This window comes from Vigna angularis, chromosome 3 (assembly GCF_016808095.1).
Source record: "Vigna angularis cultivar LongXiaoDou No.4 chromosome 3, ASM1680809v1, whole genome shotgun sequence".
NCBI classification, from domain to species: domain Eukaryota; kingdom Viridiplantae; phylum Streptophyta; class Magnoliopsida; order Fabales; family Fabaceae; genus Vigna; species Vigna angularis.
The window spans coordinates 15,325,164-15,377,168 of record NC_068972.1 but is presented as its reverse complement, the minus strand read 5'-3'; the positions used below and the strand labels follow the sequence as shown (position 1 = coordinate 15,377,168).

General features: G+C 30.2%; 4 protein-coding genes across 8 annotated transcripts; 2 read left to right on the top strand and 2 right to left on the bottom strand.

Moving 5' to 3' along the window:
* Nucleotides 1-4,382: 4,382 nt before the first annotated feature.
* LOC108326631 (DEAD-box ATP-dependent RNA helicase 16) lies at nt 4,383-12,017 on the top strand. The gene is made up of 15 exons (XM_017560235.2): nt 4,383-4,733; nt 4,817-4,975; nt 5,074-5,163; nt 5,297-5,425; nt 5,661-5,761; nt 6,580-6,694; nt 7,128-7,259; nt 9,178-9,243; nt 9,443-9,622; nt 9,788-9,883; nt 10,037-10,174; nt 10,959-11,041; nt 11,146-11,183; nt 11,302-11,510; nt 11,721-12,017. Exons 1-15 carry the CDS (start codon nt 4,560-4,562, stop codon nt 11,823-11,825), a joined length of 1,815 nt encoding a protein of 604 aa, XP_017415724.1. The 5' UTR covers nt 4,383-4,559; the 3' UTR covers nt 11,826-12,017.
* Nucleotides 12,018-18,279: 6,262 nt separating this feature from the next.
* On the top strand, nt 18,280-24,985 carry LOC108326030 (E3 ubiquitin-protein ligase JMJ24). Of its 4 annotated transcripts, none has more exons than XM_017559261.2 (13): nt 18,280-19,140; nt 19,231-19,373; nt 19,459-19,558; nt 19,918-20,050; nt 20,180-20,234; nt 20,341-20,980; nt 21,118-21,447; nt 21,765-22,187; nt 22,293-22,365; nt 23,458-23,543; nt 24,009-24,128; nt 24,245-24,351; nt 24,645-24,985. In XM_017559261.2, the coding sequence occupies exons 1-13, from the start codon at nt 18,574-18,576 to the stop codon at nt 24,742-24,744; spliced, it is 2,877 nt and encodes a 958-aa protein (XP_017414750.2). In that variant the 5' UTR covers nt 18,280-18,573; the 3' UTR covers nt 24,745-24,985. The 4 variants fall into 4 exon arrangements, with proteins under 4 accessions (XP_017414750.2, XP_017414749.2, XP_017414752.2 ...); XM_017559260.2 differs by having other exon boundaries at nt 18,281-19,140; nt 19,228-19,373; XM_017559263.2 differs by having other exon boundaries at nt 18,282-19,140; nt 24,281-24,351.
* LOC108326031 (psbP domain-containing protein 7, chloroplastic) lies at nt 24,969-26,623 on the bottom strand. The gene is made up of 3 exons (XM_017559264.2): nt 26,108-26,623; nt 25,800-26,010; nt 24,969-25,502 (listed from the first exon to the last, which is right to left on the bottom strand). The coding sequence occupies exons 1-3, from the start codon at nt 26,418-26,420 to the stop codon at nt 25,190-25,192; spliced, it is 837 nt and encodes a 278-aa protein (XP_017414753.1). The 5' UTR covers nt 26,421-26,623; the 3' UTR covers nt 24,969-25,189.
* A 5,181-nt stretch (nt 26,624-31,804) lies between these two features.
* On the bottom strand, nt 31,805-35,700 carry LOC108326425 (zinc finger protein GAI-ASSOCIATED FACTOR 1). 2 transcript variants are annotated; one of them, XM_052874643.1, is made up of 4 exons: nt 35,213-35,347; nt 34,954-35,043; nt 33,626-34,022; nt 31,805-32,961 (listed from the first exon to the last, which is right to left on the bottom strand). In XM_052874643.1, the coding sequence occupies exons 2-4, from the start codon at nt 34,985-34,987 to the stop codon at nt 32,001-32,003; spliced, it is 1,392 nt and encodes a 463-aa protein (XP_052730603.1). In that variant the 5' UTR covers nt 34,988-35,043; nt 35,213-35,347; the 3' UTR covers nt 31,805-32,000. The 2 variants fall into 2 exon arrangements, with proteins under 2 accessions (XP_052730603.1, XP_017415418.1); XM_017559929.2 differs by lacking the exon at nt 34,954-35,043 and having other exon boundaries at nt 35,213-35,700.
* Nucleotides 35,701-52,005: the final 16,305 nt, after the last annotated feature.

The following is a 52,005-nucleotide window of genomic DNA, read 5'->3' as shown; positions in this document are numbered from 1 at the left end:
ATATGAGTTAGTAAGGTAATATTGATGTTTGTAGTTATTGAATTAGGTTTTATAATATGAGTTAGTAAGGTAATATTGATGTTTTTAAAGTTATTGAATTAGGTTTTATAAAAGTACGCTAAAATGCTCCTAACTTTTCTTTAAATAGGTGAGGAAGTTTTCAAAGAAGATATGACAATTGGTAAGTGAAGTTCACTAAATTATCAATTGTCATTAAATGTTTTGATCATGTTTGGAGGTTAATAAGTTTAGGATATATAAATATGAAATCTTTCATTATTTTTAGATTTTTTTTTCTTTTCTTGACATTGTGGTTGCTAGAGAAAAATCCACTCAATTTTATTTATTTTGATTAAATATTATTAAAAAACCAAGTAGAAAACATGATCATGTTTTATTTCATAAATACAAGCTTCTTTTTAAGATCGTGTAAAACGTAAATGTTTATTCCCTCAAATAATGTAACACCTTGTTGTTTTTATTTTGTTTGATAAGTGAAAGTCTTAATTAGACAATACAAATACAATTATTAATTCTTCTCAATTATTTTATATATTTGCTTGTGTTTGCAAAGAATATCTTCTTCTCATACAAAAATTCTCAAATGCTTATATCAAAGATCTCTTAGGAGACACGCTTAAAGGTGTTCCATACTAATAAACATCCTAACACACTTTTTTGTCAAACCTTGAAAGACTATTTTTTTATGTATGGTTTCCAACTTAAGTTTAGCTAGTCATGCCATTTTTTAGGAACTTGAGAAGAATACAAGTATTTAATGGTGCTAAAAGCGCATTTAATGCATTCGTTCATTTAAATGTAGGCAAACACAATAAGAATAAGACATCTCTAAACATCACAATGAGAAAAAATAGTAATGCAACAACCATTTTCCCAACTTAATATTGAAAGAAATCCTTCAATTTGAAGAAATGTAGAGAAGTGATTATAAGTGTAAAAATGTTATCGCTTTCTTCACAAGATGTATAAATAGAAAATTAGTAGAGTGATTAAACTTTATACATGTTGAAGACACTCACCCTCTTTAATAGGCAACCCTTGTAATCTTTGTGATAACATCTTCATCTTTAACTAGGAGTGACTACTGTCTAAGTAATTCTCAGTATTAATCAAAAGTGATTGCATTCCACAAAATACTCGTATTAGTTAAAAGGGTTGTGTTTCAAAGAATACTCACTGTATTAGTTAGGAATTGTTGTTTTTCAAATAATACTCTAAGTCTTAGACAAAAGTGGTTGTCTCTCAAATAATACTTTGTGCATTAGTCATGAGGAACTGCATTCCAAATAATACTTTGTTAGTCGGGAACAGTTGGGTTTCAAAGAATACTTGTGTCTTAGTTAGGAGTGGTTATGTTTTAAATAGTACTCAATCTTAACTAAGAGAGATTACGATCCAAATCATACTCAACTTTAGCCAAGAGTGGTTGAGGTATAAATAATACCTATTTGTATCTTGTACCAGTAGTTTAGGTAATGAAACTTAATTTGTTGATGAAACTTAATTTGTTGATTGAGAACAAGGTGTAATATTTTTTAATAGGCGAACTAATGTAAAAACATAGTTTAAATGTTTCTTATTTCTTATCTCCTTAAATTGCATAGTATTTAATTGTAACTAATCTTAGAAAGAGACTTTTGTGAAAACAATTTTTATAAATTTTTTAGAACAATCCATTTATCAATCTTAATGTTGGGTTTGACTTTACTCATTTGACACAATTTCTTAAGAAAATCACTTGATAGTGCATTTATCAAGTAAAATCACTCACTAATTGCACATCATCAGACATGACTACAAGAAAATTGGGATATACCTGGAGATAGTTACATATGGATTTGAATCCGTAGGTAAATTAGTTTTTATATACAAATTTTACCTATGAATATGGAAATTTGAGTTACATATGAATTTTTCGTAGGTAATGTAAAAAAAAAAATCCTACTAATTTTCTAAAAGTGAAATCTGTTATGTAATTTTGGCACGTTAGTTCCCTGATCTTCTTCGATCAACCTTACTTTCTCTTTCTCTCTCTCTCTCGTGCTCACCGTTATCACCTGAGGTTGACTCACAAGGAAGAAAAAGTTCGTTCTTCTTGCGCTCACTCACTCTTTGTTCTTTTGGAGTTCGTTCATTCTTCATTCATTTGGTAAGTAGTCTTTTGTGTTGATCCCTAAATTCCTAAAACCCTAAATCTCTCTTCTTTGTTTCGATTGACAAAAAACGAGTTGTCATGTGATTTGCGTTTCATGTGTGAAAAACTTTATTACATTGATATGAGATTTTGATTCGGGCGAGAGTATTGCTTTTAGGAAAGATTGAGATTATTATTAAGGTATGTTTCGTTGTTTAAGTGTTTTTTAGTGGTATATGCTTAGTTGCAAAGTAAAATCGTTCATTTGTTTAAAACTCTTTATAAGAATAAAAGGAAGAGGTTGAAATGGGTTTGAAATCAAACCTTTGAAAAAAAAAGTGATTTGTTGTTTGTTTTACCACTTTGTTTATTAAAGAAAAAAATAATGCTTGGATGGTATAAAACTAATATATTATTTTATAAGATCAACATTTATGTGTCACCTCAAGATAGCTCTTTGCTCAGTCTATAACTATGGGATAATGGTTGGTGGTTGATGCTACTGGGTGTGTAATTTGCAGGCAAATAAATCAAAACCTTAAAATCATATTCACCTTTCCAAGCATTTTAAATATTAGCATTATTTATACTGCAATCAAAATAAATAATAATATTTATATGTATATATTAATTAACAACGAGTTATAAATTATGTACAAAACCATATCATAATATTTTCACTAATTCTACCTGAAGTAGTCCTTTTTTGCAAATAGATTTAAAAAAAATTATTTGTCAATTCTTATTGAACTCATATCGAAATTAAAAAGAAAAAGAAAATACTCTGATACTTTTTGTACCCTTAACAATCCAACAATGGATTTGTGTCACCTTATCAATGTTGCCACCTCTAATGTTGACAATTTTAGATCCCACATCAAAAGCAAAGAAAAACAAAAATAAATAATCTAAAAGGTAACCAATTCAAAATTAGACAAACGTATTTAATCCAACTCTGATACCAAATATAAAACTATTATACGAAAAAAGAAATAAGGATTAACCTCCCATCGTTAAAATGTCACAAAAATTCTTTAATTTGTTTTTCAATTTCGAATCCTTACTTCCATAAACTTTAATAATACAATGTAAAGGAAAACATATTTCATGACTCAAACATATAACACTATGAAATTTATGGAAATATGTCCATCGCAAAATAAATACTCTTTGTTACAAATTTTATAGAATTTAAGTATTATCCAACAATTTTAAAAGTTGATGGAGTAAATAAACTATATTAATAAAAATAATTGATTTAACTTGAATATTTTATATTAATATTCTATACATCTAAATTTTTTTCAATAAATATATGTTTCCACGCTTGTAATCTAATAAAATAATTCTCTTAAATTATAACTAACAAACCATCGTATCTTTTACTTCAAATATCTATTTATCTTATTTATTCTTTTAATTATTTTAAATTCTATATCTTACATAAGGAACCCGAGATTTTCAAAAGTCAATTACACAATTTTAAATTTTAACCATATGCGTGATTATGCAATCACATAATCTTAATAGTCATTTTTATTTTTCTTTATTTCCATTTTTATTATATTGTTTAGAGATTAATAAAAGAAACAAATTATTCATCTCATCTGTATCTTTTCCTTATTATTTTCTATAGTGATGAATCATTAATAAAATCTAACATAACAATAATATTGTTAACCAAAAGTACTATTTATATATTTTTAAATATTTAGTTTGTTAAATCCCATAGGAAATATAATCTCAAACCATCTATAAAAATTCGAAAAAGATAAAAATATAATTTACAGTTTTTTTAAACAAGTCAGAAGGATTTAATTTCTAAATAATATAACCAAGCCAGAGGCCAAATCAAAACACAAGAAAAAAAAACTATGGATTAAGACAATTTCTTTTTGTACCTCTATGCTTTCAATCTACAATCTTACAAATTCGTTTATTTTAGATTTTATAATTTAAAATATAAATTTTGGATTTTAAAATATATAATCTTAAATATTTTTTTATAATTTAAAATATATATTTTATACTTTAGAATATATAACTTAAAATAAAAATTTTATGTTTATATTTTAAAATATATAACTTAAAATATAAAAATTATATTCAGAATCATACAATCTGAAATATAAAAATTGATGAGATGTTGGAAGAAATTACCTTAAATTAAACACATGTGAAACGGTCCAATAAATTGGGCCGGATAACAAATTGCATCACCCATGTCCGATGGGCATTACCTTGGAGTTTGAATGCTTTCAAGCGTGTGTTGAAGACCTAAACAAAAGGCAGTTGCAGGTGTTGTGCAAAACTCAAACCACGGGCGTTCAAACTTTGGTCTCCGCCACAGCATCGATTTCTGACCAATTATTAATCTCAAACTTCGGACGGTGGCGGATTCCTTATGGCGGAAACCAAGTTGAAAGAAACCGTTCACGAAGAACAAGAAAAAGAAGAAGAAGCAGATAACCAAAGCTTCGAAGAACTCGGCTTGGACGCTCGCCTCCTTCGCGCCTTACAAAAGAAAGAGATAGAGAAACCCACTCCAATTCAGGCCGTCGCGATTCCACTAATTCTGGTTACCTTTCTTTCTAGCTTCACCTTTCGCCATTCACCATTCAACTTCACTTGAACCTAAACTTGTTTACTCACTGTTTCTAGGAAGGTAAGGACGTGGTTGCACGCGCCAAAACAGGTTCCGGAAAGACCTTAGCGTATCTTCTCCCGTTGCTTCAGAAACTGTTTATCGTTAGTGCTGATCGGAAGAAGCTAGCGCCCAATGCTTTTGTTCTTGTCCCTACTCGCGAATTGTGTCAACAGGTGTGCCAATTTGTTTCGATTTCTATCATACTTTTTTAAAAAGAAAAAAAAACTGTATAACTTAATTTGGTGTTATTTCTTTCTTTCCATTATTTCAGGTGTATGCGGAAGTGTTGTCGCTGGTTGAGTTATGCAGAGTTCAACTGAAAGTTGTGCAGCTGAATAGCAACATGCTTGCTAATGACTTGGTTGGTTATATCTTCTAAAATATCTTTCCTTCGTTTAGGAAGGAAGTTAGTTTCTTCATCTGCTACGCTTTTTATGTTTACAATTTGTTTTAGAATGTGCTTTGCTGTAATTGTCTCTGAATTGGGTTTGTAGAGGGCAGCATTGGCCGGACCTCCTGATATTTTGATCTCCACTCCTGCTTGCGTAGCGAAGTGTTTGTCCGGTGGCATACTTAAGGCGGCATCCATTAACGAATCCCTTGAAACTCTTGTTCTTGATGAGGTGAAACCAGATGCAGTGAATTGTTTGTTTTAAGTTGATTTACATTCACGGAGCATTTGAAACTGTGTTAATGACGCACTGGGTATCCAACATATTGTTGGGCTTGCTGGTTTTCATTGATTTCCTGTTTTCACGCTATGGTTAATGATTAAAGTTATTAACATTTCCAAGAAGCTGATGACGATCTTTGCTTAGTATTTTGTGACATGATCAATGTTCCAAATAATGTTTTCAGGCCGATCTTCTTCTATCATATGGGTATGAAAATGATATAAAAGCTTTTACACCTCATGTTCCCAGAAGTTGCCAGTGTCTTCTTATGTCTGCAACATCAAGGTGTGCTATTTATGGTGTTGCTTCCACTAATAATATTTTTCACGTTTCCTGTCATTTTCACATCCCTCTCTTTACATGTATGTGGGCATATATAAGGTGTAATTAGTTCTCACTAACAAGTTTCAGTCACTTTTTACCCTATCAATAGTTTTACATAAAATGTTCTTTTCATTAGCCTGGTCATTGAATTATATCATTATATCATTATATCAGTTCACTCTAATATGAGTTATACTTACTTTTGCACCAACAATAGCTTTTCATAAATTATTTTAAATTGATTTGGCCATTGGATTATTACGTCTTATTACCTACATTATTTGTGTCAAATTTTGTAAAGTTTGCTCAACGATGAGTTCTTTAGATTCATATATTTTAAAATACTTATTACATCAATTTTGGTGTGTATAAATGAGATATGAAATACATTTTGATTAATCTAAAATTGTTGCGCATATTCATATGATGGGAATAAGATTAGCTAGTAAAAATTTATTCAATAGTGTGAGTTTAGCTTGCATGAGTGCGAATAGCTTCATTTTTGTTCCCTATGCAAGGATGTGCTTGCTTGTTGTATCTTCGTCATGAAACTGAAAACAAACATGTTAATTTTTCTAGTGTATTTGTAGATTATATTGTATGTTACCTATAGGCTGACTGAAATACTATTCCTGTGAAATTTTAATGGTAAAGTGTTTTCCTGTGTATGCTCATTCACCATTTCATGACATTAATGACATTATTTTAGGGTTAGTCTTAGATAATTTGTTTGATATCTCATCTAGTGCATTGATTTGTTTTAAACGTACTGTCTGCAGTGCGGATGTTGACAAACTAAAGAAGTTGATTCTGCACAACCCATTTATTTTGACTTTGCCTGAAGTGGGAAATAATAAGGATGAGATCATTCCTAAAAGTGTTCAGCAGTTTTGGGTAATGTATTTCTACCTTTCTTTTTTATCATGTGAACTTAATTGCAGTTAAGTTAATTCTTCGTTCTATCTTCACAAATATTGCATAATTTCTTTCTATGGAGAAGGGGGGTATACCATTTTTCTCTGTTTGGGATCTTTCTTCATTTATGTTGGAAGGAAATGAACCATTCTAGCAAGGAAAATTTTAATTTGGAGTGAGAAGGATTTAACACTTTAAAACTAAAAATGTCGTTTGATTCAGTGTTCCCAAGAATATTTCAAGTTTGTTTTATGAATTTAAATCTCTGTTATGTTTCTACCTAGAGCATGTTTGAAAGCTATGAACTTGCACAATAGATTTTAGATTTTTTTTTTTATTTATGGCTGTATCTTTCTCATTTTTCTATGGAACTGATCAGTTTTTAACTTTTTTCATTAAATATTTGTGTCAGATCTCATGTTCTACCAGTGACAAGTTACTTTACATCCTTGCTGTGTTGAAGTTGGGGTTGGTCCAAAAGAAAGTCCTTATATTTACAAATACCATAGACATGAGTTTCAGATTGAAACTATTCTTGGAAAAGGTATGTGTCTGATATATAACTATAACTATTCGTAAACATTCACTTATTGGTGTTCAACTTTAGGTACCTGTTAATATGTATGACATTTCGTGTGGACTGATGCATTGTCATCACTTCAAGCCCATAGGACTCTTGCCTAAAGTTTTGTGGTAGAAGTAAAACCAAACCATTCATGATCCTTCATTTAATAGCTTAAGCTTTTGCATTTTGGGTAGTTTCTTGATAGAGTGCATATTTTCAATGGACTCTATCAAAACTCTGATATAAACCTATCAAAATATGAGAGAACTCCTGGGAAAACCTGCCAAATCCTGCAACAATATACTTGGCAATACGAGAGAATATGTGAGTCAAGGAGAAAGGAAATGTGAGTCAAGGAGTCTTATTAAGAGCTTAGTAAACTGAGTGGTTAGAAAGTATAAAGAAACATTGTATGAGTGTTGAAGTTCAAATATGAATTTATGGTAACAAAGTGGAGAAAGAATTATCAGATAAATCACCTATAAAGCCAATGCTTCTTCTTTAGAATTCATTCAAAAATATAAATATAACTCAAAACTAGGGTTATCATTTTTCTATGAAACTCACTGTGAATAGTTACACTAGTAACTCTTTAGGGCCCGCCAAGGTCTTATTTGATATCTAAATAGGCCAGATTGTCTCTTTGTTGTGGCAAATGGTATACCATAATGTATATACTATGGAAACTAATCGCATAAACTGTGTTATCTCTTCATTAGGACAAACAATATCAATAGGACAAAGCACATTTAGCTCTCGGCCTTCATTTCTCAATTTTTAGAGCAAACAATGACCTGTAACCACCCATAATGAAAACGCAATCAAATATACTATGAGAAGTAAAATTACACCAGTCTATCAAGACTATATTCTATCTCAAGTCTTTCATCGTTCGAATCAATACTTGCTTAAATTGTACATGAAGTGATCACCACTACTGTTCTGAAATATAAAATTTCATAGTACAAGAGGAAATTAAATGATAGAATTTTTAAAACATGGAAATCAGCATAAAAAGATAATAAACACTTTTTATGCAAATCATTAGCTTGGAATACTCATTAAAGTTGTCACCAAGTAGTTTAGCTATTACAAAGGACTAGTCTGGTCTCTATCAATGCATTCAGGAGGAGCTAATGGAGTAATTTCCTTAATCTGAGCATCAACAATTTAATTTTAAGATTCCAGAAATCTATTCCAAAACCCATAATAATGGGTAATATAGATTTACCAAACCTCCAATTTACAGGCCTGGAGTTTTAAAAGAATCCATATAAAGCCTAGGATTTAACTTTCTACTGCTCAGTACAACAACCGTTACCCATTCATGCCATAAAACAAAATCCCAAAACAAATTCGTTGTTGGTTTACCTCAAACAATTTCATACGCGTAAGTTCCTTAGAATGACATTTCTCCTTTAAAGTTTCAACTCAAAACAACAATTGTTAACCTTTACTTCTCGTGGATTCAAAGGATTTGAGATTAGAATGTAAGAAAATGAAGGGGAAAAAATTTGATGAAAGAAGATGCAAAAGCAAAGTTGATTGCTTCCTCACTTTCTCCTCCATGAACACTTGCTACCACTGTTGGATGTGTGTATTTCTCCTCCACATCTGCTTATTCCTGTAAAAATAAGCTCTTCTATTTTTCTTTACTTTTGTTCTAATATATTGTTCCCCAAGTTAAACATGTGAATTTTTGCTATTTTTGTTTATGTCAATTTTCATACTGTATCAATTCATTGGATAATCCCCCACTCCCCCTTCAATATATCTTTCTGAAAAGTTTGGATTATGTTTTGAATCAACGATGGGTTTAAAACATCTATACTGGCAATGTGATTATTTTGTTGCCACTATTCCTTACTCTCACATTTCCCCTTTTTTGTCCTTGTAGTTTGGGATCAGATCTGCTGTTTTAAATCCTGAGTTGCCTCAGAATTCCCGTCTCCATATTCTGGAGGTAGGCAATGTTATTCAATTCCGTCTTTTATTTGGGCAATAGCTGCTAAGAGCTTTCTACTTAACCTGGTGCTTCAGAATTCCTGCCAACAAAGCTCGAGGAGTTCATGTTTTCTTGAGAAGTTATTTTTATTAACAATTCATTATGATTTATGGATCTTCATTTTCTCACACGATGTTTACAAATCTGTTTTTATCAGGAATTCAATGCGGGCCTATTTGATTATCTAATTGCAACAGATCTTAGTCAGTCAAAGGAAAAGGATGAAGTGTCTAAGGAAAGTAATGTTGTATCACGGAAGTCTAGAAAACGTGCTAAAGTAAAATTAGATTCTGAATTTGGAGTTGTAAGGGGAGTTGACTTTAAAAATGTATTCACGGTATGCAAGTTCTCTCTGTATCTCTCGCTGATGTTGACATTTTTCAAATTGTTCTGCATATCCTATTGTTAGCAAGCATTGAGTACTATGTTACTTGATAAATTGCATCTTGTTTACATCCTTGTTAAAATCAATTAGTTAATGCTTTCTCTCGTTGATGAAAAGGTTATAAACTTTGAAATGCCTCAAAATGTTGAGGGATATGTTCATCGAATTGGACGAACAGGAAGAGCATACAATTCTGGTACTTCTGTCTCTCTGGTGAGTTCCTGGGACAAAAGTCAACTTTTTTTCTTTCTAAAGTGTATTCTTAGTTGCATTTTTCCTCTCTTGTCCGTTGGGTATTCCATGGAGATCCCAAATGGCACCAATCTGCATATTAGTGTGATTTAGATATTGGTTTTTTCATCTCAGGTTTCTCCGGATGAGATGGATACTTTAGAAGAAATAAGATCTTTTGTTGGAGATGACGAAAACAAAGGCACAAGTTCTATTGCCGAGTTTCCCCTTCTCACCAAGAATGCCGTTGAATCTCTACGGTATAGAGCTGAGGTGATTTATTATCTTTACCCTTGTCTAGCGGAAAGAAAGAGGCGCATGTGTGCCTGTACTTCCATCCTGTTTTCTTATTTTGTTGAGTTAAATTTGTATAGTTTATATTACTTATAGTTTTATCTTATTAATTGGCATGCATTGGTGAGTGATTGCTTGTGTTGTGGGTAACAGCTAAAATGAATATCCATACATGCGTGATGGAGTGATTTGTTTGTGGGTAGCAGTTGAAATATTTTGAATAGAAGTTTATCCCAGCTGTTTTATAGATTATTGAAAGTTAACAAATGTAGTTTGATTGGAGACGATTTTTTGGTAGTGAGAGCTTTCATCTGCGTTAAGGGTAATTTGTGTACACAAAACTGGGTATTTGTCATTATTCATTGTTGAAGATGAAAAGCTAAAAAAATTCTATTGATCCATCAACCTAAGAGCTTTTTTGCTTGACTAGTATACTTTGCCTTTTGTATTTGGTTGTGAACTTGAAATTCCGCTTGATAAAAAAATTATCTTATGTGCGTCAATATTTTAAAAGCTTTTGACCACCCAAACGTCAAGCATTTTCTTTGCGCTTATCTTGTCATTCATGTCGCAGTTAAACTTGAGTGTATGGACCTGCATGTTGCGCATTCTCGTATGTTTTTCTTTTGAATGGATAGCGTATAGAATATATCTTGCTATGCGCCTTCTCTTTTTACCTGATTAAGTGGATATGCTATGCACGAGTATATCTGATCTAACCAGCTGCTTTTTCAACTGATGGGATGTTGACTTTCTCTTGCAGGATGTTGCCAAGAGTGTAACCAGAATTGCAGTCCGAGAATCACGAGCCCAGGATTTGAGGAATGAAATTTTGAACTCTGAAAAGTGAGTACTTGGTATATCATTTGGTGTATTATTGAAAACTTTAACTATGATCTTAAGTTTATTCACGTTCTAATTTATTGCTGCGTACCTGTGTTTTTTTGAAGGTTGAAAGCCCATTTTGAGACTAATCCAAGAGACCTAGGTAATGTAATTGGTTGATATTATGGTTAAATATGTCATTGACACATTTATTATGGATAAGGCTTTCTTGCTGTTAATATTGAAGTTGAATTTAAAATATCGAAATCATATTTGAGCAGATCTACTGAAGCACGACAAAGTTTTGAGCAAGAATGCTCCACCTCCGCACCTGCGTGATGTGCCTGACTACCTATTAGACAAACAAACGAAAGAGGCAAGGGAAATGGTCAAACTTGCGAGGGATGCAATGGGAAATAATAATCGCCGCAAAGGATCCAAGAGAAAATTAAGAAAAGATGGAGACCCTCTGAAGGCTATCTCCGCTCTGGTATGATCAACCTTTTATCATCATTTTGACCTCACTTTTACGCCATTTCTGAATCTTTAACTGTGAAACAAAGATGGACAAAACACTTGTGAATGCATATAAAATATGAATACAATGTTGCACTGATCAGAAGATAATACTGAATAGTGTCTTTACTTGTTACATTCTTTTAGATTATTCTGTATTCTGACTTTTATACTTTTTTGTCAGGCATCAAAAAGACCGCGCAAAAAGAAGACTGATCAGAAGACTGGTGGAAGCGATGGCAACGATGGCAGTGATAGACATAAACGCAAAAAGAACAAGGGTTTATGATTGATTTACCCTTTTCAAAGCCTTATAACAGGCTCAATTTTGTTGTAATTTAGTTCCAAATATCCTAAATCAAAAATAGTAAAAAGTATTAGAATTGTTATTCCCTTTATACCGTGTAGGATCTAAAGCTAGTAATTCTTGTTACAAAATCAAGTTTTGCTTATTGAAACCATAATTTCGCATTCGTTTGTATCTCTTGTCTTGCATGTGGCAGTGCTAGTTCATATGGTACCCTACAATGTCTTTCCTTTCCATTCCAAGAACGTCACTGGAGTTACTTGTGGCCAATTCAGTTTTAATTTTAACACGTCAAAATGTGTTTTTGGTCATTCTCTATTTTGGTTCTGGTAAGTTGTATTTTTTTCTTTCTAAAATTCTTATTTATAAAATGACCGCAGGTAGTCAATATATCTATCTAGCTTTTTGTGGAAGTCCCAATTGTATTTTATTCATTGACCACATCTTTGAAAAAATGGCATGAACTGAAAGCGAATATATCTATAGATGAAGACACAGGTATTTTGAGATGATTACATTATTATAAGAGATCAATTTTTTTATTGACTTCTAATTTCATTAATGATTTAAATGCTATAAAAATTTTACAATTAAGTTTTTTCAATAAAACAGTTTTTTTTATGATCGTGTTTTAAAAGTAAAAAAGAATTACTATATATAATGATTTGTTATTACATGATAATGTATGTCTTTTATTTAATTAGTCAGTGGGTAGACTTTTACTCTTTAAAATATTCTTAAAAGGTTATAAAAGGAGTATCTATTTTTTATCAAGTTAATATTGTACTTTTAGGGTATGAGTGTTCATACCATCATTAATGTTCATTTAACTGAGATACTGTATAAATGTTGCTAGCAAAATATTGAAGATGAAATTTTGATGATGTCCAAATTAAGTTAAGAGAAATCAAGATTCAAGATCTTCTGAAGACTTATAGTGTAATAAAAAGCTTTTGTAATAAATATAATTTAGTGTCTAGGACTTAGGTTCTTAGTGGTTTTGATTCCATGTATCTTTGAATTATTAAATTTATGTTTAGAGTAAAAAACACACTGTATTAATCAATTAAATCTAATATTAATCGATTAATCATAAAACTTGAAAACTCAAACTATCTCTGGAATAATAGATTAAACTCAAATTTGACAGATTGAGTTTTTTAGCCGTCGCATCTCATTTTAATCTATTAGTTAATTGATTAAAAGCGTCAAATGACAGAAAACGAAGAATGAAAGAGTTTTTGCTTGAGTCTATAAATAGACTCTCTTTTTTCTTCAACAACAACTCTTCCCTTGTGCTCTAGAACTTAGAAACTCTTGAGAATTGTGTGCTCTTGTTCGGCTAAAGAAACTCTTCTCTATGGTGCTGTAGTGCTGTTACGGTGACAAAGGAATAACACTTTTACAAATTGTTTGTGTGTCATTGTAATTTGTAATTGTTTTGTGAGTAGTGAATTGTTTCTCTTGTTTTGAGATAAGCGACTAGATGTAGGATTGGTAAGATCCGAACCAGGATAAAATCATCTGGGTAAATTTCTCTCAACCTTACTCAACCAGGATTGAGGTACACGTTCTTATTAAAACCAATTCACTTCCTTTTGGTTTTTTATCCCACGCTAACCATTTCGCTGCAGCCGCTCTGTAATGTTTTTATTTTTGTAATTGAATGTAATTTATCCTTTTATATTGTTTACAATAAGAATAAGTTATGTAGTACAAAACCCTTTATTATTATAAAGAACAAGATTTAGACACCATATGATGGAAAAAGTTTATAATATTTTGTTTTGTTTCTTATTTTTAGTCTTAGAAAAATTCGCCTGGTTTTGATTATTATACTTTTTCCGTTAATATTTGAATTATTATTTTTAAATATCATCGTTAAATAATATTGTCGTGTAATTTTTAATAATATAATACGGTAAACCAATAAGTTGAGTATAAATAGTTAACTTATGAAATTGTAACACTCCCAAATTTAAACTAATAATTGTATTAACTTCAAAACTAACAAATGTATTTTTAACCTTATCAAATGAATTTATTTTTTAATTTTTACAAAACTTATATACATACAATATACATATCAAACTATTTCAAAATTAATAAAATTATTTTAATATATAATAGTAAAATCATTATTTACTATTTAGATACTTTAATATGTAATAGTAAAATAATCATTTACTATTTACATATTTAAATATTTATTTATGGTATTTCACATCTTATTCCAATTACAAAAATTATATTTCTTATTACATACCTAAATATGAAATTTTAGAGCGAATAATATTATCTAAAGAACATGTTTTAAAAGTTTGAATTCGATCTAATGTTTAACGAAGTTGGAATCAAATTGTCTAAAGTAACTCGAAACAGGAAATAGTGATGTTAGTTCAATTACCAGAATTATTTTTCTAACTATAGACCTTTAAATAAAAATCTCAACGGTCAAAATAAAGTATTATATCTTTAAAACTTTTGATAAAATTTTCATCTCCATCAAACGGTTAATGAAACTGAAATAAGATTTTGTCAAGACAACTCAAAATTAGACCATATGTGAAGACCTAACTTTTACACTAAAATGCGAAAATTATTTCTCTTAATATAAATCTTCAATTGTAAATCTAAAGTGAATAACTGTAATTCAATAATACTCTAAAAATTACAGTATAATCTAATAGTTCATAATGTTGTGACGAGAATTTTACTAAGACAACTTAGAAATAGGAACTAATTAGTATCTCAAAATTATCTTTTATATATATATATATATATATATATATATTTATTTATTTAAACTTTTTTTTTAATTTATCAACTTACTTATAAAAACATAATTAAATAGAAAAACTTAAATATAGATAAAAGAGTGAGTATTATAATTATACATAAAATAATATTTTTCTTAATATTATACATTAGATAAGACTTTTTTTAATGAAAATATTATACATAAAATCTGGATGTTGAAGAAATAATCCTTCTACTATCAAATTGGACTGCAAATAGTAAAAGTTTTAGAATACTGGTGGATCATGTGCATGATGTAACAATAATATGTATATATTTTTAGTCAGTTATGCTTTTACAAGAGAGACTCTTAGGTTTTGATACTTCTTTTATTAATTTTAGTTCATGAACAAACTTACCAATTTTAACTACTATAACTCATTCATCCAACCTTTTAATCATCTGGCAAATTATAATTTAAACACCAAATTACTCAATATAATGCAAACATTATAAATTTGGTTTTTACAAATTACAAAATACTAAGAAGGATTCAAAATAAAAAGAGATTCATAAATATTGCAACATTTTCATTTCAAAATACATAAATTTTATTTTCCAAACCTTTCATGTATTTTCTAAAAGCAAACAATGCAATCCTTAACTTTGCACAACTTTGCACGAACAAGAATCTTAATTTAATTCACAAACAAATAATCATCTATAAATCAAATCGAAACTAAAAGCAAATATATTTTCTTTATATTATGAAGAACTAAACTTTAAATAAGATTTTAATGAATCTTTTTGTAGAGGTATCTTTAGAGAACAATTGTATATATTTTACATGAGTTCAAATCATAGAAAAAATTAACATCATTTTTAATCTAAAATTTTAAGAAATTTAATTTATAGATTTTTTTTCTTATATAATGTTCAACTTCATCATTTCTTTATGATATATATATATATATATATATATTATTGTGCTACTGTGATATTATTGTGTTATGTTTCAAATTTAGATTATTTATAATATACTATGTTAGAAAATTCTAAAAAAATTCATAGTCACACTTCAAAATTCTAATTTAAATCAACAAATCACCCTTAAATTTAATTCAAATTTAGATTATCTTCTTTTAACTCTTATTTTTTTTCTTGGTTAGAAGTTATTGTGGATGACTCTCCAAACTAAACCATTGATTGAAATTAGAAATAGAATAAATTTTCTTCTCAGTTTCTAGATGCTTAATCTATATTTTTTTTGTCTTAGTCTTTTTCTAAGTTGCGTATAGGTTTCTCTACTCCTAAAAACTCTCTATGTGTTGGTGAGTTCAACTTTATGTCTAGATCTTTGACCCAAGTCCTTTTGTGTGTAGATTGGATTTTGTGGGTGGAAGTTGAGGGATAGCGTGGGCGAGCTTCAAGGACACCAATTAGGGTTAGGAAAATTAATTTTTCTTGGATTTAAGTAAGGGTTAGGAAAATTAATTTTTCTTGGTTTTAAGTAAATTTGTGCTTGCATGTTGTGTTTTGATCCATGAGCTAGTTTAAATTGTTGTGGTGTTTAATTTTGAGTTATGGTTATTGAGATGAGGGTGAAACTTTACTATTTTAGTGCAAGTAAGAGAAAATCTCACAAAGGTAAGAATAGTCTAAAATTTCAATTTGCTTTCTATCGAGTTATTTTCCAAGCAACAACTACTTGCCTAAACAACAAAATGTGTTGTCCAAGCGACAGACCACTGAACTTTTTTTGCCTCTATTTATTGCCCAAGCGACAAATTTGTTGCTCAATGTGATGATGGGTGATTGATTGATAATAAAAATGTTTCTGGTAAGTTTATTGATGAATATAAATTTGTGTATTATGTGAAACGCAAAGCATGACAGTAGGATGAAACAATTATGTGTGTGTGTTTTGAATAGTGCATGAAGTTTATTTGACTAGACTGTTTAAATGTTGAGAATACAAATAATACATGTGGGTATGAGAACCTTATGGAATTTTGTTATGATAATTGTAATTTTAAATGGGAAGGTTATATATGATATCAAGTAATGTATGAAGTGGAAAGGTTGGTGAAAATTGTTGTAAATTATGTTCTAAGGAAGTGTGATGACTTTAAAAGAGTGAAAGTGGATCAATGGAATGGAATAAAGAAAAGTTTTTTTTGAACTGTATGATTGTTTAGGGTTTTAACTTCAAAGAAAAAAGTACAAATCTTTATTAATTTAGTGTTATGCATTGACTAGGAATAGTCAGAAGTCATCCTAATACTTTAGGCATAAAAACTCACATAAAGTGTCATAGTCTACATGAGGAGAGTTGAAGGTGATTATGGTGGAATTACGAGTTGATCCCATTGTTTGACGATGTCATAAGTTAACTTATCATTTATAAAGAACTTTTATCGATTTATTAGGTCAGGTGGAGTCAAGGCCTTTGCCGCAATCCACTAAGAGGTTTTATGACAGGTGCAAAACTTTTTGTATCCAAATCAATGCTTAAATCTAGATATTAAGTATAGTATTATATTTTGCTTAGACAGTGTATAAATAATGTGATGACAGGATTATTAAATGCTACAATTTGAATTGATTGAGATATTAAGTGTCATGTTAGCATTAGCTTATCCTATTTTCTTTTCCTTTGTAATGATTGTTAGTTTGACTTATATCCTGCTGTGCTTATGATTGTGTATTTTCTTTTTCTTTGTAATGATTGTCAGTTTGACTTAAGTAGAGAATGTTTCAGAAACTAGTGATGATAACCAATAGGAGTGGATGTGTTCAGAGATAATTTTTGTTTTCTTGATTTGATGGATATGTGTAATATAAATTATTTTAAAATCAGTAACAGAAGTACAAAAATGCTAATAATGAACATTTTAAAATTAGTAGTGTAATATATTTTATTTAATATGATGATTTCTAGAAAATATTCAAGATTAAATATATTTTGAATTCTCTAATTTGATGTAAAGTTGAATTAAACTTTATTAATAAATATAATATTAAAAGTTTATTGATATAACAAACAAGAATTGATGACATAAGTGACAACACCGTTTTTATTTCTGAATATCTTTAACTCTATTCAATTATAATGATTAAATCCATTTATTAACCAAATTTTATAATGAAAATTATTAAGAATAAAAATCAGAACAAAACTTAATTTTCATATAAAAATTATCTAAATGTTTATCAATAAAAAAACACATATTATCATACATATAACAAGTTTTTAGAATTTAACAATAATAAATATATTTAAAATGATTTTTAATTAATTAATCATATGAAAAAAATCTTTACACTCATAAAATTATACTGATTATTTATGGAGCAATCATACAAAAGTTGTTACAGACACTTCTCATGGCAACGAACTTACAAATCTTGCACAACAAAATTTGTTGAACTATTAAAATTTGTGGTAAGATTTTGAAAAGAAAAAAGAAAAACAGATAAATATATCAATAGGATAAATATATCAAAATAAAAACAGGTTAATAAAATATATCTAAAATGATTTAAATTTTCATTCAATGATAAAAAAAGATCATATATTTTAGACAGGTTCTAATGAATTGAGTCTTCCTTCCAATATTCGAAAATTAATCTGTTTTAAAAAAGCAAATAACTTAATTATAATTTTTTTTTACCGTTCGAGTTGCAGGCGCACGAAGGGATCACTCTCTCTCAGGCCCTCCATCGTTTACTGAATGTATTATGTAAGCTTTTTCGATGCTTATCTCGCAACGCAACTCTTTCTTTCTTTCACTTTCTCTCTCTGTCAACTTTCCAACACTAACCGCCGCTCGCCGCCGCTCGCCGCCGCAGCAATCTCAATCTCCGACCAATTCCACCGCCACGGCCCGTAACACGTTGAACTCACTCGCAATTCAATTCCTCTTTCGGATAGGGTTTGTATTCGTCTCCTCGTGCTTCGCGCTACTGCTCAGTTAGGGTTCCTCTTCGAATGGATCACGCGCGATCGACCAACGGCGAGGACAATGCGGCGGGAATTCCGGACGACTTACGGTGCAAGAGGTCCGACGGAAAGCAGTGGCGGTGCACGGCCATGTCGATGCCTGATAAGACGGTGTGCGAGAAGCACTACATCCAGGCTAAGAAGCGCGCCGCGAATTCCGCAATGAGGGCCAACCTCAAGAAAGCCAAGAGGAAGTCGCAGTCGCTGAACGAGTCTGATGTTTATTTGGAGAGTAAGAGCGACGATTTCGACGTTCCTCTCTCTGCTATAAGCCTTTCGCAGAAGAAGCTCTCGAAGAATCAGTTTCGTTACACGCCCGAGCGTGACGCTCGAAGAGCCTCCTCTGCGAGACATGCTCATGACGAGGTGGATGTGGATGTGGATGTGGATGCTGATGCTGATGCTGATGCAGATGCAGATGTGGATGTGGATGTGGATGCGGATGCTGATGCTGATGTGGCGCTCTATGAAGAAGACAATTGGGTCTCCTATGATTCCCCGCCGGACTCCTCGCGCAAGAGATCGCGAAGGAGCTTGGATGCTAATGCCACCACTGTGAGTTCATTTCTGGTTCTGTTTGGGTGGGTGATTTTGATGCAAGCGTAGTGTACTGTGCTAAATTTGGAAGGTTGTGTTGTGTAGCAGGAATATTCCGACGGAACCTCTGGTTCTTCTGAAGACACCGGCGGGCAGACTTGTCATCAGTGCCGGAGGAATGACAGAGATAGAGTTACGTGGTGCTTAAAATGTGACCGGAGGGGATACTGTGATAGCTGTATATCAGCATGGTGAGCATGGAATTTTAGTAAGGATAAGAGATAATAACTCTTTCAGTTGGGTTGTTATTTTAAGTTATGGTTTGCTTGTTTTTAGGTACTCGGACATTTCGTTGGATGATGTACAGAGGATATGTCCTGCTTGCCGCGGTATATGTAATTGCAAGACTTGCTTGCGGAGTGATAATTCTATCAAGGTCTTTTGTTTGTTACAAATTTAGATTCCGTTTGAATAAATTTCTCATTAACACTCATGAAAGAAGATCATTAGCTACTAAAATGAGATGAGCTTCTTCTGTTAGCTCAAATTTACTTATGCATTTTAACTTTTGGAAAAGTAAAATAAGAAAACTTCTTCGAAAGTTAAGTGCAAAGTTTATTTTAGCTTATAAGAAAAGCTCCGTTCAACTTACCTTCTTATTTCCTTCTCCTAAATGTGCTTATGGAGACTTTTACTATCCAAGTAGGACCTTATTTGATGAGGCCTGCCTTTTGAAGTTTTAGCATGTGTAAGTTTTTTCACTGTTAGTGATTTTCTGGTTTTGATGGGATTAAGGTTCGTATACGCGAGACACCTGTTCTGGATAAGTTACAGTATCTCCATGTGTTGCTATCTTCGGTGCTTCCGGTGGTAAAACAGATCCATCGTGAACAGTGTTTTGAAGTTGAACTTGAAAAGAAGTTGCGTGGTAAGGCCCATTTTAAGGTTTATTTGGCTTTTTGCAGCTTTGCGCAGTTAGTGGTTATTGGTTGTCTATGTTGTTTTTCTTTGAGTGGTGTTGAGCATTTGATGACGTTATAAAAGTGTTTTCTCTCAGGTGCTGAAATAGATCTTCCGAGAATAAAATTCAACACAGATGAGCAGATGTGCTGGTACATTTGTAACAAATTTTGTAGAATGGTTGATTTTAGTGGGTGCTGATCATCAAGCACCTGTTCTATAAAAAGTCATTATTTATTTTGATTTGTTTTCTTGCAGCAATTTCTGTAGGATACCTATAACTGATTATCATCGACGCTGTCCAAATTGCTCATATGATTTGTGCCTTAATTGCTGTCGAGATCTTCGAGAAGCAACTGCAGATCACAATAAAGAACCTCAGACAGAGCTAGCTAAAACTTGTGATCAAAATATATTAAGTAAATTTCCCCATTGGAGATCCAATGACAATGGAAGTATTCCATGCCCCCCTAAGGAGTATGGTGGCTGTGGTCATTCTTCATTAAACTTAAGCCGAATTTTCAAGATGAATTGGGTAGCAAAGTTGGTGAAAAATGTAGAGGAAATGGTTAGTGGCTGCAGAATTAGTGATGCCGATGGTCCACCAGAAACTGGGCTGAATGATCTCAGACTGTGCCAGTGTTCTCATAGAGAAGCCAGTGATGATAATTATCTTTTTTGTCCAGCATCTGACGATATCAAAACTGATGGGATTGGAAAATTTAGAAAGCATTGGAAAACTGGTGAGCCCATTATTGTTAAGAAAGTATTTGATGGGTCATCCATTTCAAGCTGGGATCCAATGGTCATATGGAGGGGGGTTCAAGAGACAACAGATGAAAAAGCAAAAGATGAAAACAGGATGGTTAAGGCCATAGATTGCTTAGATGGATCTGAGGTACACATATCTTTACCTCTTGTCTTTTTGGTGATTGAGATTGTATTGGTTTCATGTTGAACTCTGTTTTGGTTTCATCATTTTTTTTAAAATTTTAATCACTCTGCTATGTCTGTATTTTATTTTTATATTGACAGATTGATATCGAGCTTGCTCAGTTCATGAAAGGATACTTCGAAGGGCGTGCTCATGAAAATGGTTGGCCACAGTTATTAAAATTGAAGGATTGGCCTTCACCTAGCGCATCTGAAGAATTTCTCTTGTATCAAAGACCCGAGTTTATCAGCAAACTACCTTTACTTCAGTATATTCACTCCAAGTGGGGCCTTCTCAATGTTGCAGCTAAATTGCCTCATTACTCCTTGCAGAATGACGTAGGACCCAAGATATATATAGCTTATGGAATTAGCGATGAACTTGGAAGAGGTGATTCAGTGACAAATCTCCACTTCAATATTCGTGACATGGTATTGTACTTTATCCTCGTTACATATCTATAAACTTTGTTCAAATTTATTTTGAGGGTATTGACAAAATCAATTTGATGCTTCATTATTGATTTATGTTTACCGACAATTTATAATGTGTGATTTGTATTCAAATGTCTAAACATGTGGATTGTTTACCTAAGCACTACTACATGCTGTGCATTTGTGTTTAATAATTTGAAGTTCTCTTTCTCTCTATCTCTCTCCCTAATCTCTGTGTTATATTTTCTAGAGTTAAATAATGGAATTTTGATTTGTTTGAAGTAATAAATAATTAATAAATTGAGTTTCAACAGGTGTACCTTTTGGTTCATACAAATGAAGTAAAGTTAAAGGATTGGCAGAGAACTAAAATTGAAATTATGCAAAAGGATAAAGCTGATGAGGAATCTGAGGCGAAAGAGTCACATGGAGATCCTCAAATATTTTCAAGCGGGAGTTCACTTGATTCATCACTTGGTACAAAAAGTAGTGGACTTGACATGGATTCAAACCAGAATAAGTCAATTATGGATCAAGAATTTGAAATTTATTCTAGTGCTGAAGGTGATATGGTCAATTGTAAGGTCCTGTCTACACAAAATGGAGATGTCTCTGAGAAAACACATCCTGGAGTTCTTTGGGATGTTTTTCGTCGGCAGGATGTTCCAATATTGACTAAATATTTGAAAATACATTGGAAGGAATTGGGGAAGTCAGATGATGTGGGAAATGAATTTGTAAGTCTTTAAAAAATCATTTTAAATTACATTGCTTATCCTTTTTATTTGTTAAGTAACTTGTTTTGCTTTTTCTTATTTCTAATGATACTCTCCGGATTCAAGGTTGCATGGCCTCTATATGATGGAGCTATTTTTCTTGACAAACACCATAAAAGAAAGTTGAAGGAAGAATTTGGTAAGATCTTATGTTTTTTGTTTGTTTTTCTCAACTATTAGGGTAGAATAGAATGATTTTATTGCTTAGAGTACATAAGACATATATACAAGATTGGAAAACTAATTTAGGAGATATGATAACAGCACATGTAATTACATCCTTATGATTTAGGGATATAATCAGATCCCTATGATTGAGGAATATTACAGTTATAAATTTTAACTATAATATTCTAAATATGGAATAATAAAATATGATTCCTGACATTTTTTAAAATTTTCAAGAGCTGTATAGAGAAGTGGTATAAATTAGTTTGGCATTACAGAGGGCCTTGCCTTGCTCTTGGGTGCTTCGTTGTACCCACTGAGTTGATGAAATCTCGTAGAGTTTCTTTTAATTATGGTAACGAGAGCGATGGAAATAGAATAAAGTGATTCCCCTTTATTGGGAGTTTAAGATTTTCTTAAGAAGTGGATATGAGGAGAACAATCCCTCTCATTCCCCCAGTGCTATATTTGGAAGTTTAAGGATGTTTTGTTGATTTGAGAGGGAGGAAGGTACGGTCAGAAATCGTCAATTTAATATTTTAATTTAAGGAAATGAGTGAAGTTCTTGTCCTAGTTTTGTAGGTAAATGGAATAAGAAGGGTTTAATTGTTTCCCCTCATCAATTTTCTTAATAGAGGTCGAAGTCAAGTTTTTGGAAAGATGTCTCTAAAAAAGGGTTACCTTTGATGGGTTGACTAGAAAGGCTGAGTGAAGTGTCTTAGTGTGCCATCACCAAGATTATCTATATAGGGTTGAGTCCCCAAATCAACTGTAGATAAGGCCTGAGGTAGGATCAGGCTGCATACTATACTATGACGAGGATGAAATCTTATTAAGTAGAGACCACACCTTAATAAAGCTTTGCTTCTTTTTGGAATGAAGGGGAGGGTGGTTAGAATTGCCTTGTATTTAAAAACATGCAATTTACTATTTTACCCTATAAATCCATTTACTTAAATTTTGTTAGTTTTTGCCGATGTGCTTCATTAAGGGTAGTCCTAGAAATTTCTGAAAAAAAATTATTTATCTTTGTTTTTAATTTGATTATTATTTTCCAAAATAGGAGTGGAGCCTTGGTCATTTGAACAGAATTTGGGGGAAGCTATATTTGTTCCTGCTGGTTGCCCTTTCCAAGCAAGGAATGTTCAAGTGAGTTCATTTACATCATTATTTCACTTACATACTAAATAGTTACTAAGTTGATGACCTTCATAGGTATACAAGTATTAATATAATCTAGTTTTTATGAACATTTAATCTACTGAATTACCTAGGCTGATAGTGCCATAACTCAAGTAATATATGGTAAACGATATTTGCTTCATTGTTTGGTTTCTACCTGGGCTAGTTTATTACAAAAAATTATGGCATTGGTTGATCCATGACTAAAAGTGTTTCTATAAGCTGCTTGAATTAAATTTATATTGCATTTTGTATTTGAAGTGGAATGCTTATATATGTAGGTTTTAGCCTAAATTCATTACAACCCAGATCTGGCAGTTATCACTGAATATTAAATTTGATGAATTAAAGTGGATATTCTTGTGTTTAATGGACACAAAATGAATTCTCACCGTCGAATATGTCTATGTGCGTTATATCTCTATATTTTAGTCGAATGTTCAGCTGGGCCTTGATTTCTTATCTCCGGAAAGCCTGGGCGATGCTGTACGATTGACAGAGGAAATTCGCTGTCTACCGATTGAACATGAATCAAAAGTTCAAGTATTGGAGGTGAGAAGAAGGAAAAGTTACATTTAATTATTAGCTTTCCTCCTTAGTTATCACTTGCTTATATCTTATTTTCTCCTTTTAAAATGCTTGATTTATATACTGTTTTTGTTGACCAGTTGGTGTTGGCGTGTACTTCTTGGAAATTTATGCAGGTGGGGAAGATATCTCTCTACGCAGCAAGTTCTGCCATCAAAGAAGTTCAGAAACTTGTACTTGACCAAAAGTATGTAAATTTCGCACTTGTATTTGTCAATTGCATTAATTCTCTCTCTCTCTCTCTTCTCTCTCCCGTTGCTCGTCATTAAAAATTGAAATAAGTTGTTTTGCTTGACTGAGTTCTTCTGCATGGATTTTGGAATGGATCAGTTGACCTGTTAGGTCCCCTCCAAGGTCAACCATAGATAGAATATCGTGTTTCTTTTCTTATTAGTTGATTTATTGTGAAAATTAATTATCCAAAGTCAACATCTTATTGCTAGCTAAATTAGTGAGACGGCTTACCTGTTGTTTTGCCAGACTTGGCGCCGAGATTGGATATGGAGACCCTAATTTGACAGCAATGGTTTCTGAGAATTATGAGAAGATGGTTAAGCGGAGGCAGATTACTTGTGCTTGACCTTCCACTTTCGGTTTGGTCAATGAGTTGGGAAACGGGGGACTTATGTACATTAGTTGTATTTGAGCAATTATGGGTTAGTATGTTTCAATGTAGTTTTGATCACAAATACCTAGGTAATCATTTAAATGTGTATAATAGTTACAGTTGTTAGAGAATCATCATATAGTGACAAACTTCTGATCTGTATTTTATTTCAAAAAGTGGAAAAGAAACGTGTAATATATAAAGTTAAAACTTATTTGTCAGTCCTATTTATTAAATTAAGAAATGCTTGGGTTCTACTGCAGCAGATGCCCCGTATATCACACAATTTGTTTGGTTTTCTAGCCATGCAATTCAAAAACATGGTTTTGGAAACAAAGCATCTATAAGGTCGACCTAAGGGAAGCTTTTTGGTCTAGGCTTCTGCCCTTATTTCCTATTGAAGCTTCGTTTTGAATCACTAAATTGTGAGGCTAAATGAATTAGCAATCCTATAGAAATCTAACTTCAATCCTGGCCACTCTGATTCGGGTGCTTGAGCATTTAAAGTAAAAAGCCTACCACCACGAGCGCAGCAGACGGAGACATTGTGTCGCCTAAACGAGGGGCTCTCAACTCTGAACTCCAGTTCGTAGTATTTGGCATTTCTGATGGAATCCTCCCTCAAACTTGATTTTATCAATGTGCCTTTCACCTCAGGGTGTTGCCCTGATCCTGTTATGCTTCGAACCACTGCTTCACCTACCTCATCGGGCCCTCCAAATACTTCAATCCTAGTGAAAAGGTTAGATATGCAAGCTGTCAATCTTCCTTTTCTTAATAATTAGTATACTTATGAAAAAGAGAATATCACATAAGACAGGTGATTCATGATTGGCAAACTATTGATAAATTTTCATTTATTTTTTCAATGCGCCTCTTCACCCAACACCTTGCACTGAAAGGAAAAAGTGAAAAGTTATCCCTTTCTTTTTCAATTAACATATAATTCTCATAGTCGGTAAATAACTAATAAAGTGGAATTGAAGTGACATCTCTAAAATTTACTATATTCTACTGCTCATACTCACGAGAAATCTGGTGCGACAGGTGAAACAATTACACTAACATTGAGTTCTCCAGTGGAACCCGGGGGACCAAATGCAACAACCGGTTCATTGATGTTAGAACGCCGCCGTACATTCAGGGGAGGAGGATCCAGTGATCGTTCCATCTCTCTTTTCTTAGCAGCTCGATACAGAACTGTCTGATCTCCCACCCAATTTGCTGGGTATATGAATTCTGATCATCCAAATACATAAAAACATGAGTTTTTGTTTTCTCTTCTGTTACACAGTGGATTTTTCTTTTAATATAATGAATCTTTAATTCACATTACCAAATCCTTCCTTTGTGTCAATGCAACGGCTGTAGCCACCAATTGGATAAAGCACGTCCAGCTTCAGATTGCGACCACTTTGTGGTGACAAACCAAGAAGAAAACTGGTGATGCCTCCAAAGTTTGCCCCAAAAGCCACTAGTGAAGCTGACCCTGTGCCCACAAGAAGACGCCTCTGAAATTTGGTGGCCAGTGGTGCAAATTCCTCTGCTGGAGATGGCCCTCCATTCACTCCCTCGTTACGATTGCCGGAACAACGTGGCATTGGAATTGAGTTCCATGCCCGAAACCTGGCTTGCACTGCCAAACCCATGTGCTGCTATTCAAAGTAACAGGGCAGTTGTGTGCGATATTGATGCCAAATTTAATTTACACCGTATATTTTGTCCCTACTACCTGGCCCCTACCAATTGCAACCTTTTCAATTTTGGGTTCCAATCACGAGAAGGATGCAATCCAAGTCGAAGACAAAATAATGAAGTGGTGGATTCTGGTTGGTACTCCATGCTGCCATGCCAATGGCATACCTCTTATCTGCTTCATCAATCATGTGGTTCTCATTTTCCCCTTTTACACTTTTTTATTTTACATACCACTTCTTAATTTGAACTCATGGAAGAAAGTAATCTTATTTTCTAAAATATTTATGAAAAAAATTATTGGCATGGAGTTATCATAGTGCCGTTTATTTCAACTATTATATTTTTAAGCCTTAATACCTCTTTTGGTCCCTCGAAATATAGAAGATTGTTCAAAGTGGTCTTACCTTTTTTAAAAAGTTTGAAGTGGTTTCAATTTGTGAAAATTCGGGTCAAGTTAATCCTTTTTGGTTACGGCATCAAAATCACCTGATTACACCTGCAATGCTCTTGAGGAGATTTTCCATGGCAGAGTTATCATAAAGCTTGGATCCATGGCTCGGAGCCCCAACGACCTTGATGACCAAATCACCAGGGCTTCTCTTAGCGTAGAAGGCCCTATAATGGGTGTCGAGGGAAGCCAACCCTTTGTCAAGCACCACGCCCACATTCATCCGATTTGGTTTTTGGAGGTTCTCGGTGGATGAGGCTCGATTTGGCCAACCCTTAGTGGTGGTCTGAGGTGTTGACGGCGGCGATCTGTGGCTTTAACGTTTTTAGAGGTGGAATATGAAGCTGATGTGGCAAGTAATTTGTGTTTTTAAAATTCAAAATTAGCACGTTATATTCCACGTATGAGAAAAATAGGATAACTCATTAAGTTTTGGCCAACGAGGCAGCTGTACCGTTAAAATTTTGACGTCGTAACAAAAAAGAATTAACTTGACCCGATTTTTCACAAGTTGGGACCATTTCGAATTTTTTAAAAAAGTAAGATCACTTTGAACAATCTCTCTTTCGATCCAAAAGAGGTATTAAACCTATTTTTAATTATTTTTATGGTCTTTAGGTTGTTTGCTGTAATTTCTTTTTAGTTTATTAACAATCTAAAGTTTGGGAATGTTACTCTTTTTTATTTTTGATTAATTTCGAAATTACTTAGTTGTCTGAGATTTTTGTGCTAATATTAAAAAATGTCATTTATACGCACTTAAATAATTACCCACATTTATTATATTATGACTTTGTATACTATTTTCAACTATTTGTTCATACTCATGAAACAATTTTCTGTACTATTTCAATAACAGATAACCCTGATTCTCCTTTATTTCTGTACAATTACATATTAAAATTTTAAAACAACAGATTCTTTAAAAAAGAAGAAAAAACACCTAAATTATTTAATACACATTCCCTACGAATTGTTTATATGAAATAAAAAAGAAAGAATCAAACTTTCTTGAGTTGGAAGGAAGGAAGGATAATTGTTGTTGACGATTTTGGTATAAATATTTTTTTTATTTGAGAAACGTTAGAATGTCTTGTTATAATTTTTAAATGAGATTATATAGTATCATTAGAAATTTTTATTAACTGTAAATTTTAATACATGTGATTTTACTTTTATTATAAATAATGATGAGAAATAGTGATGTAATAATTATGTTAACTGGATAATATACATTTGTGAAATTAAAAATAACTTAATCTTAATTATCTATATTAATGAGAGATATATATTTTTGTCTATCATACAAAATTTTGTATTATGATGAATAAGTAATTTAATAAATAAATTACATAATATAGTAAAATTTATTCTTGTCGAATTTCAATATGCTATCTTGAAATATTTTCACTCAAAACCAATCCTAAAACTTACTTCTTAGATTTCTCTTTTGAATTTCGTATATGTTTCTGATACACTTGTATAAGCTACTCATTTATAATTATAACTTAATCTTCATTATTCATATTAATAAAAGTACGTGTATCTATCATGCAAAAAGTAGTGTTTATTTTTCAACATAGAGTAATTTTTTTCATCAATAATGATCATAGATGTTTTATGATTTTAAAATTTGAAAATATTTAAAAAAAAAACTTATCAAAACTTATTATACAATTTAATAATTTTTCAACACTTACTATAAAATATTATAATAAAAAAATTATAAATGTTATTATCTATATAAATTGTATATAATTATCCGTGTAAATTATTTAGACACAAATAGTAATAATAAAATATTAATATGCAAATAGATTTACATAAATGAATTAAATTGACTCTTATAAAAAAAATTATTTATTATGTATAAAAATTAAATTGTAAATCTAACCCATCATTTTCATAATTTTCTACTTCTCCCTCCGGAAAATATTTTCTCTACCGTTTCTCTAATTCCATATATAATATTTTTTAGAATCTGATTACATTTCGGAGCAACTGAGGAACCATGAATCTTATTTCTATCTGACTACATTTTCAAATAGAATAAGTTTTTATTTATTCTAAATATTTTTTGTTTTCCTTTTTCTTTTATGAATTTGTTATCAATTATATTGACATTGTTGAGGTGAAAAAAAGTAACTGTTTCAACTTAATTAAAGATATACTAAAATTTCGTTATGTTTATATACTATGTCTTTGAATAGTTTTATTGTTGGGTTGGAAGTTGCTTTAAGGAAAAATTATATATGTTTTTTTTTTTAAATCTTAGGATAAATAATCTATATGAGAAAATGATTTGGTCATAAGATTTTTATTTCTATATGTGGATGATGTTTTGTTTAGAAATTTTTTAAATGCTTTTGATTAATAGATAGTTGTTTTATAATATTTTGAATTGAACACTTTTAATGATTGAATTCTTAATGGTTTGAGTTATGGATGTTAAAGCATATAGTTTATTAAACTAAGTTATGAACATAGTTTTTTATGAGTTAAAGACAAAAAAAAAAATTATCTACTATCAAAATCCCTAATAGTCAAAATTCGTAAATAAGTATGATTTATCTACATATTGATTAAGACAAAAAAAATGTTAATAAATCTCTTGTAGTTAACACTTACATACAAAATTTACTTATATATTACTTATGGATCTTACTTACGGATAAGTTACCTATAAATCTAATCAGTTGGTAATTTACCTATAGGTAATTACTTACTAATTTAATACGTAAGTAATTAGCTGTTGAAAATATTCTATTTGTTTTAATTCAATTTTATAATTTCATAATTTGATAATTACAGTTTTACAATTTTAAATTTTAAAAAAAATTTCGTTACAATTTTATGAAATTAATCTGAAAATATTATAATTTTTAATTTTGTAATTTATAATTATATACTTTTATGATTTCTTTAATTTTATAAACACACTATTAAATAGTTTAGAACAACAATAAAGAAAAAGTAGTTTTTTTTTTCAAATAATCGAAAAACAATCTACTTACATGACTAACATAAATTATATTTTCTCATAACATAGTTATTTTCTTATAATTTCTCCTTAGTTTATGAGTTTGATGTGAATGAAGTATATATGGAGTTTAAATGATTAAAATTGAATTGAAATAAACAAGGATGATGTTTGAATAAATTTGATTGTAATTATTTAAATGTATTTAAAAGTTGTATATTTGTTAAATTGATTTTGGGTAACACTTTGAAAATGAATTTATTTGGCTACACAAAGTTGATTTTTTTTTTATATTTTTGTTCAAGTAAATTTTTAGTTAAGCAAAAGAATAAACATCAAATTTTTTTTCTTTATCTTATTTTGCTCAAACAAAAAGATTTTTCATTAAAAGGAGACATTTTTGTTCTAGCAAGCAAATTTTCGTTCAAGCTAATTTTTTTTCTTCTAGTCTCTTTTAATAAATTGAATATGAATATTTTTTATAAATGCAAAATGAATATGTCTATATATGAATTATGGTTTTTTTTAAACTAATTATATATGATAATGTTGAGTAATAATGATGAATTTGGAATTACACATGTGAGGTTAGGTTGAATTATTGTTTAAGTTGTATATTAAGTATTGAAACTAGGTTGTAATGATGATTTTTCCTATAATGAATAGTTGAGTAAAGAGTTCTTATACACCATGAAATGTGCGAATAGGCTGTAATGAACTAACATTGATATATACATCATTATTAGGTTCACTTATAAATTTAGCTAGCTTTTCTTACTTGAACTTGAGTTTCTAAACCACAAAACTCTAAGAATTCTATATTTCATGATATACTTTACTTATATGGAAAACTCATATTTTCAAAGCATACCCTAGTCAAGTAGTAACCAAATAGTTAGCATTTTTAATCTAGATTTGTATTTCTAACTTACTAAGCTTCATGACGTACTTGTTTGGATTATATGTTAATTTCTTATATCACATATTTAATACAGACTTCTGAAAGACATCAATGTATGAATATATAATTTTTGTATGTTTTAAAATATATTTCTATAAAGTTCAAAATTGTTTCTTTTATTTATATATATTTATATATATTTCAATAACTTATCCTCTATATTATTCATGTAATAACATGCTATGACTATATTATGCAGATGAACATATATAGGTATATAACAACATGAACATGTGTGAAAGACAATCAATACTTTATTGCAAATAGTTGCATTTATATATTTCTTTTTATGTATGTTTAATTTGAAAGACATTTTTCTTTATGTAGACCTTGTAAATAGCATTTGTCATGGGAACTTCATAATCACAATTTTTAAAAGTTTTATTTCTAAATTTTATTCCTCTTGTCACTTCTTACTAAATTTATACACACAGATATATTTCCAAAATGTAATTAAAGATCATTTTTGTAAGTTTTTGATAAGCACATTATAATCCAAATTGAATAAATAATATGTAATTCTATTTCGCACATATATTTGATAGAACTCACTTATAATTTTTAAACGTGATTTGTTGGCAACAGTTTTTTCTTTCTCAAATAATCATTAAAAACTCATTTTAGTAATAAAATATTCTATTTAAATGATGATAATAAATATAAATAACTCTTTAGAATATACTAGTAATATATTTATTTATACTAATAAGTATACGAAATAATAAAGATGTCAAAATTTCATCATAGTATCGTCCCTACTTCAGTCAAAATGGAGGGTGTCGAAATAAAACTACCAAATACTAATTTTTCCATTTAAAAATCAACTCCACTTAAACATGCATGTAAAATATACATTGAAAAAACAACATTAATTTTGTTCAGAAAAAAAAAATTAATCGTGGAGAGGGATAGAGAAAAAAGCTATAAAATAATATAAGTACTGTGATAAAAGAGAGATTAAAAAATGTATTATAAAAGTGTTTCAGAAATTGACATTATCCTTAATTTTAAAATTTGAGCACAAATTTTATCCATGGTTCTACAATGTTCCACTGCCTGCTCCTGATGGTAATCGACCACTGTCCACGATTCAATGCATCTTCCTCTTTAGAAAGACACACGTTTAATTTTGTTGCACCCTTTCAAATGCTACTTGTTGCTGAAAATGATTCAAACCCTGCGTTCTTACTTGACCAGTTTCTCCAAACCTCATCCGGCGCACCGTTTTCTGCTTGCTGAGCACCACCATAAAAGTTTCCATGCGCACCGCCACCACCGCCGCCGCCACCGCCACCTCCTATTCCCAAAAAGTCCAAAGTCATCACATCCTCACTTCCTTTACTTCCACCGACGTTAATAGCAGCACTTGAACCTCCATTTGTTGCACCTCCATTACTGCTTCTGTTGCTTTGCTCTATGATCTTTGATAAAGCCTTGCTTTGGTCCAAGATAGCGTTGAACATGTCCACACCGTTCATTCCAACGCTCCCTCCACTCATCCCATTTGCGCCGAAACCGTTATACTGAGCGGAGATGCTAACGTTGGGATCCTGTTGGCCACTGTGCATGTACTGGTTCATGAAGGATTGTCCATTCGGATGCTGTTGCAGCACCCCAAACGACGGCGGTGCCATGTTTGTGGTAAAATTTTTATCCGTCACTGTTGCTCCCATTTGCGCAGCTTTTTGCAGCAGTGCGGTGGCTGACATGTGTTGCGACCCTGCAGCCAGGTGGAGCCCGTTTTCCTCGAATATGTTTGAACTTAGTTGGAGAGACGGTGAAGAGGTTGATGAGAGGCTTCTGGAGAACACTGTTCCTGCCATGGTAGTGTTGGAGTTGAAGGGTTTTGGTGCAGGCATTGGCATTAGCTCGTGTGGGAGTGACAGTGGGTGCTTGTGTTCAGCATGGTTGAACTCCGAGGTGCCACCGATTTGTTGTGGGTTGGGAACAACGTTGGTGTTGATTGGTAACGAGGAAACAAGGTTTGGAATCTGTTGACATTGCAAGTTTGGACCTATCTTTGGTAATTGTCCTTCGTTGGCTTTGTTGTTCTCTTCAGCTAGTGCGTCACAGAAAGCTCTGTGTGTAATGAAACTGTCTCTTCTGCAAAGAAAAACCGAATATTCGAAGGATTCAGTGTAAGTAATTCATAATGCATGAGTAAGAAAATAAAAAAGAGAGAATTTTGACAAGCTGCATATAAATAATGCCAAGTAGGTTGTTCATGAAAACCATGCATGGGTATTATTATTATCAAATATAAAAAGAGCCTTAGCCCGGGAATCTTTGACAGTCAAATAAATTATATATATATGTTTATGCATTTACAGTGACTTATTCTTGTTGACTATATACAAAGAGTTAGGTTCTGGTAGTTCTACACATCATGCAAAAGTGTATATAAATGCTACTCGCTAATTATTATTGACCATTGATGAAGGGCTGCGTGTGTATATATATATATATAATAGAGAAAGGTTTACGAAAACTAGAGAGAAAAGTTCAAAACAGATAAAAGCAACCTAACAAAGGTTTACGAAAAAAATTCAAAGGTAGAAAGTAAGGAGTTCATTGTTTAAGTCAACAAGGGTGTGTGTGGTCAAGGAAAGACCCCATGAAACATTTTATTTATATAGTACAGGTACTGCATGAAACTTATGCACGGAAACCATGGTGAATTATATTGCTGAGTCAAATTTCAAACATACATATTCATAGTAGAATATATTAAAAAAGAAGAATATGATATATGACGTAGATGATGAACCTTGAAAAAATGGTACCACAGTCACATTTGTATTCCCTTGTACCACAGATTTTTGAGTGGGCTTTCCAGTCAGACTGAACAGCGTATTTCTTTGAGCACTTATCACATTTCCACTTCTTCTCGCCGTGCTTTCTGCAGAAGTGCTTTTTAATGCCGGTGAGGTCACCCAGTGCTCTTGCAGGATTGTGGTGGACACACGAAGGTTCTGGACAAACATAAACCCTCTTTCGAACCTCCGTGCTTGTTCTCTGCTTAAGCTTCCATGGCAAGTTGTGGCCTCGCCGGTGCAACTGAAGGTTTTGATCTCTTTGAAACCCTTTGTTGCAGATTTCACATATGAACCGGTTTGTTGCCATTAGTGTGTTTGGTGATAAAGCTATTACTTCAGCACTTGGATCTGCACACACGTCAGTTCCAAAATGGTAATTAAACTATGTACAATTATCTATCTTTCTCTTAGTAGTAGCTTAATGTGCAATTATATGGCACTCAAAGCAAGATAATGATAATTATTGTTCCAAGTTGTTTCAATGGATATTTAATTAGGGTGAAGAAAGTGACAAAAAACTAGGAAGTGATGAGGTATAATTTGTAATAATAATGGAGTTGAAGAAGAAGAATGCAACATCTGATTCTTGGTTCACACGAAGATGAGAAGAATGGAAAGAGAAAGATAGAATATATATAATTTAAACTAAAGCAACAAAACTCCAAGAACTCTCTCTCCTTGTCTCTTCCACACCCTTTCATTCTTTTTTTGACGCATCCAGATACAGACACAAGAAAACAAACACATAAGAATACTCAAACACATGGAGAGCAAGAGTTATTTGAGATATAAAAGCATGTATATATGGTCCTTTTATCTTGAAACTATTGTGAAACAAAAAAACAAACGAAACAAGTAGTCAAGCAAAGTCAACAGTGAACATCAATGATTGTAATAAAGCCCTACAAGGCAATAATTGAGTTATAGTTTCTTCGACTACTAATTACTCCCCAATAATTCTTCATTTGGGTTATCAAATTCTGCCTTAAAACATACCCAGATCCTTCTCACCGTTTCAAAGAAGCTGACTTCTAACAGATCAAGGCCTTATCTTAATTTCATGGTGTTTATCTCTTCGTATCTTAATTAAGCATGCTGTAATTAATTAAGCATGTCATCGTCCAGAAATTTGATGTTCACCTTTTGTGGGATATCATTTTCTTAATTTCATTATATAAAACCCCTTTTTTAGTAAAATATACAGACAAATTATTATTTCATTTTTAAAATCAACGAGTGGTGAAGATTTTTTCCATGAATGAAATATACATATATATACCAGAATTCTTTGTTATATAGCATGAGCAGGACATAGATGAGAATATTGATCTATGGCTGCAGCTTTAATTTGACCATCCATTTTTTAAAACTGAAAAAAAATAATTGAAAAGCCAATTATTAGAAAATGTTACTTAAACTAGTAAAGGTCAGAAAGGAAGAGAAGAAGAAGAAGAAAACAAAGAATCATGAATATTGATGTAAGTAGGACCTCAAAAGAGTAAACTTTTTTTCTGAGATGGCTGTTGAAAAAGTTATACCTGGATTTCCTGGTAGGCTCCTTTTCTTCTTAACAGGTGCAGGTGGTTGTGAATTTGTGTTGGAAGCATTGCTGTTATTTGTTGTTGTGGTTGAAGTAAGAGAATGTGGACTAGGGAACTGAGCGAGCATCTCGGGTTGCTGCTTAACTGCTGCATCTTCTCTGGTATTTTCTGTAGAGAAGCTCCCACTATCACAGCTTGTGATGTTTGACATTGAAGTTAGCCAAAGAAAAGGGAAGAAGAATCTATTCAAAAATATTCCCTTACTTAATTTACAAACAACTCTTGTTTGTTTCTTTCACTCAACTTGTTGCAGAAGCTCTCTAGCTAGCTGCAGCAAGATGAATTTCTTCTGAAAAACTAAGAAAAAAAGAGAGGAAATTGAGACAGAAAAGGTGGGATTTGTGCAACTAGAGGAAGACAAAAACCAGGAAACTCTCCTCCTTTTATGGTGTGGAGACGAGGGTGTTTGCTGGCACAACAATACAACAAACCACGCTTTGGATTTGCATTCTAATAAAAAATCTATATATTATACTTCTTTTAGCCACTGTTCTTTCTAGCTATATATATGCCCCTACCCTTCCTTCATATTAATAAAAAGCCCTTCACTTTTTTTTTTCTCGAGTACATAATTACTTACTTAAAACTTACTCATTCTATTTTATTAATTCAAAACAATACTGCTATACCATTTTATGCTCATTCAAAATAGTTTTACTATCGTTTTTGTTAATAATGTATGTAAATATTAGTTTAACTGACAAAATTCATATTAAGAGGAAATTTCAAATGATATATTAATATTGGTAAAACTGGTGGATTGTGATAAAATTGTCCATGCTATTATTTGCAAGACTTAAATATCTAAATTCTCATGATTAAGAAAATTATTTCTTAGTATAAGCTTTTCCTCTTCCATATACATTTAGTTTTAAAATATATTAATACAAGAGACACTACGAATATCGTGTTTTATAATCACAAGCATTATCTTTAATTTGAATCTTATATACACGTGGGGAATATTATATATGCATTATAATTAAAAATAGGTGATGATAACTATTATAACAATAATTTATACTCCCACTTGTTATATATATATATATATATATATATATATATATATATATATATATATATATATATATATATATATATATATATATATATATATATATTGAAATAATACGAACAATAATAAGTTTGATATTTTTTGTTTTAACCGTCTTAAAAATCATATTAATTACAACTTTTATCTGGTATTGCTAATTTATTTATTTTACTCATAATGAATAGTCGTTAAATTTGTAATAATTACTTTTAAAGCCGTATTCTATATAATTTATTACTCATAATGTTATTTTTTACATGATTAGTTCATAAAAGTTAAATTAAATCTTTAATATGTGAATCAGTTGTGTAAAAAAAATATGACTTTAACTTATTTTGCCTATATCAAGGAATCAAAGTGTGTTTTCTTTTTCAAATTCCACCAACTCCAGTGTATCAATGTCTTGTATCAATGAGTAGCGATCATGGCAGTGACTGAGTTTAATTATCCTTATCAATATAAAATTAATGTCTAATCTCAGAAATATAAGTATTTATATATAAAAAAGGATATGATAATGAATCTAATACAAAGTAGTACATATTTACATTTTTTTTAATATCGATTATTAATACATAAATTATAATCACATAAATTTTAAAATAGAATCTTAATAATTTAAATATATATATATATGTATATATATATATTATGTTCATATTTAAGTTTAAAAATTAAATATTACACATTCACATATTTATGTCATCTATAAGAATTTTATTAGTGAAGAAGAGAGTGAGAAATTGATTGTGAAAAGTGTATGAAAAGTTGTGCTAGTATGGTGAAGTAAACTTTATTCAGAATTACTATAAGTAGATTGAAACGCACGTAGATTGATTCCCATACTTTAAATTTTTGTTTTGTTGAAACAGTTAATTCTACACTATAAACTGTATGGGAAAAAGAGAGAATATTTACAAATATTCCTTGATAATAATAATTAAGAAGGGTATTGTGGGAAGTTCATTTATGGTAGTCTTTTAAAAGTTTAATTTATGTGACAATACTAGAAGACGAGGGCTTCAAGTTGGAAAGTTTGTCATTTTCTGAGGATATTTTAAAGTGAATAGTTTTGTTCCGAAAACACCCCTGTTCTTTAATGGAAATAACAGAAGTGGCACTATGAGTAAGACTCAGCCGCCTAGAGTTTGTAGTTACCGATTTAACCTTACCCCGTCACGGGTTGATTCTCATCGAATCATTCTCGAAAATGACCCCACAATAATACAAAAATTCTTCTGTTCACGTGTGTTCGGGGTAATTTCCGATGGTTCAGATTCCTTCCTAATTTTGAAATTAAAATTCAAATATTGGACTTATTTGTAATTTCATTTATCTCCGAGCATGCTTACCAGTGGCGTGGAGCAATTGGTCTTCCCATTTTTTTTCTTTTTTTCTTTTATTTTTTAATGAATAATAATAATTCATTTAAAACTAAATTAAATTAAACGAATAAATATAATATTAGTGTTCTGTTATATGTTTACTTCTTTCATTTTAGTCACTGAAATTGAGAGAGGAATAAAACATTCAGTTAAATGAATGGATATTCATTTCCTCTCAAGTTTCTACCTTATTCCACTGTCATTATTAGCCTAATTTATTTAATGACAACAGTTATAGATTTTATTTTTTTTAAATTTCAAGTTGAACTTTTGAATAAAAAATGTAATATTACTGGTCTTAATATTTGTATTTATTTAACATTACATTATTAGCTGTAATATTATTTGCCTGGCGAAAGTCAAGATTCATAAGTGATGATGGTATAAGATTGATCGATAATAGTCATTGTAAAGCAACCTCGTTCAATTTTTTAAGTACAGTGAATAAAATTTCATTTTAATTGTGTATGAAAAATATTAAAAAATAATATTTATTACTCAAATAAATTTTCATTTGAAAAAGATTAATTTCTAGCTACAAATTCAAAAATGGTTCAATTATTGAGGGAAAAAAGCCCTAATCATAGTGATACGTTTTTAAATTGATCTTTCTTTTTGGGTTGTCAAATTGGAGCGTTTTTCTTTGAATATTTAAACCATTAAATAAATTGAATATCGTCAAATTGTCACTGTCACAATTTAAAAAAGCAAGAAGGTAAAGAATATATCGTTTTCACTTAACCTAAAAATAATAGAAATATTATTAACAATAATAATATCGTCATTATTTTTTAATAATTCTTACACATACAGTTGCATATATACTATCGGAGCTACATGAAATAGGTAAGAAATAATACTGTAAACTCTATTTACACATAAAATTCAATACTAGTTTATTTTTTCCGTCAATACTTTATATCATTTTCAGGAGCAGTCTTATTTAAAGTAAAATGCATAGATTATAACTGCGTATATCTGTAAACATTTCAGATTATACAAGCTCATTTAAATTATTCTTGTTGCGTATATTTAAAACAACTCATTTTATATAAAAATATGATATTTAAATATATACAACGTGATAATTTAATTAAAATGTCATTATCTAAATCACTTATTATTATATATATTTATTTCTTAAACGTTGGACAATACAACTACATACCATTTTTATAAACGGGAGTAAATAGACAAATTTATGTTTGATATTATTATTATTATTATTATTGAAGAGATTTTGGAAGAAAATATTAATGATCTTAAATAGTTATTAACTTTACCAAAATTATTTTAAGGAATTTGAGATAAGATGAAAAATGAATTATAATAATAAATAAATAATAATAATAATAATATGTTGGATCACGTAGGGCTTTTTGGTACATGGTGAACAATACTGAAGCACTTATTGGCTCCTGCATTTGTGTCTATCTTCATTTCTCTGTTTGAAAATGACAAATTTGAAAATTGATTAAAATTTAAAGAGGAAATGCATATAATAGCGCTTTCGAATAACGAAAGAAAGTGACTATTCCATCTAACGTGCTGTCTTCCGTCCTTTACGTTCTTTTTTCAATGCGTCTCCTCCCAGTACAATTTCATCATTATATATATATATATGCTAGTTTTCTTTTTAAAAAATAAAATACACTTTTTAATTTACGATCAAGAAATCCTACAGAATATTTTACGTTAATTACATTTTTATTTATTTATTGGCAAAAAAAATTAACTATGCAATTTTCTGTCAGTGTACACTGTTCTTTACTGAAATTTTCTATATATTTTTTTTATCTTACAATGAATATAATTAACATGTAATGTTTTAAAAATTATATTGCTTATGGAATACTTGAATATTACTTTATGCCACTAGTTTTACTATGAATATGATGATAATAAATTACTTATCAAATTATTGGAAATGCTAATTTATGTAATTGTAATTAAATTGAGGATGTGTGTATGATAATAAATCAACACGATGTCATGAAAACTTTGAATAAAACATTAAACTAATATCATATGTGCTATAGAATAAGATAAATGCTAGTGAAAGTCTTTCTTATATATATACTCCAATTTTTTTAAGAAAAATTGTTAAAAATTACAAATTTTTAATCAATAATAGAAAATATGCTACGAAATATACTTTGCTAAAATTTTTCACGAAATAAAATTATTAAATCAGAATATTAATAGTTTTTTGCATATCACATTTGTTTTATATTATAAATTTATTAACTCTTACAATATTTATTTAAACAGTCATACATAAGATGAGTTTTGTTTGATTGACAGGGTAAGTTTTTTATATCAATAATACATATAAATTAAATTTAATAAATAATTACAATAAAATAATTAAATAACTCGATGCTTTTTTTGCCATTTTTTTGCGCGTTCTTCTTTTTATTTATATATTATTTATTTTACTGACTTTATTTAATTATCGTGAATTCCTATTTTTTTTTCTGAATAGTATATTTTGAATTGATTTCAGATGATTCCATCCGTTTCTTTCATATTATATAAGAAACTTTTGAGAATTTTGTTTTAATCTCTTTGTATGATCTCTCACTGTTATGTTACATTAATCATTCTTCAAAAGATGTAGTCAATTATTCATTAATTGTTCTGTTTCTAGACAATAATAAGGGCCATACACTAATTTATTGAACTGTCTCACTCCACAAAATCACCCTCGTTTAATTTCATTCACTCTGTTCCTACGATCCTATATAATGTAAAATGTCATTGGTTATAATACATTTAAATGATATAATCTATTTTTCACATTATAAATTATAATACATTAGTTGAGAAATGATACAAATACATCCACTCTTTTAAATAATTTAGAAGAAAATACTCAATGGTTTTTCCTTACATTTGTATATTTTTTTTTCTCTTGCTGATAAAAAAGTATTATTTAAAAACTCGCTACATATAATTTAATCCAGCTTTGAAATTTGACCTAGGTCATACTAATAAAGACAATGAAATTGTCCCTGTTGAGTTTCAACGCTGGAGACTACTAAGTTAGAACAACTTTCATAAATATATGTAGGCATAGTCCACCTTCTTTAGTCACTTTTCCAAAGTAATATTGAGTTAGAGACACTCCTTGTGTTCCAACTCACTCCTACTATACCTAATAAATTTGCCTTTTCCAAAAGGGAACAATTTCTTCAAAGTACTTCATAAAAACGCATGGTTTAATTTAAGGCTAAACATATTTATATTTTGTAACTTTTTAGTAAAAATTAAAATTAGTCCATATTTAAAATTTTAGTCTAATTTAGTCTTTTAATTTTAAAAATATGTGGATCTAGTTCTTTTAAAATTTATTTAACGTATCATATGTCATGATAAACAACTCAAATATTATTATGAAACATATTTAAAATATTAAATAAATTTTTAAAAAATTGATTAAAAAGAGTAAATCCACATTTATATGAAGTAATGTACTAATTCCCATTTTTACTAAAAATTAAAAAACTAAAAACATATTTAATTCTTAATTATTAACAAATTTATGAATCATCATCAAAGCTCATATTTAGTTATTTAATTCTAATAAAAAACACACAAAAAATATATTTAATTATGCACGTGCATATAATTAATTAACATGTGAACTATCCAACCAAATATTTGTTTGATTAGCTTAAAGTTTTTAATAGATTTACAAATTTTTGCATTAGTTCAATTGCATACTAATAAATCAAAAAGCAAAATTTCATGCTGAGAAATATTGACGTCGTTCATAATGCCCATAAAATCTCTGATTTGCCAGTCTAAGCATTGGTTTCTTAACTTCTAAACATCGTCTCAACAACCATGATTACACCTTTTTGCTCGTACTACTATCAAATAATTGATGCATGTATATATATATATATATATATATATATATATATATATATATATATATATATATATATGTATAAAATTTATAAACATTGAATTGGTTTTCCATTTGAATAAAATTTCTTGTATAATTCCCACGGGTGTCTCGATCTACTTTGTTAATTTATTTGTTATGTTTTTGGAGTAAAAAGCTTGCACTTAGTAAATATATCACATCCCTCTACATATATAGTAAATATCCCTATCAATCAATGAAAAGGTGAAGGATTGTTTTCAACCTTCTTTTCCTTGAAATGTGTTGACAAAAGGAAACCATATAGGTCTATTCAACTCTCTCTTCTTTTCTTTTTTTCTTCGGTGAAGTATATTCAACTCATTGTACAATCACCCGCCTTCTTTAATTAATTTATAATATATATAATAACATTGTTCATGGTAAAAAAAAAGATATATATAGTTTTTGTTGGTTAACAAAAGAGATTGAATAATATTTTAGAATCCAAGAATTGAAAGTGATTTGCAGGCTAATAATTAATCTTTATGATGTAATTGCAGAAGGCAGGGATTGAATATATAGAACAACTAGAACCTCTTAAACTTATTACTTTTTAATGAAAAAAAAAATATTTTGTTGGTCCTTTAGAAGTTATTATGCAAAGAAAGTTTTGTTTTATATGAAAAAAAAGTTAAGTTATCTTCATTGATGGTGTGATTTGCTGTAATTGAGCCATGCATATGGCATGGTCCATAGGTCCCCACTAATTTCTGATAAACTTGAAACAAGAGGTCCCACTGATTAAGATTGAAACTTTAATGTCGTCCACTTGCAACAACAGCAATATATTTATGCGAGAGACTAATTTACTTATAAATATGTAGCCGATGTTATTGTCGTTTGCATAGACGATAGTTGATATAATATTGACGCAACCTAATGGATAGAGTCATATATATATTTATTATAAGGTAAATTGGGAAAAAATAAAATAAAGAAATGGGAAGAGAATGAGACAATGGAATGATGAGAAATGGGTAAGCTCTAAAAGTTGGGGTCAAGCTTCATCTCTACATACCAAACCAGTAACGGCAATTTTGTAGTTTCATTGCTCTCATACTTTGTCATTATTTCCAAATCATGCCTTTGTTACTATCGATGATTATTGGCCTGTGTGAAAGAACCAGACACACTCAATCAATATATATATACACATACATACAAACAATAACATAAATTCAAACGAAACTTCCGATTCACGTACAATTCATACAATCATACAAACAAGACCATTCCACATGTAACCAATAAACAAGAACCTTTGTTTTTTCCCACTTCCTTTGCTTCTTACTACGTACCCTGTGAGGACAATGCGTGTTTAATCTCTTTGTACATTTGTTATGTATTTTCACGTACTGTTATGATACAATTATTGATTTTAAAATAATTACGACCGTAATTTTCAATTATAAATATATACTGTATGAATAGTTATAAAAAAAAAATGAGTACATGAATGATTAATAATGAGAGTAATGTTTATACAGTGTGATGACGAAACACACAGAACATAAAACACAAGAATGTTATTTATTTTTTCACGTGCATCGAGGTACAGGGGATAATGCGCTCTTATCCTTGTTCCACTGTAATTCTGTAAAGGCAATCTTTGTGTTATGGATGAAAGATCCTGATCAATCATTTTGAGGAAAAGTTTCACTCATGCAGAATTTAAATATGAGAAGGAAGTTGCACTTAGCAGACGTGGGACATTCGTCTGGTTGTATCACTGTGGTGTGGGGGCAAATAATCTGTACATTTTCTTTCCTTTTGTATGTAAATAAGCTTTATTCATGTCTAAAGCCACTGTACCATCCTCCATTCATCTATCTCTATATACACTACTTATTTATGTTCACATCACTCCTTACAAATTCATTTTAGTTAGTTATAAATTAAGGCATGCTATTACGTTTATTACACTTTATATTAATCTAACAAATAAAATTTAAAAAGAATTATCAATGCAATTTAATCACAAAATGAGATGTATCTGTATACTAAGTTTCTTCACTTTTATAATAATATATTAACGTGATTTCTTATACATTTTGATTAATAATATTACAAAATTGACTATGATAGTTTATAAATTATACCAAGTCTTGGATATTCGTCTTAATAATTTTTCTGTAATAAAAAATAAATAATCATTAATATGAATTTTGAAAGTAATTCTTTCACGTACTTAAATTTTTTATATTTATTTAATATTATTTTTATTTTTTTTTTCTTTCTTAAAAAAAATAAAACATTATACTTTTATGATATTTTATTTTTATATTCGGCGAATGTAAAAATGTGTGATAATATTATTTTTTAAATTCATATGATCATTTATTGTCATTCTATGATGATATTATGAGTTATAATGTTTCTGCCTTTTCCCGAAAAAAGTTACCATACATAAAGAACATTTTGTTAATAATTAACCTACTTCTGAATTGTAGATTTCTTGTTAGCTTATTCCTTAATCTATTCCCTGGTTTTTCTTTGTTGGCTGAAATTTAAAAGAAAAAGTTGTAAAATATTTGTGCATTAATCTATTAAGAGGGAAAATGATAGAGGGTGATTTATGAAAGCTGAAAAGAGAAGAAAAGCATGGAGTAGGAAATAAAATAATTGTGAGAGGAAAGGTAAAAGGAGTTATATACACACATAAGGGGGACAAAAAGTGAAATATTATCACATGCATGAATGGTTTACAGCGGGTTTTATAATTATGAAGATGTACATCTTTTTCTTCTTTTTCATATGATCTCATACATCAAACTGTACGATATGACTCGAAAAAACACCTCAATCCATGAATTTATGATTTAGATGCTGCATTTGCCGACAAAGAGCAAACAAATAATTCCCAAACCCTAATAATAAAGTCCACATAATTTAGGGTTTGATGAGTCACTGCATTGCCCTTAAAAACCCTTCACTCACTACGTCACCTTTCTGACCCTCTTTTTTATTCCCAAATGGGACCGACGTCGTTGCAAATGATATGAATCTGCCCAATTCCTCATGTGCAACTGCTTATACGTCTTTGTTTGAACTGCTAAAAGTAAAATTTTCCATCAAAGCTTTTCCTTTTCCTTTTCCTTTTCACACACATATATCAATATATACATGTAAATATTTCATAATAATAATCATTCTCTTTCCTTGTCTTTTGGTATATATGGGGATGGGGGAAAGAGAAGATGGTTCAGATTTTTTCTTTCTTTCTTTTTTTTCCTTTTGCAAATGTGATCAAACTTAGAATGCCATGGTAGATCCACTTGGAGATTATGAGCTCTTTTTGCTAAATAATGATAAAAAGAAACACCAGTTGGTTGAGTTGGATGTGCAATGATGGTTAAAGCTTTTAGCCTTTTACAACACTCCTTATTAGTTCTTCGTTATTTCAAAATTTGATTTTTTTTTTTATTTCGTTTCCGTGTCCTCCATTGATCACACTTCAATTATAAAAGTGGTAAAAAATTATAATGAATGATTAAGTAAAGCTGATACACTTTTTTGAACAGAACCCTGGATTCTAAATATATATATATATATATGTTGTCTCCTCTCAATAGACGAGTTAGCATAATAGAGTGGCTTTAAAAGGTTTACACGTACGTTTTGAATCATCTGGCACTTAAATATTTGTACAAAATTTGATTTATTTGGGTCTGAATTAGGTGATCGAAGATGACTTTTACTAATACAGCAAAAAATATTTTGTACAAGATAATAAAATAACTACTCTTATTAATGAATGGGGGTGGAATTATGTTCAAGTAACATCCTTGTGCAAATCACGAACGTTATTTTGTATGCTAAGGATTTAGGCATGATATACTTATATTTGTTGTTTTCCTATGCTTTTATAAGTTGTTGTCCCAAAATAAATAATCTAGAATATTTATTCTTTCATCTTGTCACTCTCTTAATGGCGTTTATATACATTTATTAAAAAGGAGCATTTTTATTTATTTTAAATAAAATTGAGACCAAATTAAAATCTTTTTAGAACTGTGTTACTACATTGAACAAAATGCTTAAATATGAGAAAAAAAAAACTCAAACTATCTCACAAGTGTCACCGATAATATTGGTAGAGTTATGATAATGACTATTTTTTTTTTTCCTTTTTTTCTTTCAAATTGGTAGTTGTAAGGTAAGAGATCTAAATTTTAATATTTCCTTTTCTGTGTGCCACCAAACAAGTGTAAATAAGTGTGTGAGCAACCTCAAAATTAAGAAAGCATTGCTCTTTCATCACTGAAAATAACTTAACCCACCTATACACTATCATGGTAAAATATAATTTTTTTTTATCAATCATATAACTATTAAGAGTACTTGAGATAGTTCAATCCATTTACAGAAAATAGTATTTCTTACTGCATCAAACTTCTTCTCAATTATATACGAGATATATGTATCCTTTCCTAAACTACTAACCTATCCACTCATTAATGTCTTCATCCCCTTTTTAATACAATGGACCAAAATCCTCATTTTACCTCCCAAAAACATTACAACCCTTTTACTTCATCACCTTCTTATATGTGCTAGCCCCCATTTTCTTTTCTCTATACTCATGTGGATTCTTTTTTACATTACAAGAATATTTACACTACAAAAATTACTAAGATATATTTTTATCAATATTAAATTCTTTGATAAAATTTTTCTATAAAATTTGACAATATATACCTCGGTATTTGACTGTCTATTTCCTGTAAATTTTATCTGTAATTTATTATTCTTTTTATAGACGAATTTTTTTTAAAGTAAAGTCATCAATACATTGAGCGATAAATTTCTCGTTTAGTTGGATGAGAATTTTTAAATATTAAAGGAGAGTTGGTTTGAAGAAGAAGAGAAGAATAAAAGAAGGAGAAGGAGGAGAAAGAAGAAGATAAGTCAGAGTCAATGACAGTAGCAGTAATGACAACAAAAACATATAGCAAATATGCAAAATAACAACTGACATGAGAAGAAAGAGGGAAAACAAGAGGAGAAAGAAGAAAAAAGAAGATAAAGATGAGGAGGGAGGTGGCAATGACAAATGCTGCTACTAACATAAAAGAAAGAGAAAGAGAAAGAAGAAGACCTAGTTGCAATTTTTATTAATGAATTTTATCGGTGATCAGAATCTATAGATAATTACTAACATATATTTGTAGTTGTTTGTAATTAGATTTTGCGATTCATTGTAGAATTTATCAACCATCATTTTACTAGTAAATTATTTTATCATCAATAATTTGTCCATAAACTCAAATTACTTATGAATTTTTGTTATTATCATCTTATAATGTTATTTGTAGTTGAGTGTCTTTTTCCCTAGCTACTAATTAAAGCTAAGTATGTGTTGTATTGAAGAGCATGTTGCTCATACAGCTAAATCCTTTATATGCTTATTCTTGTTGAATTCTCCAAAGATTTCCATTTCATCATAACAGTATTCCCAAACTTCCAACATAACTTATTTCACTTCCAGCATTATTTCACTTCCAGCATGTTTTCACTTGATCATATTGACCAACTACATATTCCAGCCAAAAATTCATGTGTGCTTACCACTTTGGTATATTAGTAACTAATTTTAGTCACTTATTTCTACTTTAGGTTTCAAATTTGTTCTTTTCAAGTCTTTTTCTTTTTAACTGTGGTTCCTTATAATGTATTAATTACGAATAATTTTTTTTTCTATCAGTTTTTGGACTAAATAGTATGGATTTTGACTAATACATACAACATTTTTCATACGTCATTAATAATTTGATGTATCAGAAAAACTATAAAAGATAAATTTGAAACCTAATCTACAGAGAAGAAAACAAAATTATATATGGTAATGAAACGTATGCAATGGACAACGACAAAGTCTAGTTTTAGTATTTCTTATACATTCGATTGATGCTGTTCAAAAGCTACAACAGGATGCATTTTGCACGCTATACGGAACTAAAAACAAACACCGACTATGAAATGGACCATGAATATTATACTAATAAGATAATAATTATAAATTCAATAAATTACATTTTCTTATAATTTCCCACATAGAACCCGCAAACCTAAAGTAGAATGCGACTTTTATGTTTTATAAAGTTAATATTAAAATACTTTAAATAATTATTAAGAATACCAATTTAAAATTCACACATGATAAATTGGTAATAAAGTAAAATATTGAAAAGGCATGGAGTAGGAAGAAATAGTGGTGTTGTTTGCAGCAGAAGAGTGAGTGGTTGATAAAATGATAAAAAGAAAGTAATAATGAAAGGAAAGATAATCCAAATAGATTCCCTTGTTGGTGTAACCTGGAATGATATAGGATATAGGACCCGTGAAGGTGAGTAGATGTAGGACATGTGGCCCTACGGAAATTGCCAGGTGGACCCCATAATGCATGTCCTTCATTTCGCACTTGAATCTTGAAAGTGAGAGATAAGAGCGGGAATTTGGGCTATGAAATTTCCAGGAACCTTTTCACTTTGTTCCTTTCTAACAATGGTTTTTCAATAATACCATTAATTATATTATTAACATCATTCTCTCTCCACTTCCCTTCATCAACAAGATATATATATTATACTTCTTCTCTCTATGCAACTAACTTCAAATCATTTTTCTTTTGAAACTTTGCAAGTTACACTCAATGAAAAGTACGTGCAATCATGCAACTCTTAGATACACAATAGAAAAAGCGGTTATCATCACTTAACTCTGCGTAATGCTTCTTTAATGTTTGATGCAAATTAGGATGTAATTTTTAGCTTTTGAATTGGTGTAACAAAATGTAGAAATACTTCTTTGCATGATAAAACAAAGAGACCAAATATTATTAGCTTTTCGCCTTTCGGTGGTCTCAAATGAACCAAAAGGTTAGGTAAAAAACCATATAAATCTTTATGAACTTTTCTTTAAAAACTTTTCTCACTTATTCATATTTTCTTTCTCCTTTTGGAAATACTAAATTCCTAATTTATTTCATACCAAGAAAGGAAAATCTGATTAAAAATCCATTCTTTATGCTATTACCACCTTGTGTTTATAAAAATATACATGAAGTCTGTACCATTCTTTCTGTGATTTTTTTTTTTCTGAAAGACACTTACATACATTCACCCACTTTTATTGATAAAACTTTCAGGAATTTATTGTATTTCAGAAAATAAAATCTGAAATAATGGGATGTGAGGAGAAATTTGACAGGGTGCAGAAAGAAACTTCCCCCATTCAATTCTTCTATTTTAGATGGGTTAGTCTATATCAGAAACTGAAATTGTCAAGCTTTTTTTCTCTGCAGTTTCCTAATTTCCAACTGCATCCTCATAGTTTTTTGAATTAATTATTTTACCATTCATAAAAATTACATTTGGATATTTGTTTTAAAAAAAATTAAATAAGTTTTTCAAAATTTCTTAAATTAGATTTTCATAATAGAATTTCTAGAATGTGGTTTCTAAATAAATAGAAGGAGTGATAAGGACAGTCACAGTAGAACGGTAGAAGTGAATGTTTCAGCACGGAAGATATTTTGGTCATTTTAAAGTTAGTATGGGGGTGTAGGTAATAATTATCAGAGTGCATGAAGATAAAAAAGTGATACTGTGGATTGTAGAAAAATTTGAAGGAAAATACCCAAAAGATCTGTAACTTATTTGGGCCATAGATCCAGTAAAAGTAGCTCCTAAGAATGAACTTAGGGTGTTGCTCCCTCCACCACCACACTATCTTTCTCCACCTCCCCAAATTCTTTTAATTTCAATTTTATCCTTAGTTTAAAACCTTTTTTACTTTTACCATTTAAGATTTTTTAATTAATTTGAAAATCTTATTTTTGCTGCACAACTTCATCCCACCCATCTCTATTTCTCTGTTTTCCATTTTCGTTTCACTTCTTATTTCTTCTTCTTATCTCTGGAGAGTGTAAACTCTGAGATACAGTGAGACATTAGTGGGAAGATAGTGATTAGTTAAAATGGAGAAGATTGGTTTGAATGTGCAAACAGTAGTAATGGAATAAAGGAGAAAAAGATGTTAACAGCAACAAAGGAGAAAAGTTCACCATTTTGAATTCTGGTCCCCACTATAAAATCATCTCTACACCCCCCACACAGAAATTGTAGAATTTTGGAAATATATTCTCTATTAATAAACTAACCATTTTTCTGGAAATCTAAAATACATAAGCACAACACTCTGAAATCTAACAAACTCACAACAAATATACACTCAACAATTTAAAATACAACCATCCTTTCTATTTTGTTCTTCACGGTTCTCACAGCACACACACAGACTTTCTTTCTTCTTCACACGGTACTCCTCACTTCTATTCACTCTTTTTAATTTTTTTTTCTACACGGTGCACACAACACTAACGCACTTTATTTCTTCTCTCCTACACCGTGCCTCTTCGTTTGTATGTGTGCGCCTGCTCTTGGACAATCCTCCACACCACCACTCAACAATCAATGGAAGCAGTGAAACAGAAATGCAAAGGAAGAAGAAACGGGGATGACAAATGAAAACGAAAATCATAAGTGAAAGGGAAGGAAGAAGAAGCGAGAAAACAGAAATGGAGAAGAGATCCGTGAGAGAGAGAAGTGGGGGTGGGGTGTAGTGACTGTGCAAATAAGGGAGGGTAGAATTAGGGTTTAAAAATAAAATCTAAATGGTAAAAGTAAAAAAAAATTAACTTAAAGGTTACTTTTGGAAATAATAGAATTTGGAGAGGTGGAGGGAGAAGGGGGTGGTGGTATAGGGAGGAGCTCTCATGAACTTATTTTCAATTTTTATATATTTCTTTTATTCCATTCTATTTTCTCTACAAAAACATTAAGACTTTGTTATTCTCACTCCCAGCTTTTTTTCTTAATAAAATATGACGAAAAGAAAATACTATAACGATAGAAACAAGAGTTTGTGTGTTAAATTTGTACGAAAACTTATTGTGTATGATTTTTAAAAAAATGTAAAAAAAAAGTGTTTGGCTATGTCTATAGTGAAATCAGCCTCCAACATTATATTTGTTAAAAAAATAATGAACTAATACATCAATATAAATCACTTTATAATTATGGAAACCATGTTTACTGAAAAAAAAAAAACTTGAAAAAGAGTGAGAAATCGCATAATTTATTAAAGAAAAATATAAAATTCAAACTTTTTTAAAAAATATGATCTTTGGAACACAGTTGTGTTTTGGAGTTAATTATACACATAACAGATATTACAGACATTTCGTTGTAAAGTTATTTATTTTTTATTAATGGAAAAATTGATATAGCTTTTAAAATATATATTTTCTTCTGAATTACATAAGATATATTTTTTAACTGATTATTAGTTAACAGAATATTTATGCATTTAGATTTGATAACAATATATCTTATTCTCACATATTTTCAGTTATAATAAAAGATCAAAGATTACACAATTATTTTTATAAGGAATATTTTGGTATGAAAATTTTATTCGAGTGTGAAAAGATTTAAGCTTAGATCTACTTATTTCAAATATTTTGATTAAATGGATACTATTACACGTTTAAAAATTTGAATAACTTTAATAAACATTTTATACTAAAAATTATATGAAAAGATTTAAGCTTAGACCTACTTATTTCAAATATTTTGATTAAGTGGATACTATTACACGTTTAAAAATTTGAATAACTTTAATAAACATTTCATACTAAAACTTATAATTATAAAGAGTCGGATCAATATTTTTTAAAATTGTTACATGAATACCATTTTTAATTATTGAATAAGATAAACATCTTATATAAATATAATCTTAATTGTTAAATAAATATAAGATGAATATAATGATTAATAATGATATTTTATTTATTAAAGTAACCATAGCAAACAATAAAAAACAAATAGAGAAAAAATAGTAAGTTAATGTATTAAAAGAGTTTTTATAAATAAATATGAAAATAAACATCATACAATATTCATTCATAAAACAACCCTGTTATATGTAATACTCATTTTAGACTAAAATATATGAATAAAGAATTAATGTGAAATTTTGAGAGTCATGCACTTCTAGTAGTCTCTACTTCTCTGCAAAGTCATTGCACTTGACCACACACAAGGTCAGTCCGTTGATGTCTTTAGCCAAGGTCCCCTAGACTATGACCATACACCTTTCACCACATACTCCATTTTACTCTACCTGAGCTTGGATGATTATTAAAATGATATATGATTATCTCCAACGTTTGGACTCTCACATCAATGCTTATACTACTAAAATGTCACCATAGAATCTATCCATGTGATCTATGGAATTACTCTAAACACATATATGTTTCATCATCATCACAATATCATAAATAAAAAAA

Coding starts and splice junctions, on each gene's coding strand:
- LOC108326631 (XM_017560235.2), top strand. CDS start 4,560: ATGGCGGAAACCAAGTTGAAAGAAACCGTTCACGAAGAACAAGAAAAA. Junction 7,260..9,177: donor TGAAACTATTCTTGGAAAAG/GTATGTGTCTGA, acceptor TTGTCCTTGTAG/TTTGGGATCAGATCTGCTGT. Junction 11,184..11,301: donor GACTAATCCAAGAGACCTAG/GTAATGTAATTG, acceptor ATATTTGAGCAG/ATCTACTGAAGCACGACAAA.
- LOC108326030 (XM_017559260.2), top strand. CDS start 18,574: ATGGATCACGCGCGATCGACCAACGGCGAGGACAATGCGGCGGGAATT. Junction 19,374..19,458: donor GATAGCTGTATATCAGCATG/GTGAGCATGGAA, acceptor GCTTGTTTTTAG/GTACTCGGACATTTCGTTGG. Junction 22,366..23,457: donor AAAGTTGAAGGAAGAATTTG/GTAAGATCTTAT, acceptor TTTCCAAAATAG/GAGTGGAGCCTTGGTCATTT.
- LOC108326031 (XM_017559264.2), bottom strand. CDS start 26,420: ATGGGTTTGGCAGTGCAAGCCAGGTTTCGGGCATGGAACTCAATTCCA. Junction 26,011..26,107: donor TGACACAAAGGAAGGATTTG/GTAATGTGAATT, acceptor TTGGATGATCAG/AATTCATATACCCAGCAAAT. Junction 25,503..25,799: donor CCTGTCGCACCAGATTTCTC/GTGAGTATGAGC, acceptor CCTTTTCACTAG/GATTGAAGTATTTGGAGGGC.
- LOC108326425 (XM_017559929.2), bottom strand. CDS start 35,426: ATGTCAAACATCACAAGCTGTGATAGTGGGAGCTTCTCTACAGAAAAT. Junction 34,023..35,212: donor GAGCCTACCAGGAAATCCAG/GTATAACTTTTT, acceptor ACGTGTGTGCAG/ATCCAAGTGCTGAAGTAATA. Junction 32,962..33,625: donor TGTGGTACCATTTTTTCAAG/GTTCATCATCTA, acceptor TTTTCTTTGCAG/AAGAGACAGTTTCATTACAC.